Source organism: Elgaria multicarinata, chromosome 4, assembly GCF_023053635.1.
Source record: "Elgaria multicarinata webbii isolate HBS135686 ecotype San Diego chromosome 4, rElgMul1.1.pri, whole genome shotgun sequence".
NCBI classification, from domain to species: Eukaryota; Metazoa; Chordata; class Lepidosauria; order Squamata; family Anguidae; genus Elgaria; species Elgaria multicarinata.
Window position 1 is genome coordinate 104,211,200 of NC_086174.1, and position 72,089 is coordinate 104,283,288.

General features: G+C 40.5%; 1 protein-coding gene across 1 annotated transcript; it reads right to left on the reverse strand.

The window, feature by feature from the left end:
- Positions 1-2,868: 2,868 nt before the first annotated feature.
- On the reverse strand, positions 2,869-27,281 carry SPACA1 (sperm acrosome associated 1). Its single transcript, XM_063125774.1, has 7 exons — positions 27,128-27,281; positions 21,899-21,955; positions 13,975-14,076; positions 13,502-13,608; positions 12,497-12,632; positions 5,166-5,286; positions 2,869-3,227 (listed from the first exon to the last, which is right to left on the reverse strand). The coding sequence occupies exons 1-7, from the start codon at positions 27,279-27,281 to the stop codon at positions 3,029-3,031; spliced, it is 876 nt and encodes a 291-aa protein (XP_062981844.1). The 3' UTR covers positions 2,869-3,028.
- Positions 27,282-72,089: the final 44,808 nt, after the last annotated feature.

The following is a 72,089-nucleotide window of genomic DNA, read 5'->3' on the forward strand; positions in this document are numbered from 1 at the left end:
GGTGGCCAGGCGCAATCCTGCCCAAGCTCTCCTTTTACTGTAGCCTTTTGGATTTTTGCCAAAGCTTGTAAATGCAAACTTTACTAGCCTATTAATATCTGGAAAGCTGTACAAAATGGATTCATAATTGGTATATCTGTCATTTTAATTGTTTGTACTGCATAGTCTCTTCAGCCACTGACTTGGTGCAAGAATATTACGTTGACATTAAATATCAAATGGAATAACAAGCTTTAGAGCAAAATGCTTATAATCTAATTTAACAGGCAGGCAGGCAGTGCTCTCAGCACAATTCTTTTCCTATCTATATTTTCCCTTTAGATTTTAGGATGCTTTAATTCATTTAGTACATGAGATAATAAAGTATTGCCCGTTTCAGTGATACAAACATATATATTTTTAATTTGGTTGCCAATGATTGATTAGGTAAGCACATGCCATTTTAAAATTTAGAGTTTTATGTGCAATAATGTTTAGTGTTCAGGTTATTTTGCTTTTCTTAAAAGAAACAAAAACAATATACAGTTGTGGAAACTGTTGATAAAGAGACAGCTCTTTCAAAGCGATACAGGGATTGAAACTGAAACATCTGCACTAATATCTGAATTTAGGAATACAAATAAGGTTGCTTCCATCAATGTGCTGATAAATGCCTTCTATCTTTTTTCTTTTCTGTTTTTAAAGAACAAATGTTTATCGAGAACTAATTCTATTTACACTTTTGTATATTTGGCATAATCTCTTCTATAAAATTTCCAGAGCAGCCCCTCTAACTTCAGTAGCCTCTACTTTCTGCAGCTTCTTCTTCTTCTTTTTTTCAGAAGTCTTTCAGATGTTCTGCCTTACTCAGGATAGAAATTATACACACACAGTTTCTGGAGCCCAAAGTGGGTCTCTACGTGATCTACAAAAAGAAAAAGAAGGGGGGGGGGGGAGAAAAAGACTGCCCAAAAAGGAAATTAAAGGTGTAATTGCATGGGTTGGACCCTTGTTAGCTGGAAGCCTCCAATGCCCTACCAGGCTGCAGGCAACAGGGTGAGAAGAGCAACAGTGGCCACTTTTGCCTCCCTGTCCTCCTCCCCTCCCCCAGATGGACCTCTGAATCCTCTAGAGGCGGCATCGTGGCAGGGGTAGGGCTGGAGAGCCCATAGGATCCTCTTGTCCCCTCCAAGCCTAGCAGAACACCCCCTTTTCAACCTCTCTGAGGTCCGCTGAGGCTGCTTTTGCAACCTCAGAAAGCAGGCTGCACTGTTCTTTCTGCAGCGTCCGTAAGGGGCTGGGGGAAGGGATCATATTCCAGAGTCCCCCTTGCATGGTCATAACAAAGTCTATTTCCTAGGGAAGTAGTGGGCTCTTTCCATACTAGAGGCATTTAAGATTCAGCTGGACATCTATCTGTCAGGGATGCTTTAAGGTGGATTCCTGCATTGAGCAGGGGGTTGGACTCGATGGCCTTTTAGGCCCCTTCCAACTCTACTATTCTATGATTCTGTGGCCCTGGAGGAAAGGTTCCAAAGAATCCTAAGGTGGCCAACTGTCAAGATTTCCCCAGATTTGTCCTGGTTTTTGTTCTAACCTGGGTGCCAGGGGGGATTTTCTGTAATGTCCTAGAATGACATGGACCAGGTCTACAACAAGCAGGGTGCAACACTTTAAAAGCGGTTTGAGAATGGTATATGTAATGTGTCCTGGGCCTGAACAATTGTCAAAACCATTATAAGCAGTAGTGTAGATGCTGCTATGCTTTCCCCTTTAAGTCCGCCATTAGTATGGCGGTGGGGAGCGGGGCGGAATGTTGCATTTTCCGGAGGTGCATCATTCCTTCCCACTGCTCCAATGGAGGCCTTAAAGGGGAAAGTGTGTCATTCCTGGACATTATAGAAAAGCCCCCGATTGCAGCAGGAGGGGGAAAAGCATGCTTTCTGGGGCCTCCAGAAAGCACATCATTCCCTCTCACCATGCTAACAGCGGCTGCCATTAGTGGGGCCGGGGGCGGGATGATGCATTTTCCAGAGGCCCCAGAACACACGCTCCCCCCTGCACTTCTCCAATCGGGGCCTTTAAGGCCCCGATTGGCGCAGTGGGGGGCAAGAATGACACACTTTCCACTCCAATCGGGGCCTTTAAGGTGGTGGTGGTGGTGGTGGAATGATGCACTTCCCGGAGGTCCTGAAAAGCCCCCCCCCCCGGGTGTCTTTTTTTGTTTCCCAAATATGGCCACCCTACTATTGCCCCTGGGATGCTGTCCTGGGATCATAGGATTATTCGCTAAAGGTAATTGAGTATATACATTTATTTCTTTTTCCCTACATGATCATTGTCATTTTCAAGTACAAATCCTTTTGATTGACTTTGCAAATGTAAACATTCAATTTTAGTTACAGTTCAGAGGGAGAAATGCCCTTTGTTCTCCACTGTATGTCATATCACCTGTAAGTGGGTCAGGTAAAAGGCGACCCTGAAGTTGCATCTTTTCAGCTCTGGGTGAGAAAGATGAATAACATGAGTATCCGTATGCAGCTGATGATCTTCATAAAGAGGCTGCTAAATCTCAATGCTACACTCCAGTGCAAAGTTAAATACCTTTAGACCCCTTGATTTTAATGGGCTTAATGGTGCGAAGGCCTGTGCAAGATTGTGGCCTGTATGCACATGTACCAGCATGAAGTTTCTTATGAAGTCATATACCCAGAACTCTACCATCACAATCTCATATTACATCACATAAAGATATGCCAGCATAAATGCTGAGAACTGGAGTGCCAATGTATTTATTGAGAGTTTGGTATCACCTCATTAAAACATCAGGTTTTCAAAAACACAGAGGGACAAGAGCCCCTGGTGGACCACATTAGTCTTAAAAGCGGAAATCAATCTTTAAATCTGGTGGATGCAGTAATTCACACCATAATCTCAATGTTCCCAGGCAAGGTTCATCAGAGCAGCAAAAAGCACTTCTCAGAACTGGTACTCTTAATATTTTGAGCATACTTTAATATAGTCCCTCTCTTTTAAAATAATCTCTTTCCTAATAATTTCCCTTGTCGTCTTCTCCTTCTGGTGGTGGATTCCATTCTTGGTAGGAGACCTGTTCCTGGACAGTGCTTTCTAGTTGTGAAAACTGAGAAGCATCTGCTGTGGGCAACTGCCCTGATGAGGTTCTCATTGAACTGGATTCTTCTCTGCTTCGCCAAACTTTGGTTTGCCAGAAGAGTTTTACAGCAGCCCTACAAGACAAGTCAAAAGCTAATAATAAGGCAAATTTAACCATGTTTTCAATATTTTAAAAAAACCTGAACTGGAGATAGGAAATTCTTTTTAAGAGAGATCTTAACATGGTTTGAGGGTGGCATCATGTCCCATGGTGTACACACATTTTTTTCTTTTGTTCCACTGTTGCCTCTGGTCAAAAAGGTTTTACCTTCAAACCCCAGAGAAGTGAGATTGTATACACCAAGTGATGCCACTTTCAAGCCATTCATCAACTTAGTAGTCTTCTGGAATTTAAGAAAGCTATAAAGACTGATCTTTTCCAGCAGGCCTACCCAGTTGAATTTTAAGATACCTTTTAATAATGTATTAGTTTTGTATGTTTTTAATCAGTTTTATGTATTTTATGGTGTTTTGTATTTGGTGTTGTAGCTCGCCTTGATCCAGAGGGAGAGGCAGGTAAGAAATTGTTGTCGTTGTCGTTGTCATCATCATCATCTTTATGGAACTTATATGAACATAGGAATAAGCTACCTCGTGATAAATGAGCCCAGTGGCCCATCTTGCTCAGTACTGTCTGCAGTTGCCCTCCAGAGTTTCAGACAGGAGCTCCATTTTTACCTGGAGATACCAGGAATTGAGCTTGGGACCAAAGCATGTGCTCTTCCGCTGAGCCATGGCCTTTTCCCTTTAACTCTCCAAAATACTATTTGTCTGTCCCCAACCATACAAACACCAGTTGCTGGTGAACATGAGCAGGAAGGTTCTATTTCACTCATGTCCTGTTCACAGGTTCCCCGTGGGCAGCTGGTTGGCCCCTGTGTGATCAGAATGCTGGACTAGATGGACCCTTGTTCTGATCCAGCATCAGGGCTCTTCTTATGCTCTGACAGGCACATTATTACATTAAAATAAAATCGATGCTTTTCAGTCATTCTTCAAATGTCATTCTATCTAGTACTAACGTCTGAACTCTTGACTTAATTCTCTCTTTTAATTTTCCCATATTTTATTTCTCACTCATGCCGTTCCTCTCACGCTACAGTTTCCTTTCTGCGTGCCTTCTGCCATGCTGCCTTTTGTGGCTGGGATAGTTCCATTCCTCCTGACTCCCCTAATCCGTCTCCACCATTAAAGGTCTCCTCAAAGTTCCCTTATTTTGTAATGCCATTTGAAGCTCCATAGGTAAACCTCTTTGCTATCTCTTACCAGTTAAACAAACCCTACCTGCATTCTGACTACATTTGGAAACCCCTGGCTGACCTTATAATGAAGCAATGTGAAACAGTTGCTTTGAGAGACAGAGCTTCTCTACAAATAAGCAAAAATCCCACAACATTGCAGGCTTTCTTTTTCTGGAGTCTTTCTGGGTTTATGCTAGGCTCCTTTAGATGTGATTTGGAATCAAAAACTTCTCTTCTCAGCAATGCTATATATGCTCAAACATTGTCATCGAATGGCTGAATTATAGCGCAATGCCGGCATTTCACACTGCTGAAATAGCACCATTAATTGTTCTTACAGCTTATCTCTGATCTTTTTGAAAGCCGGATTAAAGGGGGAGGGGAATGCAGGAGACATCCTCAAGGTTGATGATATCATGTAAATGACCTGCAAACTTCCATGAGTGATCAATCACAAGCGTGCATTAAATTGCTTATGTAGAGAAGCTCATTGTCTAGAGAAGGGAATCTCTTTCTAGGTATGTGTGTCATTTTGACTTTTAATCTCAAGGGAAAATGTTTGGCACTGTTGGAAATCCTGTTCTCTCCCTTCATTGCCATCTTCACTGCCATAAATCTATCTGCACTAGATATCTCCCCATCCCTGTTTGTACTTGAACATACTACAGATATTTTCCGGAGTTTACACAGCATCCCATTCCTTGTATTGATTAGTTTGCACTTCACATAGTGTGACCTGACACATTTTACACTTGGGTATTGTCAACGTACCAATTAAGAATGATGAAGATTATTGCAAAGATCATGCCAACGCAAACAATAACTCCAGTTATGAGGACAAACACCAATACTATATCTGTGCTTGGTTTCTTCAACCGTCTTGTTTCCAGTTCTAAAGAAAAGCAAAAATATTATTGTTGTTGCTGCTGTTATGGAAATGTTCTGGTAAAGAGAATATTACACAGGATGGAAATAAGAAAAGGGGACCTTAATTTTCCACTCCTTTTAAGTGCCAGATAGTAATTTATACCTGTGAAAAGGGGAAAATGCTAAAAAGGATTTTATACACCTGTACTATCTTACACTGCGTCAGTGTCTGACTAGAAAGTTCTAAATGTCACAGGGAAAAAGGAAATTAAAGTTTTGAAGATTTCTATGAAATCTGTACAAAGGAACATCTTTTAACAGGCAGAACTGTTACAAGGCAGGGCCTCACTACGACTTTAAGTAAAACTGATCTGAGCATATGATTTCCATTTCCATGTGCCCAGTTGGAAAAAGACTGCAGCACACCAGGAATTATTATGACTACCAACAGAAATTATTTAAGAGAACTGATATATGTGGAAACTGACAAGTAAATAAGCACAGTCACTTAACAGTACTTTGTTAAAAAAAAGCAGACTTTTTAAATTGCAATAACTCTTTAAAATGTTATATAAAAGCATTTTAATGAATAAAATTAAAGCTAGGTTAAGTAAATAAAATGCTGAACATCAGGATAACTCTTTGAAATAACAGACACAACTTGAAAAGGGGTAGGATTTAAAAGATATTTTCGATAACCCAAAGAATAACTCTAGTAAGGGTGAAACTGATATAAAACAACTCTTGGAAAGTGTTGTACCCACATGTCAATGACGTAGTACCTAAAACTAGATAAATCAACCAAGGAAACTTTCATTTATCATACATCCATGATTAAGAGCACCCGTTGTTAGTCTACACTGGGTTTATCTTATTTATGTAAGGCTGTTTTAAGACGCTATTTTAGGCTGGTGATATTATACCATCATGACAGCTTATCTGTATTGATTTGCCAACAGACTGACTTACTGGATGACATCCCAAAATATATTGAGGATCTCCTCTCTCCCAATCAATTTTCACCATATTTTAATGGTTCTATTCAAATGCCTCAGTGATCACTGATAACTCCAGAAACAGGAAATATAGTGAATATGAATTAAAAAACCAACACCACCCTGGTGACATATATGTCATTGTTGGTCAACACAGTTTGGAAAGAAACATGGCAAAGAATAAGACATGTTCAGAAATTTCACATGCAACGCCTTCCTGGAACTATGTCACTCAGCATGCGTGTGGGGGTTATTATTTATTTATTATTTATTGCATTTCTATACCGCCCAACAGCCAAAGCTCCCTGGGCGGTTCACAAAAACTAAAACCATTCAAAGTACAAAACAAACAGTATAAAATATATGATATATATTTTATATATCAGTATATGATATAAAGTACACATTAAATGATTTTATATATAAAGTATATGATATAAAGTACACATTAAAAACTGATTAAAAACATACCATACATGATTAAAACATCTTTAAAACATCCTAAAAACATCCTAAAATTTCACTGGATAGGCCTGCTGGAATAGATCAGTCTTTATTGCTTTTTTAAATTCTAAAGGAGTCAAGTTGACGAATCGCCTCCGGCAGGCCATTCCACAGTCTGGGAGCAGCAGAAGAGAAGGTCCTCTGGGTAACAGTTGTTAATCTAGTTTAGGGGTTTAAAGGTAATAACCAACACTTTATACTTCGCCCGGAAACTAATTGGCAGCCAGTGAAGAGATTTTAAGACTGCTGTAATGTGATCACCCCTAGATGTACCAGTGACCAACCTGGCTGCCATATTTTGAACTAGTTGAAGTTTCCAGACTAGATAAAACAGCATCCAACTAATAGATATTTCTAAGGTGCAATTATAATATAAAGTCTAGCAGAACGTAGTCCTGCACAAGATCTCACACTTCCTTAGGAAGGTTCATCACACAAGGCTAAAATCCCACATCCTTACTGAGACTTTCTGCTTCTAATTTCTTCCTGGGGTTATGATAGGCCTCTTTACATGGCAGATCCATGATTTGAATTGAAAACTTCCTTTTGCTATCTGTTCCATTACAAAGCGCCATCTAGTCCCTGAATTATAGTGCAACACCAGCATTTCACACAGCCAATCCTTTGGAATAGTGCCCCCTTTTACGTTATCTTCAATCTTTTTGAAAGTGGGGAAAGTGTGGGAGATGTCCTGGAGGTTGAGACCATCATGTAAAGGACCCGCTAATTTCCGTGAGTGACCAATCATGAGCATGCAATAAATTGTTTTCATAGAGAAGCCCAGGGTGCTCCCAGATGGATGTTTTCTAGATCTACTAATCAAAAGCCATTATGCAGCCATTCCATCTTTTCTTCTCTCCCTATCAGGTTTTTGTGTGGAAAGAAATAAGATGGAAGAAGCAAGGGAGGTTTACAAGTGGAAGACAATGTCATCTGGACACCCCATAAAGTTTCATGAATGAGCTTGGGCAATTGTCTGGAAGCATTCTTGGCTTCTAGTAGAGCAATGGGACAGGACAAGTGTTTATGATTGGATAGCAGTACACAGATAACCTAAACTTTTTGCAACTTAAGATTTTATTAGGTGGAGAATATCTGCTAGTATGGAATACAGCGCAATTCCTGTTTCTAAACACTATTAAATACTCCAGCAAGCAAAATGACCTAGATATGACTTCTACCTAGCTTACAACAATGAATTTTCACATTGCAAAGGAAATTGTCCCTGTGTGCAAATGATGCCAGTGTAATTTAGCAAACAAAACACCAAGATAGACGTTTGTTCCATAATGGTCAAAATGCCTTTGTTTTATCATCAGGGGAGGGATAACATTAATGAAAACAAACCCATATTTTCTATAAACTTCACCTTTATTTGTTTAACTTCAACTTGAGTGGAACAGAAAGAGAGGCAGCGCTAAAAGGACACGAAGCCAAAAGAGGGCAAGTGAAGCTTCACAATGATGCTCAAAATAGAAAATGTATTACTCAATGTAGGATGTCCAATATACTTTAGAGTTTTACCGTTTTCAGGGGCAAGAACTATGTTATTCTGCTTTTTGAAGCAGTTTACTTGGAGCTTGTTTCAATACTATTAGAAAAGTTTCTGTTTCAAGCTTTGTATCGAGGTCCATTTGGGGGGTATGGCAGGGGGTTCTTAAATGCAGCTCAGACAGAAAAACCTTTATATTTGTTTTGAACTGCTATCTTTGAAGAAAAGTTCTTCATAAGGCGAATGCTCATTGTTAGCATTTCGAACATTTATTTATTTTATTTTTATTTATTACACTTATATCTCGCCTTTTTTCCTCCAAGGAACCCAAGGCAGCGTACGTAATCCTCCTCTCCATTTTTATCCTCACAACAACTGCTCTGTGAGGTAGGTTGGGCTCTGAGTCTGTGACTGGCCCAAAGTCACCCAGTGAGCTTCTATGGCCGACCGGGGACTGGAACCCAGATCTCCCGACTCCCAGTCCAATACTTCAGCCACTACACACTGGCACATGAGTCTACTTCAATAAAGGTATCACCTCACTTGCTGTCTGTTTCTTTTTGTTCTTCGCACTTCATAAGACTACTGGAGACCTAACCCACTAGCAAAGCTCCGCCCCCTTGGCTCCCTGGCCTTCAGACTACAGGGCTTCCTTGCCTGCCACTTCCTGCCTGCCAGTCCGCATCTGTCACTATAAACAATGCAACCATTTTCTTTCTCAAAATGTGCATTGCAGTAGTTCCTTATCAAGTTAGGGGCAATAAGTGGATACAAGTGTCAAAGGCACAAGAACAATCTACATAAGCAATCCCCACCCCACCCCGTTTCCAGGGAAATGGTAGGATGCAGTAAGGGCCTTCTGCAGATGCCCATTCTACTGCACCACTGCTTTCATACTACAGCATATTTTTGGTTCTTAACTTGCTTTTGACAAAACCAGTGACATAAGGCAGTTTAACTAAAAACTACCCATAGGAAAGATTTTGCACAAAAATCACCACACTTCTAACTAAGCTTCTATGGTTTGTTCCCACTCATCACTAATGGAGTTTTCTCTCTGGTTTTGAACAATTCTAGACCCAGGATGAGCAGACATCAGGCCTGTGGGCTCTGCTTTGTTTCTTTACTAGAACCTTGAGAACCAGCAATTGAAGCCTGCTGTAAAAGAATTGAAGAAGAGAATTAAAGAATTCTGACTCCAGTAACTTGTTCTGAATAACCGAATGGAGGTTACAGCCCTTCCACACACACAAATCCATTCCTGGCTACTTCCCCCCATGACAAGCTTTCTTCATTTCAGTATAATTACGTTGGGAGAGCGTCAGTTTGTTTTCCTATTGTTAAACCATTGGGAGTGAAACCTCCTTACTGAACTACTACAAATCACTCAGTGATCTACCAGTAGATCACGATCTACTTTCTGCCCACCCCTGTTCTAGACTAATAGGTCCTGCTACTACTGAGTAGGAATGGATAAATGAAGGAATGAATAATTTATTGCAGTCACAGACCAATAGACATTAACATAACAAAACCAATAAAAGCTAATGCCGTAAGTTAAAACATAATAAGACAACTAAAACCACAGAGGAACCAAAGGGGCATTCTTCCTAATTTGTAGTGAGGATAAAAAGAATTCAGCTCCCCTCCTAGTAAAAATGGAAACTTAACAGAATTCAAAAATACTGCTCCCACCCCTGGTCTTGTCAACTTATTCTGGCCACTACAAAAAAAAATCCTGCTCATTAATAACTGAGATCAGCTGATGCCCTTTCTGTTGCACCGCTGCTCTGTTTCATACTCCAGCCTATTTTGGTTTTTAACTTGCTTTTGACAAAACCAGTGACATAAGGCAGTTTATTCATGTTTTCTGATAATAGTTCTGCGGGGGAGGGAGTGTGTTGTAAGTGAAGGGGATGAGTCGTCTCCTCTTGCCATGTGAAGAGAGAGAGCCAGACAAGAGCCAGAGTGTGCTCCTTGTTCCATCACCCATGTGAGTGAGTGTGTTGGCAACAACAGGGGAGGGGGTGGAGGCAGCAGCTGGCCAGGGTTCAGAATCACCCACACGGACACGATACAGTTGGCCTGTGCCGAGGCAATTTTGCAGTGCAGTTTTCATTAATTCAGCTCATTTCCTATGCAGGCAGAGGCTGTTGCAATGCAACACATTGCCCAGTAAAGTGCATGTGACACATTATTTGGATATGTCATTGCCTGAAAGCACTAGAAGGAGTGTTGGTGTCTAGAGTAGAAAGTATTCAACAATTCTGCTGCTGCTACTACTACAACTACTACCGGGAAATGAGACACTCCCTGCCTTCCTCAGAGGGCAGCTATCCCCAAGCATCCACCATTTGGAACCTACCTGAGAGGTAGGACCGGAACCACTGGAGGACAGTGCCCCCGATTCCCAAACCCCTCAGGTGTTCCAGAAGGATACCATGGTCGATGGTATCGAAAGCTGCTGAAAGGTCCAAAAGTACCAGCAGGGACACACTCCCCCTGTCAATACTCTTGTGGAGATCATCCACTAAGGTGACCATAGCTGTCTCAACTCCATATTCCACCCTAAAGCTGGTTTGAAATGGGCCTAGAAAATCTGTATCATCCAAAACTGCTTGGAGTTGGAAGGCAACTGCCCTCTCAATCACCTTGCCCAAAAATGGAAGATTTGATACCGGTCTGTAATTATTAAGGTCCAGGGAAGGCTGCCTTTGAAAATGGTCTGGAAACTTCAACTGGTACAAAACAGGGCAGCATGTTTACTAATAGGGACTGGCCAATGAGATCACATCACGCAAGTCCTTTTTCAACTTCACTGGCTGCCAGTCCAGGTCCGGGCCCGATTCAAAGTGCTGGTATTAACATTCAAAGCCCTAAACAGCTTGGGGCCAGGCTATCTGAAGCAACACCTCCTCCCATATGTATCTGCCCGGACCCTAAGGTAATCCTCAGGGGTCCTTCTCCACGAGCCCCTGCCAGACAAAGATGCCCTGTGGATCATATCCAGTCCATGACCCAAAGGTTTCCCATCCCTGCTCTATAGCCAGACCAGGTTTTCCACCATTTTTAACATGCAATCCTTTGTTTACTTTTATTTATCCATTAATACCTAAACATATAGTCTACCTTTCTACCATTAGTATATAAGGAATGAATTGAAAAACAAATACAAGCAATTAAATCATATAGGATAAAATCCACAGAAAAGTTATCAACCAATATAGCAGTAACACAATCCCATATATTTAATCAAACAGTGACTCCACCCAAAGGAAATGCTTCATTCTATTTAGTGGTAGCACTCTACACATTCAAGTGATAGGTAGGTTGGACAGATGCAAAAGAAGGCAGGGCTCCGACACCTTTAATAGCTGTGTAGATGAGGGAATAGTTACACCTGCCAAAATTTCCTCTCCGACACAACTATTAAAGGTTCAGGACCCCCTGCACCTTTTTACATCTGGTCATCCTACATTATGGATGAGTTCTCATACATTACTTAAGGAGCACCCCTGCATATGTTTCTTGCAATCAGAGATTCATATGAATCTTTCCCATGTTATTATAATTTAATTCACAGAAGAGTTATTCAGGAGCTCTTCTGTGATCTCTACTGCCTAATTCATCAACATGTTGCAGGAGAAAGAATTATAATGTTTTCTTTTCATGCTGATTTCAGGCTTCTTTTGAAGGCTTGAATTGATATCTACTCTGAGTGGCAAAATTCAGGATGACAGCTTCAAGTAGTACATCAGTAAAATTCTTACTCTGCAGCACTGCAAGATCATTACAAAGGGCCTGGGGAGAACTGAACAAGGTGTCACCAGATGCTTCTGTTAAACTGCCTGATCTTCCTGTCTTTTGAAATCAGTGAGGGGGAAAAGGCTAAAGATGAAATGCAGATTATACAAAGATGTGTATTTTTAAACCTAGCTTATACATTTTACAATCAGAGGTTGTGCATTGCTGCAATATAAACAAACACCTTGCTTTCCGAAGGTGTCTTGTTTTATATGAGCGCAACCCATCAAGAACTGGTGTTGAGTATTGCAATTCATTTTAGTAGAGATTGCAGAAAAGTCTGTTCCCTCATACCCTCTGCAGGGGAGGAGAAACATCAATGTTTAATGGATTGCTCCACTTGTAGTTCCTAAGCTACAAATGGAAAATGTAGATCTTCTCATAAAGACTGATTTAATGCAACATCTGACTAAAACACTTACAAACTTCTATGAACTTACCAGCTGTTGTATACACTGTGTATTTTACAGACGCAATCAATTCATCATCTTCTGTTGTATCACACTCAAATGCAACTGGGTGAGTATCCCTGTGTACCTCCAGAATAGCTGAATCATTAGGAAGAATGAGTGATTGCTATCAATTCAAAGGTGACAAGAAAGACAAAGTTGGATTATCTCAGAAAGACTGTACTATGCCAAAATACTGTGACAATTTGGTGGGAGCTTATTTCGATGGTCCTTCATTATATTCTAAACTGTGATTCTTCTGAAGTCTCCAACATTATAGTTTTCTCTTCAGTGAAGTTGAAGGATGTATCATAAACCTCTGACAACTATTAATTAGTCTGTTCTTCAGAACACAAATTCCATGCAAAGAAGTGAAAAGGAAAGCCTACTTTCAAAATTATTTTATATTTAAATAAGGAAGAGTGGAGCTAATCTAGGAATTTGTCGGAAAGCAATGGCCATTCAATTATTCTTTCACCTTCTGTGCTTTTGTCATTCCTTTACCTTCAAGTGCTCTCTTTGGTCAATGGGTTGGAAGTAACTAAGCCCAGAATAAGCTGAAGCAAGGAGCATCCATTAGTTAATATAACTTCTCTCTGCTTCCATGATGGAGGAAGAAGGTGAATAGTAGAATTGGGCATGTGCAGAAGTCGGGGGTTTCTATTCTTCAGGGAACAGGGATGGTGGGGAGAAAGAGTGTTGCCTCAGACAATAAAATAAGAATGAAGGTATTTGTTTCTCATGTCTTTCCATTTTATTTTTTATATACACTTCAATGTTTCCCTCTTTGGGTAACTGTTCTTTCTGTAGTGAGCTCTTTAGGGATATGGATACATCTTTTCTAGGTCTAACTGGTGCAGTTTAACAAGAATTGCTAATAAGGTAAGTTACAGAGATACAGCATTGTGGGAAACCAGCAGTTTACATGGAATCATTAGAAATGTAAAAAAAATAATTAAGTACAAGCACTGCACAGAATGTAACAAAATTACTAACCTGTTCTGGAATCAACATTTTCCAAACATACTGAAATCGATTTTCTGGAGGTACAAAAATACAAGGTATCTTCACACTCTCGAGGCTTTCAGAAATTGGTTTGCCCCCTGCAGAAGAGTTTTAATAGTTACTTTGTGCCTGTACTAAAAAAAACCCAATTATTATACATCTCACACTAATGGGGACTATTCCAATAACAAGCTAGGGCTTTGGAAATTATAATTTAAATTGGAATAATTATAAATTGCATTCTACTGGACTAATATTTAAAAACTGCTTGAAAGTAACTATATTAAAAAAAGTTGTACAGGACCACGTCACTTTAAACCTACCTCAGAATCAATATATGTTATTATGGAAATGAGACATGAATTACCTGTTGAAGCTAACTAGGAAGAACTTTAGCTATTGGGCATTATAGAATTGCAATAAATAAAATAAAATAAATAAATACTACATATATTATTACTTACATCCACAATCTGTCGGTCCTCTGCACTCTTCAACACGGACAATGCACTTTGATTCACCTCCAGGGCATCCATTAGTTAATATAACTTCTCGAATGCCAATACCTTTGATCAGAATAGAAAATGTAAAATTACATATTTCTGCTTCCAACCATTTGTTTGCTTTCTCTCTTTCTGGTGGATATTCCTCTAGTTCAACTCCTAGACTCTGATCCTGTTATACGCCTTCAGCAAAACAATTTCTTTTTTACACCAAAATATTTCATACCACTCATTTTGCCTGGGACTACTGCCTAGATGATGGTGCCCCATCATCCCACAATGTAAAGCCACTCTCCTTTTAGTAGAATGTAATATGCACTTTCATTTTATGCACTGCTAAAAACAAACAAGTTAATTAAAATTTAAATATCAACGGTAGCTTTGCAGCCTTTGTGAACCTGGCCTTTCAAAGCCTTCACCATCTGGTGCCTGGAGCATTTTTGCTCTGATGAGCTCATTCTGATCAGGTGCTGAGCTTCCTTAACTCTTATTGATGCCAATGGAAAATTACAATGCTGAACACCTCACAGGATCTAGGAGTTACAGGAAGTAAGTAAGCACTCTCCGAGCTAAAGGAAGCCTTCAGATGTCACACTGATCTCACCTTGTAAGCAACCCTCATAAGATAAATGGTGTGTGTTATCACTATGGTATTCAGCCTGAAAATAGCTTATCATTTTTCTCCTCTACTTTGTGGTGATTGCTGCACAGATTTTTTTAAATCCAATATGAGATATTCACTGCAACAGCCCCTCTGAACACACGGGAAAGAGATGAGCCTAGTCTGTCAGAAATATCTGATTTACAATGTTTCTTGGGATTTTCATGTGGTTTTGCCCAAAACATTGGAAGAAGAAGAAAAAACCCAGGAGCCAGCACTGACAAGTTCTTACGTGAATTCCATCTGGCTTTTTTTACATGGTGGTGATCATTAACGCCTGACCAGTAGCAGTGGTGGCTGTTAGGAGGTATGCTTTACTCAATGAAAGATAATAAATAAATGGAGGAAGGAAGTCAAAAAACAAAATCCTTGCCACCAGTTATTCAAATTCACCATATGTTCTCCAGTGTTGGATGCTAGCTTCAATCGGTGGGTTCATCAACATAAAGGTTTCTCATGGCATGTCTAGACCAGGGGAGGATCTCGTGATATTCTGCTCGCAAGATCCTCCCCTTTGTCAATGGACAAACAGCTAAAAGAGAAGAGTTTTCCAGATGACCTGGAAAACTCCGGAGACCTCCAGAAAAATGAGGCTCTCCGGGGCAACCGGGACTGGGCCCCAATTTACTGGGAAAGCAAAGGCCCAGATCGGCACTGGGAGGGCCTAGAAGGACATGTTCCTGGACTTCCAGGAACGCATTCTCCAGCCCCTCCCAGTGCCAATCTGGCCTTCTTCTTGGCTAGCGCAATCGCTCTGGCAAAGGAGAAGACCTAGATCGTCAGGGGGGGGGGCGAGCTGGAAGATGAAGGAAGAAGCAAGAGGAAGAAGCAAGTAGGAGGTAAGAGTGAGGTGTGTGAGAGAGAGTGTATGATTTGGAGGTGATATTCCTATTAAGGAATGCATTTTGACCCATAGACTTTCTTCTCCAGTGTGTTTGATATAATTGGCATGACATATATTTTGTAAAAATTGCTGATAATTGTTCATCTTTCTTAAAAAAATCTTTTTAAAAATTAACATGGTTGCCATCATCATCATCAATCTATCTCTCTTCTTGCTCATGGTGATTTTTCTAGATGAACATGATGGGCTTTGCCAAGTCATGCTGTCTTTTACTGATTCAGAAATTTACTGACTATTGAACATGTTTTAAGTATGACTGCTTTATGGATGTTGGCATGCATGTATTTTGGTAGGCCTAATTTCTGAAAGTTTTCTGTTAAAAAAAAATGACGTGATGCTGGTGACTGATGTGACTAACGAAACAATTGTAACTTTTTCCTGTTGCCATAGTTCTTTAACTTCCATAGCCAGTGGTGATATTTTTCTCTCTTATTCTCTTCCTTTTCTGCAACATTTTTGTCATTAGGTATTGCTATGTCAATGAGGTAGGTGTATTTTTCTTTGTTGTTTTTGACTGTTATGTCTGGTTGAAGTTGAAACAAGCTAAGAAATGCTAGTCTTTAGTCCATTTTGTTCCATGGCTAATGTTTGCAGAGTAATAGTATTTCTGAATGTTTGCTTGCTTGCTTGTTGTATTAGATTTTTCTGTATTTGTCAACTGCTCCATTTGTTTAGTGGTAGCAGTATACAGAATCTGTGAGTGTGGATATGAGAAAGGTGATGGGGAAAGAGTGTTAAATGTTAGGAAAGGTTAGACTATGGTCATCCAGAGAAGGATTTGCAGTCAGAAAAGATATTTGAGGGAAGGAGATATTGTATCACACAGAGTATAGCAAAAGCTTCAAAGTACAGCAAAAGCTACAAAAGTAGAAATGAGTGAAGTTAATTTCAGATATATTGAATGTCTCACTTGTTCTTTATTCCAGTGATTTTAACATTAAGGTGTTATATAGAACAGATTTGTCTTAATTGTGTGCTGTGAAATCAGACATGTGACCAAGGTTATGTTTGGGTGGGAATGCCCCCTTGGGGGCTGGGCATGTTGGTGGACACACCCCTTTGGGGCTGGACATGTTGGTGGGCACACCCCTTTGGGGCAGCCATGTTGTCCTCCTTTTTGGTTTTCAAAATATGGTCACCCTATAAATGAGAATAATGAGAATAAAGGAGATTGTGGTATACAACTCTCACCTATGATGTTTATTCAGGGATAAGTCCCATTGAGTTCAAGGGTACATACTTTCTAGCAAGCGCACAGAGAATTGCAGCTTAAAGAAAACATAGATTCCTACATGCATTTCAAATTAGATAAAGAATTCCAAATCTCAGATATCAGCCTTTCACTTAGGAATGTCATGTTACTTTCAAAAATACAAACATATTCAACACATGTGCTGTGTTTCTTTGCTTTTCTCTTTTTCTTCTGCCAAACACTCTGTACTCAGTTCACTCAAATGGCATAGGATGCGAGGGAGGAGAGAATAGTATGTTTAGTCCCAGTAAATACTGAGTAGATTGCCATCCTTTATAGAAATATTTTGTTTATTGAATTGTATGGGAACAGAGAAGAAAGATTTTTTAAAAACATCTTCCTGATCTAGAAATAAACAGAACAGTCTATTTGAATATTGTGTATATGAAAAATACCTTGTGGTGAAGAATTTTGCATCTTTAAATATTTAGAATAAAACCCGATGGATTTTGTAATATTTCTTAAGCAATGTATAAGTCATGAAACATTACTTCAAGTGACAGAGCAAACTGCAACACTTACTGGAACTGTCACAAAACAAGGCTCATACTAAACAGCTGAGAATGTCTCATTTCAAAAATGAAGAAAACGGAAGTGTAGATGGCAATGAACTGACACTTTTATTGAAGACATTTCTCTTCTTTGGAGGTCTGTGGAATATTATTTTAACCCACATAAAGGGAGCAGAAAACTTATGACTGAAAAAAGAGTGGGGTAGAGAGAGTAAGAGTTACCAGGGATATAACAAAGGACTTTTCTCATCCTAAATGGAATGGGCTGTGTGTGACAGTGTCCTTCTATCTGGGCCACCACTGCCAAAGACTCATAACCCTGACTCCTGCCCTCAAGTTCCACTTGACTCTTGCTTCTACTATATGAATTCTCCTAAACAAAGAAAATGTCTAAATGCTTGTCTCAGTCTTAAATAGAGGTAGCAGTACAAATCATTGGCAACTAAATGGCAGAAAGGAAGTTCACAATTTTTTTAAAAAAGTGGCTGTGAAGTGAAAACATCTCTACATTAAGGGGAAATCGCATTGCATACCCAGGGCTTTTGTGCTTCCGGCTTTTTGGTGCAACTGTTATGGGCTGCATTACACTGGCGGAGAGGGGTGACCACATGTTTTGAATTGAATTGAATACTTCCCCTCCATTCACTTCAATGAGACAGTGCCATCTAGTGGCAGAAGATCCTGCTTTTTCAGGATGTTAGCACTTTAAAAATGTTTTTTTTTTTCAAGGCAGAATTTCCAGGGGATACTGCGGGAGATATCCTGGTCATTGATGACATAATGTAAAAGACTCGCAAACTTTCATGAAAGGCCAATCACGAGCATGCAATAAATCACTCATTTAGAGGAACCCACAGTCTGTCAAAATCAGCCTGAGACTGAGGTATGATTGCAGAAAGATGGTTCCATCAGACTTGAAGTAGAACAATGGCAGAGTCAACAGTAGGCCATAGTACAATCCAGGAACACTAGACCTTGGCTAGGTAAGACCATCCTCCCTCTTAGGGTTGGGGATGAAATTTGTGCAGTTTGCAGATTTACCTAATTTCACACTTTCCAACCAATATGAGAACCAAAACTCAGTTACTCTATTAAATTTCCACTTCTCCAAATTTTGCAATGGAGTTCTCCAATGAAAAAACATGTAAAAGGTGTGTAGAAAAATGTTTATATCAGGGGAAAGTGCACACAGAAATGCATGTATTAGTTAACATAAATATTCTGTTAGGAAAAATACAAGAATGTATATGTAAGTCAAAATTGTGTACAAAAACACATGTATTAGGAGAAGTGTGCAAAAAAGTGCATACCCATTTTCATATGGACTTTTAAAGAACAGCACAAAGTTTGAGATGAACAGAAGACTTGAAAAATGAGAAACTGAAACTGGGCACTTGTCGAATCCTACTCACTTTTCACTTGAATTGTGAAATGCTCCAGTAAATGACAGAGGAGGAAACAGAGGAGGAAACTGCCTTAAAGAGGTAAATCCATGATTGAAGTGCATTCCAAGTAGGGAAGTAACCTCTGGATATAGCTCTTTCCCAATTTTGTCATCAGCAGAATGGGGGGAAAGAACAATTTTCTAGGTTGCTAGTTCCTTAGCAGATGGCAGATTCTATATTCATGCAGTGAAAACATGGGTGCATGAGGCAAATATAGGCCAGATGCGACTGCCCAGTGTGAGCTAAATTTACATAGCCTAAAAGACTTAACTCAGAAGATCTTAAGTGTCTTTACTGTTTTCTTAAATCTTAATTTTAGCTATTTTTTCTGCTTGTATTCTCTTACAATGTGAATGTCTTTGCCTCCATCCTTTAGTAGCTAGTAATTTTCTATATATTTATACAATATCATATTCAAGTGAAGTTCTCCTTGAGAATTTCGTTCAAATTGGCTCAGAGACAAGCAATGGAATTTAAAATAAAGGTCGGATCGTAATAGTACTAACAAGTCAAAGAGTGATATCTGACCTGCCATAAGAAGACTTGCACTGGCGCAAAGGAATTTTTCCTTCCTCTCCTCTCCCCTGCAGCCCTCCATGCCTCCCAAACTGTTTGAGGGTGCCCCGACCCTCCAGAACACATTTGGGGGAGTGTGTGTGCATGGGGGGGAGGTACAGGGCAGAAGGGAACTCTGTATCATTGATGCATTCTGTTCAATTAGCGGATGGACACCACTGGATACAATACAAAATGGGGTTTTCATGGGATGGGGAGATTTTGGATTTAATGGAATATATATTTGAATGGCATTAGACCAGGGCTAATTTGACAGCTTTATTAATAATACAGAAGAAGGTAGAAAACAACTATATCAATTCAATTCAGAAAAATGGCTAAATTGAAAAGAAAATCAGCCATCAATATATCCAAAATATTGAGAAAGAATGATGGCCAGAAGATAATTTAAACATGTTTTAATTAGCAGAATTTAAAACAAAACAAAAACAACCTCTCGTTTGGATTACTGCAATGCGTTATACGTGGGGCTGCCTTTGAAAACGGTCCGGAAACTTCAACTGGTGCAAAACAGGGCAGCAAGGTTATTAACAGGGACTGGCCGGCGAGATCACATTACGCCAGTCCTTTTACAACTTCATTGGCTGCCAGTCCAGGTCCGGGCCCAATTCAAAGTGCTGGTATTGACATTTAAAGCCCTAAACGGTTTGGGGCCAGGTTATCTGAAGGAACGCCTCCTCCCATATATACCTACCCGGACCTTAAGATCATCTACAGGGGCCCTTCTCCGTGAGCCCCTGCCAAAGGAAGTAAGGCAGGTGGCTACTAGGAGGAGGGCTTTCTCCGCTGTGGCACCCCGGTTGTGGAACGAGCTCCCCAGAGAGGTCCACCTGGCGCCTACACTTTACTCCTTTAGTCGCCAGCTGAAGACCTTTTTATTCACTCAGTATTTTAACACTTAATTTTAACTTAAATTTAAATTTTACTGTTTTAACTCTGTATTTTAATCTTATATCAACTTTGCTGTGTGGTTTTATCCTGGTTGCGCTTTTTATACTGTATTTCGTAATTGTGTTTTAACCTGTTGGGTGTTTTACTGTGGTTTTAATTTTTGTGAACTGCCCAGAGAGCTTTGGCTATTGGGCGGTATAAAAATGTAATAAATAAATAAATAAATAAATAAATGGGGAAAGTATTTTGAACAACAATAGCGGGGGGAAACTGATCACACTGAGCAGAAGATGTTAGGGAGCAGTTAAAAGTTGAGCTGAATACTTCAATGTACATTGATGGTGCTATATAAATAAATAATAATAATAATAATAATAATAATAATACTGGCAAGAATAATCTTGGACATGGACAGCTTGATCCAGATTTGAATTCCGGTTCCAATTCAGCCCTGTAGCTTAGGGTTTAATCCCCAGAAGTTACTATTTCTTAGCCTGAATTCTTGATCAATAAAAATGGGAATAATGTTCACCTATCTGACATTTCTTTTGTGGGAAAAATAGGATAAAATGCACCGTGCTTTAAAATGCTGTGTGTAAAATATAACAGCATAAGACAAAGCAATGCTATATTATTTGTATATTAAAAAAAAAAGAAAGTGGGGTGGGGAGCTAGGAGCGCATGGGTAACAATGAATTTTAACAATTACTAGAATATTGTGAAGTCAGAAATTCTGGGGAGGAGCCATAGCTCAGTGATAGAGCACATACTTTGCATGCAGAAAGTCTCCGGTTCAATTCCAAGTATTTTCCAATAGGGACAGCATGGAGGTCATTCCACAATTTTTGAAAATAATTTATAGGAACAGTGTACAAACAGTCTTAAAAAGAATGAATTAGGAAAAAGAATATGATTCAATATCAAAAATATTTCCTAGCAGAAAATGTTCATTGATGGAGGGGGGGCATTCAATATTTTCTCCTTCACTAATCTAACAGCAGCATCTAAAGAAAAAATTTTTTTGAACAGGACATGCTTCTCTATGCAAGCTACCTAAGAAATGGAGCCATTGTAAGATATGCAACAACAATCCTTTTTTCTGTTTGCTCTGCATGACCACGGGCATTTGCTACTAAACAACAGTCACCCTACTACTGAATGCTGTCTTTCCATTCTTTTCTGAAACCTCATCTACCCTTAGCACAACTAATAAATTGTATGACGTATTGAATACAGAATAGACTATATTGCAGGGCAGCAATTTGTTTTAATAGAGCTGGCAATATTGTATGGAGGAAGACATCTGTGAGATGCATCAGAAGGTCTTTCAGCTTCTTAATGTCTCACAGATGTTCACAAATAGAGAAAATTGTTACTTTGGTGAAGGCAGCTCATGAGCCAATAAACGAAAGGAGATGGATTTTTAAAAGGAATTTGCAGGCTGTGAGATCTGACCTAAATTTGTAAATGACAATCAACTGAATTATTTTAGTTAATTATAGTTATCAACAAGTGAAATCAATGAGAGGTGAATGAGGGCGTACAAATTACAATGGATAACCAGCTAATGTTAGCATATTGTTCCTTAAAATAAAGTCCCACCAAATTACACTATGTTTTTTATTCATCTGCTTTTACACTTACCACAAGTAACTGTGCATTCCCCAAATTCTACTTCCTTGGGTTGTGTCATATTTCCACCTGAAAATGTAACAATCACCAAATGCTGATTACAAAACGTAAAGTTAATTATAAGAAAACATTCTTAAATCCTTTCAAGTGCCTTTCATCTGAATCGTGCCGTTTTCCCTTCAGTGGGGTAAAGTGAAAGAAACTGCACATTTCTGATGTAATATATTTCTGAAAGCAAATCCAACATGGCATATCTGCTTCTTTAAATATATACTGATTTTGAAAAATAGGGTATACAGACCTACATGAATGATTATTTTAAATATAGTCCAATAGGTAAATTTAAAAACCAGAGTACCTTCTTTATTCCACACAGCCCTATATGTAACTCTTTAAAAATAATTAAGCAAATTGTGAGAACAAATGTATGTTAATTAATTTCCTACCTGTTTCTGTCCCATGTTTCTTTCACCACTACCACATTTCAAGAACAGATTTTGGTTAAACACTATCTTTTATACAAGTATATCAGTTTAAGTGGAGGACCATATTGAAAATGTGTAACAGATCACTGCTAAAGTACAGGACTGTGCTATTAATTTTTGTTTCCTTGTGCAACTTTCTAAACCAGTATTCTAAGATATATAGTCCAGCGACAAAAGTTTATATAAAATGCTCTACCCACTTATATACTGAAGGCAGATAAAGTACATAAAGTTGCAAAGCCTAGCTATTTACACACATTTTTTTCATTGGTATGAATTATCTTCAGATATTCCTTCATATTAAAACAACAATTTTCCAAGCCTTTTCCTCTCCTCCACCTCAAAATTACTTTTACATTTCAACCATTGCACGGAGTTTAGCACAAAACAATAAAAGTATTATAGAGGATTTAAATTTATTTATTTATTTAATTGTGTGTGTTTTAAAAAATGAAAAAAACAAGAGTAGAAATGACTTCCATTACTTATCATTTTCAATGTGTGTAATATTGCAGTGCATTTTTATGGAAGATTTTAAGAAGCTTTACTTTCAAAGAATGTCAGTATGAGTTGTTCAAAATCATGCAATTACAGAATCAATACCCTCCCCGTTAATCATTCACAGCAGCCCCAAAATCTGAATTGCCTTGTTGCAAACATTTTACATTAGGCAAGAATTGTGGCTTAGCAGAAACTACTGTGCCCTGAAAGCTAAAGGAAGGATAGGAGACTCAGAATTCAACGCATTACCACATGGGTGAGTTGAGTGAATCTGGAGTTTGCCATATGATGAAGAGGTCATGCATTTACTTGATCAATGGCTCAGTTAACAAATCAACCCCCATTTTCTGCAGTGCTGGCAAATAAATAACTGGAATAAATAAATAAATAATAAAGTGAATTGAGTGCATACATCAGAGGCAGGCAACATATGGTTCTCCAGATGTTTTACTTACAACTACCATCAGTGCTAGCCAGCATAGCCAGTGATGAGAGATCATCACAGATGCAGGTCAAACCAACTGGAGGGGCAGAAGTGTCCCAATGTACATGGATAACACAGGTTGGACTGCAAGCTAAGTGCATGGCCACTGATTCACACCCACTTCACTAAATGCTTCACAGGGCCCCTCAACCCGTTCTCGTAAACGCAGTTTGACCAAGTGAACTCATCTACACTCACATTTTCAGGATACCTCCAATAGGATACCTCCAACAGGAGGGTTGCTTTTTGGAGTTCTAGGCACCCTGATTCAAGCTGCACCTAGCAAGCCCCAGAAAGATCCCTGCTGGACTAAACAAAAAATCAGGAACTAATGAGATCTGAAAAGCTGGCATAATCCCAAAAAAACAAAACAAAAACACTTTCTTCGTAGAATTGCATTGCTAGAACAATGTGGTATTATAGCTGAAATAATAAGCATCATTTTTCAAGCTGTGATCTTACAGACACAGCTTGATTATATGATTTATTCGGTGTACTTGAGTCTAATAATACAATTAGAGAGATTTAACATATCAGAAGGTATGGGGGGCATGGATGCACTATTTTAAAGTACCTATACCTAGATTAGCTACCTCCAATATAAAATTGCAATGAAAACACAGAATGGTTATTTATTTATTTATCCTTTACCTAATAGTAGCAAGTGGAAGAGATCATTACATGGATGAGGATAGCATAGTGCTAATTTCAAACTCCCAGCTTGAACTAAAATTTGTCACTTTTAGACTGAATCAGCTAACCCGTAGGAATATCATGAGTGAAACATTATTTTAAACACAGACTAACAAGCGTAATTGTGACATGTTTCTAGGTTAAATCCCTGGCATCTCCAGTTAAAAGGATCAGGAAGCAGGTCATGGGAAACCGCGCCCAGCTCTAAGTTTTTGAGGGCCCACAGGCAAGACACCCTCAACGCCCCCCCCCCCCGTTCCCTCTGTGAACTTACCTTCCCACCACCATTAACACCAGCTGCTTTTGTTCCTCATCCTTTCTCATCATTTAATTTGCTTGCTTGACAGGAAGAGGCAGTTAGTGAGTAGGCAGTTGCATTTACTGCTGCTCCTCCTCACCACCACGATGGTCTGGGCCACAACAAGAGGTGGGTGAACAAACAGCTTAAAAGGATGAAAAGGAGCTACTCCAGGGGACTCTTGTCAGTAGTAGGGTGACCATATGAAAAGGAGGACAGAGCTCCTGTATCTTTAACAGTTGTATTGAAACGGAAACTTAAGCAGGTGTCATTTGTCTATATGGGGAACCTGGTGAAATTTCCTCTTCATCACAACAGTTAAAACTGCAGATGCCCTGCCCTCTTTTGTATCTGGTCACTCTAGTATAGCTCTTGCACCTTTAACTGTTGTGATGAAGAGGGAATTTCACCAGGTTCTCCATATATACAAACAACACCTGCTGAAATTCCCTTTTCTATGCAACTGTTAGATACAGGAGCCCTGTCCTCCTTTTCATATGGTCACCCTAGTCAATAGGGCCCTGCTGGGGTGTGCGCCCTTAACTGGTGCCTCAACCAGGCCTGATGGGACAGATGGACCCTGCCAGTCAATACTAAGCAAGATGGAGCAATGCAGTATAAAGCTACTTCATGTATCTGCTGGGGGCTCTCTTTAATGGAGGAAGTCCCCAACACATGTGCCCTGAGAAATTGATTTAAGTCTCATATGAACTTAAAGTACCCATTACTGTTGGAACTGACCACTTCCCTGTTCTGGCTTTGCCTCCTTTGAGCCAGCCTTTGCTGGGGTCAGGTAATTCCTGTGTGCTTTTGCATTAAGTGTGATTTGCAGATTCATTCATTCCTGATCCAGAGGTGCAGCAGAATTACTCTCCTTCTCATGAAGAGGCCCATTATAGAGGCAGTGTGGTTAGTGCTAGATTAGGACTAGTGAAAGCCAGATTTAAATCCCAACTCAGCCATGAAACTCACTGGATGACCTTGAGCCAGTCACTATCCCTCCCACTAACATACTTCACAGGGTTGTTGTGAGGATAAAACCATGCACGGCATTGAGCTACTTGGAAGAAGGGCAGGATATACACGCAATAAACACAGGGATAGATACCTCCAAGGATGAGTAATATTCTCTTACACACTAGACAAGTAAACCCTTTTCTCTGGGGGGTGAGTGGTTTTTAATTCAGAGAATTTATTTAGTACATTTCTATACTGCCAAAGCTATCTGAGCGGCTGAAAACAATTTTTAAAAGCAGGTATCAAAAATTTGGGAGGCGCTGCCCCAATCAGATTTGTTCAGTGTCTTTAGAGGAGCCTTTCCCAACCTGGTGTCCTTCAGATGTGTTGGGAATCATGCTGCCCCAGACAGCATAGCAAATGATGAGGAATACTTGGAGGTGTAATCCAAAACATCTGGAAGGCACCAGGCCAGGGAAGGCTGCTCTAGAATTAACATAAGACTAGAGCTATGCTGGATCAGAGACCAAGGGTCCATCTAGTCCAGCTTTCTGTTCACACTATGCCCAACGAACTGCCCATGGGAAGCCCATGAGCAGGACATGAGTGCAACAGCACCCTCCTGCCCATATTCCCCAGTAACTGATGTTCATTGGCATATTGCTTCTGATACTGGAGGTACCAAATAGCTATCAGGACTAGTAGCCATTGATAGCCTTCTCCTCCAGGAATTTGTCCAATTCCATTTTAAAGCCATCTAAATTGGTGGCCACAACTATGTTATGTGGTAGTAAATTCCATAGTTTAACTTTGCGCTGTGAAAAGGTACTTCCTGTTATCTATCCTGAATCAGAATCACCCACTAATTAGCTTCATAGGATAATCCTGGGTTCTAGTATTATAAGAGAGGGAGAAAAATATCTCCCTATCCATACAAGGTTAAAGGGAAATTAAAGATACCCAATACACTTTCCAGCTGCAATGACCCCCTCCTAGCCTGCAGTTTTTAACATTGCCCTCCCTCTCTTCAAGAAGTCCGTTTTTGGCATCGCAGCACGAACGTGTCACCTTCTTCCCACTCAATGGGTGGGGGGGGGCGAAGGAAGGCACGTTACATCCTGACAAGGAATGATTAAGAGCTGTTCAAAAATCACGACTCTTATTCAGCCTTGTAAATATCTGGCCTAGCACACGAAGTGTCGTCGTCTTCGCGTCTACGTCTGCGCTGGGCCAAGCCAAACAACCTTCAGCTCCCCGAGGGGGTGGGGGGAAATAATCGGAAAGCTCAGCCGTGAGTGGGAATTCCTGGCACAGGCCACGAACCAGCGACGGAAGAGTCACTGGAACTTGGACGGGGGAGAAGGCTAGAGGGAGGAAGGGACGCTGTGTGAAGCGAAGAGTCACAAGCAACGTCCTCTCCACACGAGGCTATTGGACTTGTGGTGTGCTCGCCTCAGCTAGGCAGCTGCACGGTTGAAGAGCACCAGAGGCTTGTTTGCAAAGCAAACGAGAGTGAAGGGGAAAGGCCGTTTTCCCAGCGTTTCTCTTCTGTGGCCAACGTAGTGGTCGCCAGTGTTGTGAGGCGCGCAGACTCATAAAAAGAACGGGCAAGGAAGAGCGCGAGCCTACGCATGTTTAGACAGAAGGAAGTCCTACAACTCCCAGCATCCAGCATAGCGGGCTGGGGAATGCTGGGCAATGTCCCTACCTAAACGTGTATAGGATTGCGCCCTAAGCGTGCGCCCCTGCAGCTCGCCTTTTCTGGACTCCTCCCTCCTGTCCTAGGCAGGCTCAAAAGGCTTCGACCTTTCCGAGCCCCTCACCTTGCTCCATGAGCTTCACGATGGGCTCCGATATGGATGCTTCTACAGAAATGGTCTCGTTAACGGCGCTCGCGGGCGCCTCGGCCACTAGGTCCAGCAGCAAGGCCAGCAAGAGGACGAACTTCCGCGCTCCTCCGCCCTCGCGGAACCCCATGTTTTTTTCCCCTGCAGCGCCTGCTGCGGGCCTTGCCTGAGGCGCGCCTTCTCGGGGGCGCCCCGCGTGGGAGCCGTGCCCGCAGCAACCATTGAGGCGTCACAATGACGCCAGCTCAGGATTCGAAGAGCGGCGGCGGCGGCGGCGGCGGCGGGGGGCCCTTCCTCCGCCCAGAGAAGCTCCTTCTTCAGCCCTTGCTGGGAAGGCCGGGGGCGCGGGGCCTCGTTCTGAGGCCTTCCACCGTCGGCCTCGTCATTGCATCTCCCAGACAACTGCACCGTCGCTCAAAGTTACTCCTGTTCTTTATACGGGAGAACTCCGTCGAACTTCCCATTACACGAAACCACAAAGAACCTCTCGGGCTGAGCGTAGGTTTCTCAAAAAAAAAATACCTTATACGGGGTCTTCAGAAAACGTTCCGGACCTGTGGACCTCCAGATATTTTGGCCTGATGGGAGTTGCAGGCCAAACCTCAACTCAGACCTCAACAATGACTAGTCAAACCTCAACAATGACTAGTTAGTCTAGTCATTGTTGAGGGATCAGGGGAGTTGTATGGCCAAACCTCTAGAAGACCATAAGTTGCTCATCCCTGAACGAACATCGAACGGTTTTGTAATTTGTTTCCTCTTTCTCTGCGCGCCCCCCGCCCCCATACACACAAGCCATGGTTTGATCAGAAAACCCTTTTGCTTCTCAAATATCCCTGAACGTTGTATCCACAGTTTTGAGGGATTGTTTGTCACTTCCCAGTATAATGCCCTTCTGCCCCAAGATCCTTGTTCTCTCCAATAGCAGGGAAAGAACAGCTATCTGAACTATCAACGATGTCCCTGAAACCCTAGTAATTACCTACAGTATTTCCTCTACACAGCAATGTCCTTGGTTCCCTGAGCCTCAGAAGCTCTTTAAAACAAGTGTAAATTTACAGCCTCTGCCGAGCCCCCACCCACATAGGAACATAGGACACTGCCTTATACTGAGTCAGACCATTGGTCCATATAATCCAGTATTTTCAACACTTGACTGGCAGAGGCTCTCCAGGGTTTCAGGCAGAAGTTTTTCCAGTCCTGTCTGGAAATGCCAGGAACTGAACCTGAGAGTTTTAGCATGTGCCCAGAGAGCTACAGTTATTTGCAGGGTGGGGATGGGTATAGAAATATAATTGCTCTTCCACTGAGCTATATAGCTCTTCCCAGACCTACTTCTGTTTGCATATCTTTTATTGGCTTTATGAGTTCTGGAATTGTTCACTCATATATAAAATATTGCTGAGTTCAATAAAACTTTATCCTAAGTAAAGTGTACAGCTTCGCAGTGTTAGGCTTTATTTAGTAAATTAGCATGTGGCAAAAGTGTAGGTTGTCTGCCTTTAACTACTAGCTTTGCTCCCTTATTTTCCACGCTGCATCCTCCATCTTTCATATGACTTTGAGCTGGACCATCCATCACGGCTATCATGAGGCTTCTTTAATTTCCTATTACTGTGCGGCTGTTATTCCAAGGGTACATGCAAGTGTGGTTACTGTATTGTTGGGATGCTTTTCTTCACACCAGCACAGATCCTCCCCACCTCCTGACTAATCACAGTGAGGTGTTTCATGTGAGCAACAAACTATTATAACAGCCAGTGGTGCAGTGTAAAGTGGTTCTGCGTGCAGCCATAATTTGTAGTCATGTTACCTTGTCAACATATGAGCATTATGAGCTCCCTCTCTCTGACAGTGGAATGAATGTAGATATCCCTGAGCCAGGAAGAGGTATTTGTATATACAGTTGATATTCAGTACTCTGAATTTTTAGAGTAAAAATAGTTATACATTTTAATAAGTAAATCTAAATAACTGATAGGTACCATGTGCAATTCTTGCTGGAGAAAATAGTTTAGGCCACTTGTGTAAAATTGGAGATCAGGTCCATCTATTTAACAGTGTAGGTTATGTTCAATACGGCATTCCTATACTATTTCTTTACTTATTCCCTTTATGAATTCAACATTCAGTTCTAAGTTTTCTCATGCAGTGCAATCCTATACATGTCTACTCAGAATTAAGTCCTATTGAGTTCAGCAGAATTTATTCCTGAGTAATGCTGTATAAGATTTCAGCCTTAAGCACTAACAAAAAATAATCCTCAACTATCAAAAAATCTGTTATCTCTTTCCACAGACCTAACAGCTATTGTCCTCTGGAATAGTTAAATGTCAACCAGTAGAAAGATTTCTGAGTACAAAGGATAGAACATTGACAGAAAACTGGATCTGAGGCTTAGATAGCTCTCTCCAGTGGGATATGGGAAACATCACAGACCTTTCTATAGAAGGCAAAGTTAATTTCTTTAACTTAATTTCCTGCCAGTAATTTCTCCCACACAGAGGCAAGCAAAACCCCATGTTTCACTGACATAAACACCTGAAAACTGAACAGATTTTTTTTTTCCTGCAGGAAATGAAGAGATTGATTATGGCATATTTAAAAACTCATCAAGGTGCTCGAATAACTAGCTGGAAACTTGTAAATGTATCTACCTGGAAAACCAGAGTCTTTATGAAATGAAAACCTGCTGTGATATCTTGGAGATAATTGGTCTATTGTGATATGAGCTTTTGCAAGCTACTGCATTGGAGGGTAGTGGTTAAGAGATTTGTGCTATGACTCGATACCCCTTAGTTCAAATGTTAGCTTGGATATGAACTCATCTATTAACGTAAGACCCTATTTACTAGCCTTAGTCTTTCCTGTTCCTAAGGGGTAATACTGCAAGTCTACCATAGATCAGGAGTGGGCGGAAAGTACATCTTGATCCACTGGTAGATCTGGGAGTTTTGCAGTAGATAACCAAGAGTTTCTGACTTCCAATTGTCTAACAATAGCAACATTAAATATCTTTTTGTTCTCTTAAATTAGACTACTGGAAAGAACATTGTGGGTTTTGTATGTCAGAATTTGAGCACTTGGTTCTGATGCTGATCACAAATTCCTGGGTTAAATGACCTCAGGGACATCTTTAATTCTTAACAGATGTCTGTCCATCTGAGCAACTATTTTGCACCTTGCTCCAATTGGTGGGCCTCCAGATTCTAGCAAAAAAACAGATCCTGTAGGCCTAAAGTCTGCTACCCTTGCCTAAGATAATTGTTCTAAAGATTACTGTGATTATATATTAGAAGCATTTTGAATACTATAGTAAATGCTATATAAATGCCCTAACAGTACAGTTCTATGCATGTTTACTCAGGTAAGTCCCACTGTGTTCACAGGAACAAATGGTGTTTCCAAAAAAACTTTTATGCTACCATTGCCCTGCCTACTTCATGGAATTGAATGGGCTGTTCAGATAACAACCTACTTGAAGCCTCCCTGTGTTTTTCCACCACTTCCATCTTTTTCCTTACCATTTAACTGGGGTGGGGGGTGGGGAGGAGAGATGGGAATTCTGCACAATGCTTTCTGATTGCTAGCATTCAGTCTGGAAGCCCCCTACCTCTCAGATAATAATGCATAGGATTGCAGCCTCGGAAGTATTTTGTGAAGTTTACTTGGAAGTAAGCCCTGTTTTCAGTGGACGTTTACCATATGTATTTAAGAGTTCAACCTTTGTTGAAATGTTTTACTTGTACAGTAAATTGCAGGGAAGTCATGATTGAAACAAGACACTTGTGCTAATGTTTAATTCTTGTTTGCATTTAGAAATATCCTTCACCTTTTCTGCTATTTTTTAATCCTCTTTATTTGCATTCTCTTGTAACAGCATAATCCTATACATATCTACTCAGGAGTAAGCTGTATTGAGTTCAGATTGTATCTGCAGTAAGCCAGTACTGCAAAGTTTTAGGGGCAAAGTAGGTAATAAAATAAAGGCATTTAGTCTTAAGGTGCAAATAAATTATCAATTTTATAAATGGTTCCCTTTGACTAAGCTGTGCCCCATGAACCTGCTGTTTTTCTCAGGCTGCTTTTGGAGGGTTACTCTTTGTGAATGGTTTCCTGGATTAGTAATGGATTCCTACAAGGCTGGCTCAATGATACCCTTTTCAGCTGTACCCAGGGCTGGACTGTACCAGAGCACAGCTTCAGCAAGGGAAGAACTTTGGATGATCTCCCAAACTCTTTTTCAGAGCCCCAGGATAGAGGTGTTTTTTTTTTAAAAAAGTAGGTGCCTACATATTTTCCTAGTAGTTACCATGCAGTGCTCTCATTTCCCTTTGCCAGGTAAGCATAAGAGGAAACAGCAATGATTACCATTCATAAAAACTAACAGGAAGGAGTCTTTCAGTGGTTGGTTGTAGTTTGCTTAAACCTGCTAATGTGTAGGAAGAAAGCTGCTTCCTAACTGCAAAAATTATCATCAGGATGCATCAAGCTTGTGAAGACTGGTAAACGTCAGGATGTTTGCTGCTATCCTTGTTGAAAATTCATGTCCTGACTGCGCTTTTCATTTTGCCATGTAGTATATATATTCTGGATCACAGATTGCTAATTATTTTTATTTACAACATTTTTATTTATAACATTTACAACTGCCTTTCCTCAGAAGAGCCCAAGATGGCTAAAACAAAGACACAACCATATTTTATAATTTTATACTTAAAATATATTATAACACTAAAACAGCAGGAAGAAATAATAGAAAACATTTAACTGAAATATTAAATTCTCTGTGCTGAAAATGTTCGTTCCCCACCCCTCACTACCTCATTGGTAGACAAATGTTATAATAAACTTTGCATTACCAAGTTGTAAGAGTTTCACAGTTACAAAACATAAGCAGTCAGCTGGTATGAGATCATCAACTGGTGGGGCTGAAAAACTAATGTGACTTGAAAGATTTCAAATGGCAGATTTTGTCACTCCGTAATCCAGATGAGATCATGGCTGCATTTGGAAGATTAGCGGTGAAAACAATGCAGTATGCGCTGTTTACCCTCATTGTTCATGTGACTGGCATTTCCCTAATTACCCATGTCGTGGGTTGCCATGTAGTCCAAACCTGGTGTGTGGCATAGCAGGGGTGACTTCTCACCCACCCCGTAATCCCTACTGCAAGCCGTGGGTTGTAGGGTGTGCTGCGCGCCTGGTTCACATGACATAGCAACTTGTCATGTAGAGCAGATAATTAGAAGAAAGCCAGTCACTCGACTGGCACACACAAGGATGGAGGAAACAACCCATACTGCACAGTCAATAATATAATAAATGTACACAAAATATAATAAACAGACGCGCCATCACTGTTACAAATGAAACTGTAAGCAACCCTTTTTACCACAATATTCTAAAGTTAATGGGCTGGATTCAGCTTCTAGGACACCAGTTGTCCATTTTGCTTCTAAATCATTTACCGTTCTATGCATAAGTATTCACCTTCCATTGACTGGTCCAAATTTTGTTGTGTTCCAAACTAGAATTAGAATGGAGTTAATTGGCATGTTTACTCAACCTACTTAATATTTTGAAGGTGCAAAGTATTTTTTATTGTGGAACAAATGTTAAGTAGACAAAAATAAACTGGCATTTGTTGGTTACATAAATATTCACCCCTTGTGCTAAATAAGCTTTGATGCAACCCTCTGCCTTCAGAAGTCGCATAATTATTTTTAATTATTCGTATTTTAAATGTTTTAATATTGTAGCATGTTTAATTTTTCTAAAAAAAAATTGTACATCTCTGTTTTAACAGTACATGTTTTATTTTGTAAAGCCGCCTTGAGTCCCAGTATGGGGAAAAGGTGGGAATAATAATAATAATAATAATAATAATAATAATAATAATAATAATAATAATAATACAAAATGGAAAGAATATAGCATAAAAGTGACTCTGCCTAGAGAAGGCCATCCACCAAAACTCAGTAAGGAGGACATTACAGCAGCAACTAAGAGGCCAATGGTAAGTCTGAAGGAACTGAAGAGATCCACAGCTGAGATGTGAGAAACCATGCATGGGACAACTATCACCTGGATGTTCCACAAAACTGGGCTTTATGAAAGAGTGGCGAGAAAAAAGCCATTGCTGGAAGGTGGGGGTGGGGGAACACATCAAATCCCATTTGGATTTTGCCAAAAGGCATGTGGAAGACAGCAAACATGGGGAAAGGTTCTCTGGTTTGATGAGGCCAAAATTGAACTTTTTAGCCTTAGCACAAAACACTATGTGTGGTGCAAAGCCGAAGTGCTCATCGCCCTGAGAACAGCATCCCTATGGTAAACAATGGTGGTGACAGTATTGTGTTGTGGGGATGCTTTTCATTGGCAGGAAGTGGGAAGCTTGATAGGATTGAGGGCGAGATGGATAGAGCCAAATACGGGTCACTTCTAGAGGAAATCCTGTTTCAGTCTGCAAAGGACCTGGGACTGCAACAGGTTCATCTTCCAGTAGGATGATGCCATAAACACACTGCCAAAGTTACACTGGAGTAGTTTAAAAATAAGAACTTGAATGTCTTAGAATGGTCCAATCAAAGCCCAGACCTCAATCTGATGGAGAATCCATGGCAAGACTTGAAAATTGCTGTTCACCAATGGCCCCCATCCGACCTGACAGAGCTTGAGCAATTTTGCCAAGAAGAATGAGCAAATATTGCAAGATCCAGATGTGCAAAGCTGGTAGAGACTTACCCCAAAAGACCCACAGTTGTAATTGCTGCCACAGGTGCTTCTACCAATTTTTGACTCAGAGTGGGGGGTAAATACTTTTGCAAGAAAAGTCAAACGGGGGGTGAATAAGGTTCAGTCGGTGATGGTGATTCACAGTTCAGTTACCCCCAGCCTACCATGGGTTGCTGGAAAAAGAAAGAAATAGGCATATGGGTTGGTGGGTGCCATGTTATTTGTGTTAAAGAATGTGTCCTCAGACTGAAAAGACTGAAGGTAAGTCCTAGAAATCTAATAAAAATGGCACTATTCTATCTATGGCCTTAGCTAGACCTAAGGATTATCCCAGGCAAATGGAGAGGTCATGCCTGCCTGCTCCCGGGATCCCCTATGTGGCATTTGGATGCACAAGGATCGTCCCGGGATATGGGCCTGGTCTAGCCATGGCCTACCTGTCATTCTAGATCAGGGATAGGTAACCTGTAGCTTTTGGCCTAATTTCATGCAGTCCTCAGCCTAATTTCAAAAGCCCTCTGTCTGCATGCAATTAAGTTTGAACCTCTGGCAAGAGCAATCTACCTCTTTCCTGGCAACTCATTGTATATCGAGGGAGAAGGAGATGGCAGAAAGAAGGGTTGAACACCCACTTTTTGCTTTGGCCCTGCCCATAACTGGCTTCAGATCACACACCAACCAACATGCGCCCCCCCAACAGATTACCTATGAGGAATGTAGCCCTCAACGGGGTGGGGTAGGTCATATGCTGTTGTACATGAACTTTGGACGATTTTTAATTAAAACTATTGTTAAAAAGGGAAGACAAGGGCCTTCGGCAGCTCAATAAGATTATAGGAGTGCTATTCCATATGAATCCTATTTTTGAAGCTTTCACAGGAATAGAATTTGGTCTATTTCACCCTACATAATACATACAATTCTAGTTAATTACAGATCACTCTATAAAAGAGACTTCTGTTTAATTTGATCACTTAATTAGATAGTCTGTTTAATTTGATCTGGTGTCTAGGAACAAAATAATTTGTGTTCATATTCTGCTTAGATTTTTTTCTCTTTTAATTGATTTTGCTATTTAAAAGATCGTTGTCAGTTCAATTTACAACTAAATTTTTAAAATCATAATTCTGCACCACATGGCCATTGAAATGGGAATTGAACTGCACTGCACATTCCATTTTTCTAAATTTTGTAATGATATGCTAACCCACAAGAATTATTCTGGATGCCTATTTGGATTGTTTTTTACCATATAGTTTGTTAAATGCCCCTTGTTTTCAGTGAATATGTGAACATCTCTTATGTGTAATGTGCCACTTACATTTTTTTTTTTTTTTTGTAAAATGGAGTATTCTGAATCCTATGCAGAACCATATTTGATACCTGAACTCATATATAGGGAGCAGGCATGGCTAATAAACTAGTTTATTGTGTAGATAGCCATGTAAGAAAATAGCCTTAAATACGTTTCTCAGGTAACATAACAAGAGCCATGCTTGGTCAGACCAAGGGTCCATCTAGTCCAGCACTCTGTTCACACACTGGCCAACCAGCTAGCTGTCAACCAAGAACCCACAAGCAAGACACAGGTGCAACAGCATTCTCCCACCCATGTTCCCCAGCAACAGGTGTATATGTGTACTGCCTCAGATACTGTAGGTAGCACATAGCCTTCTCCAGGAATTTATCCAACCCCCTTTTAAAGCCATCCAAATTGGTGGCCATCACTACATTTTGTGGTAATGAATTCCATAGTTTAACTATGTGCTGTGTGAAGAAGTACTCCTAACTTGGGGAATTACAGAACTCTTCCTTCTGCATCAGTGTGAGAGCAGAAGAAGATGCAGACATAGTACTGGTTCACATGATCATCAGGCAATTAGCAAGCCATGGTGGCTTAGTAACCATGCTGTGCATTCTAGACACAGGCCGAAGAAATTTGCATAATTACTCGCAGCAGTGCAGCATGTCATGTCCTGTGAACCTGGCCAAGGTAGCTTGTTTCCTCCAGTAACAAGCCATCCAGAACCCATGAGCTGTTGTAGTATTCTGGTTGGCCAGGTTCACATGACACAAGAAGTCATGCTGCTAAGGATAATGATGCTAATCTGACCAGCATACGCAGCATAATTAACAAACCACCATGGCTGTTAACTCTCTGCCAATCATGCAAACCCGATCATAGCAAATAGCCATACTCCTCACTGCAGCACATTATACACAAGATACCTCAGGAGCAGAATCCAACAGGGCACTTTTGCCCCTGTCAATTCCTTCCCGCCCTGCCTATTCCATTCCACCAGCGGTGGGTCCAACAAATTTGGTTGTCCAAGCAGGACCCTCCACCTACGCAAGGAAGATTCACTGCTTCCTAGGGGAAGCCCTGAAATGAGTATAAACACTTGTTTCTGGAAGGAGTCAGATTGGTGAAGAACCCTTATCTGAAGGCCTATTTGCCTCCTTCCAGGAATAAGCTTTTCTGCTCATATTGGTTTGCCCCAGAAGTGCTAAATTGCTGTTGCACAAGAAGTAGGGGCTGCTTGTGCAACAGAATTACCTGGCCGTACATGCTCTGTTGGATTCTGCCCATAGATTGAGCACTCTATAGCAATGTTTACTCAACAGTTAATCCAGACCTAAGGAATGATGTATAACAATACTGCAGTAGGGTTTAGGACTGCAGTTGTGATTTAAGTTGGAAAGGGATTTATATGAATTTCACATACCTCAGATAGACTCTAAGATAATAAAAGAGGATGTGTGTCTGTCTGTCAATGCCATAGCTCTAAAACTATGAAATCTAGACATCTGAAACTTGGCATACATACTAAAGGAACTGTAGGGATGTATACCTTAAAGTTATTTGGTTTTGAAAATGAATTAATTAATGTAAATGTGTTTGTGTGTTTGAAGCCTAGTACCATTTTCAATAACTAAGTGGAGGACTTCGCTAACCAGCCCATAGTCTTGGGGCCTTTCTACACCTTCCAGCGTTCCAGGAGGGAGGGGGAGGATCTCACGATATTCTGCTCACAAGATGATCATGACATCCCAGGAGGAAAGAGGGATGTCACACCCACCATTTTCTTTCCCCCATTTTTTTTTTAACAGAAGATGAGTGCACTTGCTCTCCAACAAAAATGTGAGTAAAGACAAAACAAAAATGATCCCGCTCCCCCCTCCCCCCACACACCTGATGGGCACGGAGTGCCTGAAGAGCTCCGTGACTGTTTCTTGCCTCCTCGCGTTTACTCGCAAGGAGGCGGGACGAAGCTGGAACGGGCGCACACACACCTCCCACGGTCTCGGGACGATCCCGAGACTGCAGGAAGAAATGGGTTTTCCCAGGGATAAATAATCCCTGACAAAACCCGTGCTCATCACCGCTTCTGCCCCAGGAGTCACTGTGCGTCTTTTGGACTCAGCCCTGACCATCCCAGATTTTCGGGCTGGTGTAGAAATGGCCTTGCAGTCAAGGCGGCTTAAAGCCAGGGGAGTAGTTCAAGGGATAGAGTTATGTGGCCGCCACCTCCTTCCTAGAACCCTCCTCTCCTCGCTGAGGTGGCTATAGTGTTCCACCATGGCAGGGGCAGTGCCTAGGGGTGCAGAAAGACTTGGCTTCATTCAGACATGATGGGCATAATGTGTTCAATTCTGACAGCTGGATAACTTTGAAGGCTTTGGGGTATCAAATAAAAGGCTGTTCCAACACATTCATTGGCTAGTATTAAATAGAAAGAAGAAATATAAAAGAAATGTCTGCTGGGGAAATACACCTACCTAGGGATTGAGACAACATAAGATTTAAGAAGATTTAGAGTCCTTGATATCTTGCCAACCCCAGGCTGCCTATGCCTTTGTAAAATGATAAAACAATCAAAAGTTAAGGATTCTCTGAACTCTTCAAAACATCTGTTCCCAACCCACACATTCAATAAATAATAGACAATAAATAATTGTTAGTCTGATTAGGGACAGAAAAGGCCCAGCCTGCATCAAAACATTGAAATAAGGCTTCTAAGTGTACTATTAAAGGTTAAAATTTTAATTGAATCTTGTTTTCTAGAAAATCAGCTTGATTGTTTAAATAATAAATGCTTCCTAAAATTAATTAGATCTCATAATACCTATTTAGATGTATCAAGGCATTTCTTAATACTTACTGTCCTTAATATTTGATGCAATTATCAAAGTGCCATTTTATATACAAATTAAAAGAGCAGAGAAAATTATAATTATAATGAGCTGGTTATCTCCACTGACTTTAATTTAGTTGGTTTCCGTGTTAGAAAAGGGAGGGAGAGGCAATTAAATATGGGAGGAGAGAAACAGGCCAGTTCTAATCCTATAATTTTTCTGGACTTTATAAGAAGATAATGTTGGGCTGGATGTATTTCTGTTCTCTAACTCTTTGGTCTCTTTAAGCTTAAGGTATCTCAATAGGATGTACTAGCAATATATGTCAGGTAAATAGGAGTCAATGTTGAGAATAATCAATCATTTTACACCAATTGACTTATAGACTATGTTTATAAGATCATTTGTGATAGCCCTTCAAGATAGCTCCCTCCAACCAATCCTTTCAGTCCAAAAGGATAATGAAATCATATGATAGATACAGGTGTTCAAACAGGACAGAATAAAAACCCCTGAACATTTTGATCGTTGTTGTGTGTTTTTAAGAGGCTTTGGTTAAAAAGTGAAATCTATACATCTGAAAACAATTGTATGTTGGAAAAAAACTTTATAAAGCTTCTTGGATGACTTCAATTTATCGGGTTTCCCAGTCCCTCAGGCAAGCACGCATTCTTGCAAACTGACACAGGACACCAAATCAGTGAGACTTCTTTATTTCAGGAAATCCCATAGTAAAAGTTTAATGGTTATACACTTCAGAAATTCATATAGCTGGTGGCCAATGCTATAGGCTCCAAGAAATTCCAAAACAGTCACAACAATAGCAACGTGGTATCCCTGTTGCCATCGCCACGGTTCCAAAAACAGGTTCCAAACCTGTACAAAGGAGGGGAAAGGTTCCTGATATGATCCCTCAGGCAACCACAGGGGGGAATTCTTGAAAGGCTTAAATCACCCAAGGGAGCTAGTCCAACCATGAATCATTCATTGGTAACTTGAGGAAACATGGTCAAAGCCTAAACAGGATCACAGGGAAGGTAAAACCTCAGGCACAAGGTGTCAAGTGCTTCTGCTTTATCAGTGGGAACTCCCCACCACCTGATTCGGCAGAGGAAAAGTCCAGCAGTCATTATTATTATTATTATTATTATTATTATTATTATTATTATTATTTACATAGCACCATCAATATACATGGTGCTGTACAGAGTAAAACAGTAAATAGCAAGACCCTGCCGCATAGGCTTACATTCTAATAAAATCATAATAAAACAATAAGGAGGGGAAGAGAATGCAAACAGGCACAGGGTAGGGTAAACAGGCACTGGGTAGGGTAAAACTAACAGTATAAAGTCAGAACAAAATCAAGTTTTAAAAGCTTTAGGAAAAAGAAAAGTTTTTAGCTGAGCTTTAAAAGCTGCGGTTGAACTTGTAGTTCTCAAATGTTCTGGAAGAGCGTTCCAGGCGTAAGGGGCAGCAGAAGAAAATGGACGAAGCCGAGCAAGGGAAGTAGAGACCCTTGGGCAGGCGAGAAACATGGCATCAGAGGAGCGAAGAGCACGAGCAGGGCAATAGTGTGAGATGAGAGAGGAGAGATAGGAAGGAGCTAGACAGTGAAAAGCTTTGTAGGTCAACAGGAGAAGTTTATATTGGATTCTGAAGTGAACTGGAAGCCAATGAAGAGATTTCAGAAGTGGAGTTACATGGTCAGAGCGGCGAGCCAAGAAGATGATCTTAGCAGCAGAGTGGTGAACAGAAACCAACGGACTGATGTGAGAAGAAGGAAGGCCAGTGAGAAGAAGGTTGCAGTAGTCCAACCGAGAAATAACCAATGCATGAACAAGAGTCTTGGCAGAAGAGACAGACAAAAATGATCGAATCCTGGCAATATTATGCAGGAAAAAACGACAGGATTTAGCTACTGCCTCAATATGAGGAATAAAGGAGAGCGAGGAATCAAATATAAAGCCAAGACTACGAGCTTCCTTGACTGGAGTAAGTGTAACATCATTGACAGTAAGAGAGAATGAGAGATGAGGAGAAGGTTTAGGAGGAAAAACAAGCAATTCAGTCTTTGCCATATTGAGTTTCAAACGACGATGAAGCAGCCAAGCTGAGATATCTGAAAGACATGCCGAGATACGATCGTGAACATCAGGAGAAAGATCCGGAGATGAAAGATATAATTGTGTATCATCGGCATACAGATGATATTGGAGGCCATGAGTCCTAATCCAGCCCAGTCTGCTGCAACTGCACTGAGCTGTTGACCAATAAAAACAATTCACAGCAAATGAGAGTTCAAGTCCATAAAAAGCCTCACAGTACTTTTCATGGCAAGTTCTTAGTAATCCAAAATCCAATTAGGGTCCATGTTCAGATGGTGATGGATCCAAACAGGGAGGGGTTTCAGGCCATGCCAGCGTGACGTGCCTGGCAAAGGCTCCTTGGCCTTGGCCTTGGCCTCAGCTTATAAAGGGAGGCATGACCTCCCTGGACCCCTTTTCACCAATGCTCCTGTCCAAACAGGGTGGCACTGCTCAGCCCTCATGGATGATGCTACCATCTCAGTGACTCCTTTAGCAAAGCCCCCACCTCTTCCAAAACTCTATCGGGTTCCCAGAGAAGGCTTGCAGCCTCAAGGCCGAGGCGGGGGAGTGAAGTGACTCCCATCTGATCTTTCCATACCTGACACAGTTTTTACTTTACTCTTTTGAAATTTGATTCATTTGAATCAAAATATGGATCATAATAACATATGAAGATCCCTGTTGGATGAAACCAAAGGCTTTTGTAGTTCAGCATCATGTTTCCCATAGTGGCCAAACCAGATATATTGGAGAAGCCCACAAGTAGTACAATGTTACCCAACTCTAGACTTATGTTCTCCAGCTATTGGTGTCCAGAGGTATACTGCCTCTGATGCCAGAAGTAATATATAGCCATCCTTGATAGCCTTATCCTCCATGAGTTAGTCAAATCACCTTTGGAAGCCATTGAAACTGGCAGCCATCATTACCATATCTTGTGGTAGCAATTTCTCATAGCTTAACTACGAATTGTGTAAAGAAATCCTGAATCTCCTACCATTTAGCTTCATTAGATGACCCTGGATTTTAGTATAATGAGAAAAGGGGGGCAATGGATAGCTCTAGATTTTCTCCACACCATTCATAATTGCGTATATTTTAGCATGTCCACCCTCTTTTCTTGCCTTTTTTCTAAGCTAAAACCCCGGGGGAGGGGAGAATTCTCATAGAGTAGGTTCTTCAACCCTTCTGATCATTTGGGTTGCCTTTTTTTTGGGGGGGGGCATCTTTTCCAGCTCTACAATATCCTTTTTGAGAAGCAAAGATTAGAACTGTCCACAGTATTCCAGTTGTAGTTGCACCATATACTTGTATGAAAATATGAAATTGCCAGTTTTAACTCCTTTTCAAATGATCCCCAATGTGAAATTTACCTTTTTCACAGATGCCCACATACCGGATCAACATTTTCATTGAATTATCCACCACAGCTCCTCATCTTGGTCAGTAACCGCCAGATCAGGCCCCATCAACATGTATGTGAAATTAGGATTTTTTTGCTCCAATGTGCTTCACTTTACAGATAATAATAATAATAATAATAATAATAATAATAATAATAATAATAATAATAATAATAATATATTTCTTACCCGCCTCTCCACTTGGATCGAGGCGGGGAATAACAGCGAATATAAAACACATAAAAGCTGATTAAAATCATAGTATACATGATTAAAACATCCTAGAAACATCCTAAAAATGTTGCTGGTATTGAACCTTATTTGACATTTTAATACCCATCCACCCATCCACTCAGTTTGGAGAGATCCTTTGGGGGCTTTTTACAATCCCTTTTTGTTTTAACCATTCTAAATAATTTGATGTCATCTGCAAACTTGGCCACCTCACTGCTCACCCCTTTGTCCACATCATTTGTGAACAGCTGCAATTCTAGTTCCTTTTGTTATCCAAGAACTTGTCAGCAGCTAAAATGTGAATAGAAAGACATTTTCCGTTTTCTTTCAAACAATTTTATTTCCTTTTTTCTCTGGACATCCTGCAATTACAGAAATGATGGCTCAGTTCTACAAGCAAATGCAATTGGGTGAAGTGGTTAGCAAAGGCTATCAAGTTCGTGCTAGGCCTCCAGAGGATAGCAATGTGCAAATTTAGTAATATACATGAAATTTTGAAATGTGACATAAAGAGGATACTCTAGGTGCCTGTAAATTATCATTACTTTAATACAAAAATTAGGTAGTTACAGCTTCATAAAACTCGCCGTGAAAAACATAGTAATGAAATCTCAATCTTTCTCTCCAACATGTTTATTGTCTTTGCAGCTATGGAAGTAGTTACAAACTTTGGAATTCTGTGTTCTCCTAACTTTCCTTTTGATCTTTTTTTCTTTCTTCCATATGTTGAATTGTATCTTTTAGTACTGACAGATTCTCAGGTTATTATCTTTAATTTTGAGTGAGGACTATATTATAGGGCTGCATTTGGAAGAAACTGGCATTGAACTCAATGGGATGTATTTCTGTGCAAACAAGCCTTAAATCATGCTTCAAATCTCTCCCCCCCCCCCCCACCCACTCACAACATCACAACATTTACTTCTTTTTCCATTTAGAGGCTTATATCTACTCAAGGAAGAAATTTACGTCTTGCCCTTAGCAAGCAACACATTTTTCTCCCTCAAAATAAAAGGTTCAGTGAACTCATCCAACTTCACAACCTACTCATTATGAGCCAAGAATACAACAGGAGTTAAAGCCACCAACATGCAAGAGTGATTAAAATGCTGAAGGTTTAAAAGGCCTGGGCAAACAAACAAGGTCTAAAACTGGCAATGGAAAGAAAACAATGTTGATGCCAGGCTACCTGGGGGGCCACCACCATGAAATTCTTTCTACTAGGCACCCTTCATGCTTAAGAATGACAGGACGCTTGGTGACTCCATAGATTACCTCAGGGCATGGATAGGCACTTATAGAAGGAGATTAGATAGATAGATAGATAGATAGATAGATAGATAGATAGATAGATGATAGATAGCAGAAGAAAATATCTGAAACTAATGAAACCTAAAATGGCTTGCTTGCTTCCCCCTCCCCCTTCCGTTTTTTGCATAATATTATCTGGATTACTAGATGCAGCAGGTGTTTAAATATCATGCAGATCAGTACCTCCAATTAGCTAGATCTCTAAAGGCAGAAACAAAAAAGGATATGGTGATGCACCACAGCATGGAACAGAAGCCAGTATTTCCTATAGAATTAGCATAACTTGTGGGATATCTGGCTTTTGAACAGCTAGAATTCAAGACTGGCTCATCAAACTTCTCAAAGGCAAATGTCACTTTCTTATTTTCAAGTATTTTGTCATTTAGATAATGTAATATTGTATTTTTAAAGCACTTTTTTATTCTGAGTCTGCCCATTTCACTACCTATGCTATACTTTTTGATAAAATATTTTAGCAATTGTCTCCAGACAAGCTGACTTCCACTCTTAACGGAGAACTATAATTTGCAGGGGTGCGCAAGCTGGCAGCGAAGGGAGAAAAGGCTGGTGAGGAGCGGTTGCGCAACCATGGCAACATTGCCTTTCTAGAATGGGACTACTAAGCCAATCAGCTCTTTGATGGGGTGGGGCCAAAGAGGTGGACCCACTGGAAGTGAAATTTCTCCTTTGTTCTCACTCCAGTTCAACTTAAAAGCAGAGCTTCCATGCGGCTGCAGGACTGCAGGTCCTGACATGCCCGCCCACCCACTCTAGGTAGTAAGATATCTTGCAGTGGCACAATCAATTGGCAAAGACTGTGCAGGGGAGTTTGCCTTCCCCATTGCAAGCTTAATTCCATTATAAATAGGTTGATCTGGACTATAAGTAAACTCTTTGTGGATACTTCATTTTATAAGATCTGACACAACAATGTAGGCATAGACATTGGGCTGGATCCATTGGTGAGGGGGGATTGGGATTGGGCTCTCTGCTCCCCCATGGTGTGGATTCCAATAAGAGATCTTGGGGGCATGGTACCAAGACCAGACCAGCATGGGGCTGTGAGCTGTCCACATCTGGGGTGGTGAAAAGGGGTTCACATTAGCGATCCATGCTGTGGTGTGCCCCTGGCCCTGCTGTCTACCATCACTCCTGGCATGTGGGGTCAGCAGGCTGGCCGATAACAGGATCCATGCCCCCTATTCTGCAGCCAAGCCTATTCAAGTAAGTCAATAAAGTCTTGGCCAATGTATTATCCTAGCTATGTCTATGTGTCTAATTTCTTCTCTTCCCTTTGCCAACTGGACCCAATTAAGTGCTGCCCACACAAACATAGACTGTATTCAGAAGCTATGGTTTGCAGGACTAGGAAATAGCTTTCACATTTCCACTTTCATGTATGAGGGGAGGAGATGAACACTTCCAACTGAAAACTGCAACAAGCCACAGTTTTCCATTTCATCTGAATGCATCAGGAAACAGACTGGGGCCTGAACTAGGTAGGGTGGTAAGAAATGTTCCGCTCCTGTGCTGCCATTTTGTGGACCTCAGTAATGTTCAGCTGTCTCAAGTGGGCCCTAGGGATAGAAAGTTGGAGAAACCCTGATCTACACTGATCGATAGTGGCTCTTCGAGGTTTCAGATGGGAGCCTTCCCCAGCTCTTCCTGGAGGCTGCTTATATGCGGGGAACGCCCCGTGGAAGCTGTGGATCTGTGCTGCGTCAGTTAGACAACGTAAGAACACCTTCACAGCCACTGCGGGGCTTCCCAGCGATGCTGCAATTTCAAAAAGTTGGGGATTTACCTTGACTTTTTTTAACAGAGCGACGTAAATACGGCATTTCCGCCATCTGATGTAGTCCCAGGGTCAACCAGGGGGAGGTGCCTAGTGAAAGGTGACCAGCAATTGGTCATGTAAGTGTAGGGTTTGAGACGGAGGCGGAACCAACCCAGTGCCATGAAGACAGCACCCTGGAGATCTGAGATCCTTTTACACTGAGCTACAACCCATCCCACTACTCACTTGGGGATAAGCTCCTGTTCATTGAAAGTCATAATGTGATTTACTTATGAGTAAACTTGAATAGTATTCAGCTAGATATTTCAACAGCGATGTTGGCAGAGGCAAAGGAAGCAGGATAAGAATGTATATGCACAAATTTAGTGCCTGTCTCATGCTGAACAGGTTCAGGTGATCCATTCTGTATACATCACAGCCAAGTCTTCCTCCTGTAGGTTTATACCCGATGAAAAAGTGATCAAAAGGAGAATCAGCACATAATGAAAAGTTTGGATGACTAACTCTGCAATCCTGTACATTTCCACTCTAAAGCAAGTCCCATTGAATTCAGTGGGGTTTAGTTCAAGATAAGTGAGTGTAGGAGTGCAGCTCTAGTTATCATATTTTCAGAGCCATCATGCAACAGAAGCTTTAAAATGACCAGGGCACCATGCAATAATTGTAACTGCTTCTTGAAAAATACAGGGCTTCTCTACACAAGTGATTTATTGCATGCTCGTGATTGGACACTCATGGAAGTTTATGGGTTCTTTTCATGATGTCAACATCCAATGCCTCTTCAGTTGTTTTCAAGCAGCAATACATATATATCGTAATAAATGTAAAATGTACTATAAAGCAGTGCCATCTCCTGACGATAAAATGGAAACATATGGGAAGGAACCGGGAAAAACAAATGGGGGGAATGTGTGTATTGTGCTGATCCCTAAACCTGCAAAGTCTCCAGAACCCAAAGCCCTGGTAAGGCTGCAGGATTTTTGCTAAATGTGGAGAAGCCCATTGTTGTGTGAAACCTCCCTGAAATACCTGAACACAAGATAACCAATTTAGCCAAAAGATAATTGCATAATGCCAAATTATAAGGATAGTCAATTCCCTAAACTCTCCAGTCAAGGTTCTCTTCCTATGAGAAGAAAAAGACTGTTATATTCTTGTCCACCCCTAGAGAATGCAGTACTGGGATGTCCCTAGACCTCCTCCTGAACCTACAAATGTATGCTCCTCCAGCGACAGTGAACGGGAAAGATGTTTTGCTCAATACTATATTAGTAAAAAGGAAATGCTAAGAAAGGCCCCCGTATCCTCCCACCCCTGCTACACACATATACACAGTGCAGTCAAAAATCAAATGTCAGAATGTTGTGCAAAGTCTTATTAGGCAGTGACTCCCCTGTGGAAAGTCTAAAGGATGCTGTATTGTTGGCAGTATTTGTAGATGACTCTCAAATCGAAAAGAGCAGATGGATTCTCCTTGCAGTGTTACGTATTCAGAATGGATGGTCTTGAACTTGAATGTCTCAGCCTGCACCCAGCAACAAACTAGATATCAGATTCTGACAACTGAACAACATTCACAGATGACTTGATGAAAGCTTAGTGGCAAGGATGTGTGACGTAGCGTTTTAAATTTGCCATGGCTCATCTGCTATGTGAGTGTTACCTTGAATGGAGTCCAGAAGCCCTTCCGTCAGCTGCATCCATATGCTAGGCATGTGTTCTTCACTGCCAAGCACATCTTTTAAATTTAGTCCTGGTGGGAGCATGTTCTACACCTTCCTGGTGCTTAGGATGAGTGGGTTCCCCCCCCCTCCTGTGCGTGTTTGAAAATGAAGGCATACATTCATTTCAGAATACTCTCCAGCTCAATGCCTATAAATTCTCTCCCTTTGAAGCATCAGTCCTTGTCAGATTATGCTAGCAGATTATGTGGGGTTATAATGGATCAGAGGGCTCTCTTTATTTTTAAGAACTCTTATTAGATGGTTTGGCAAACGTGTCTTTTTAAATAATTGTGGCATATCATTGGTTTCCTTGATCTTGACACAGTGTGGCACTCACAGGGTGCTTCAAATCTGAGACTGCCTTTGAATCTAGGTCACCCACAGCTCAAGCCAATATACCATTATACAGTATATATGTACAAATGTCAAATATACCAAGGAGTTGTGTGACAATTACTACAATGACTATGATAATTGCAGCGATAGAATCAAAATCTCCTCAGAGCTGGCCCAGGACATGTTAACACCAGAGGTGCAAAATCTAAATCACTCCCCACTCCCCTGGCTATAAAAACAAACTTAAAAATACACCATTTGTTAACCTTGAAAAGCTACTGACCGTCTCACTCTGACTCATCGTAGGCGGTCCTGATTTTAAACGGAATTACCCTTCTTCTACAGTAGCATCGTATTGTTGATGATCACCCATCTCCACATTTTTTTTAAAGTAACATCCATTACTTTCTAATACAGTTTGCAGATTAGACCATGGCACACACATCATACCAGAGAAATTATTCCTGATACAAGATCCACGTAAACAGCAAATATATGATATAAATGGAGATAATTCTAGCATCCATTAAGCCATATTTTTCAGAGTAGAGTTTTAAGACATAACTATTTTGAAAGACACCCTTCAGGGTTTCAGAAGCAAAGAAAGCTATTTTCCCAATGTCATGATGATTCTGGCAGAAAAATGAGGTGCAGAGTTGCCTAATAGCATAACATTAAAACTCCTGATATATAATAAAAACTTCATATCTGACAGGAATTAATGTGAACACCTTCATCTCTTTTTGCTAGAACAGAACATACTGGCCTAGACATGAAAAAGAAGTTTAGAGTCGGAACAACTGTTAAAAAAAAAGCAGTCAATTTTTTCCTGCCACCAAATATGGGAGTCTACCACTCTCACATTAAAATCTAAGACACTTCTTTAATGATTCTAACCTTGAGAGGAATAATAATAATAATAATAATAATAATAATAATAACAACAACAACAACAACAACAATAATAATAATTTCTTCCTAGAAGCATAGAATCCAGAGATCAAGAGCTCCATCAGACGAAGAAAATTGTGTTTCCTTACCATTGCTTCTCCGCTCACGCGTTTGTCCCTCGTTACTTCCTCTTTTGAAAGAGGAAGTAAACAATGTGCACGTGGTCCATTCAGTGGGCTGTTTTGATCATGCTGCTTCTCCTGCACACAGCAGGAGATAGCGGCAACTTCCGTCTTTAAAAATAAGTCAGACTTACTGGAGTGTTTTTTTTTGTGACGTGAAGAAGGCTAGAAGGAGCAGGAGGCGCGCGAAAGACAGATGATATCATGAGAGGGACCTGCAAAAATCCATGAGTTTCCAGCAACGAGCGTGCAATAAAATGCTCATCTGTTGGTGCTCTAAGGCAGCGATTCCCAGAGACCTCTGCTTTGACAAAGTACTATTAGTTCAAAATAAACATCCGTTTAGTTAAAAAGCTTAAACAAAATGCTATGCTTAAACACATACACACATGATGAAGGTCTGGAAAAATGGGGAAATAATAGTTAAGGTAATACTGAAGTGCAAGCAAAGACAAAATCCCCCCAGCCATGACCAAGATGTGGGAGAAATGGGAATTGTACAAGATGGAGGGACAAGTCACAGAAGACTGTGAAAACAAAAGCAGAATTGTTTTTGTATATTTCCTTCTTTCCACGTTTGAGTGCTTTCTGAAGCTTGGATTTACTTTTTAGTGGTTATGCTTTCCAGACAGTGACTAGAAGACAAAGGCATCATTTCCTTTTTATCTATGGGTAATTTGTTGATATCACCATTTTATTCAGGTCTCTCTTAGGGTTGCCCCATCTGCACAGGAACATAAGCTGCCATATATCAGACAGCGTCTTACTTCTGGGTGATCTGTAATAGATCAGCAATGATTTCTGATTCAGTAGTTTGACAATAGCAGCAACAAAATGACTCTCTCCCCACTCTAAACTATACAGCTGAAATGAAGAAGGCTTTGGATAACTGGGGGTGGGAGTGTTGACAAGGGGCATTTATCACGTGCTCATGATTGTTCACTCATGCAAGTTTGCAGATCCTTTTCATGACATCATCAATCTCCAGTGCCTCTCTCGACATTTTTTAGGTTTATTCCACCATTTTAAAAATTGCTGAAAATACAGTTACAAATAAACTCAGCAAAAATCACCATCAAAGGAGTGGTGTAATGCAAGAATCGTGCTTTATTTTAGTCATCTTGTAGCGCCATCTAGTGGCTGTATAAATGAAACATACAAAAGGTGCCCACGCACAAACTGGGAAAAACAAGGCGGGGAAAATGCATATATTGTGCCCATTGTAAACCCACAAAGACCCCAGAAAATGAAGCTCCGGTAAGGCTGTAGGATTTTTCCTTAATATAGAGAAGGCCCTAATGTGAATTTTTGTGTGGAAGGACTGAGAGTTCTGTTCAGTTCTGGTATTCAAAAACAAAATCCTAGGTTCTAAAGGTATGCCATTTGCCCCAGGCTTTTTTCAGTAGATCTTGATGTTCTAGGAAAAACAAGGTAGATCCTCCAAGCCTGAAGTTTATCCATCCATGAAGTCTCTCATGCAGCTCCCTACAAATTTTCATAGTTGCTGAAGTGTCCAATGGATATTCTGAGACACATATCTGTTTTCTAGAAAAGTAGAGTTTGTGAGAATACTCAGAGTTTCATGTTGTTGATGGAATAAATAGTAGAGGTGCAAATATAGTAAATAACTTTATTCTAATTGGTTTTGTATTTTTGTGCTTGTTTTAGGGGAAATGTCAGGAGCTACCTTGAATATTGACTATGATAAAAAGGCAGGATACTCTTAAATTTAAAATGAATTAATAAATAATACAAAAATCTACATTTGGGCAATACCTTTATTAAGACCAACCAAAATGCCACAAAAGTGTGGAAGCTTTTGAGTTTTTCAGAAATCTTCATTAAAAATAGAGAATGGGAGAAGAAAGAAAAAAGTTCAAAATTGTAGCCAGATGTTGTGACCATAAGGTGTGCAATTTAGACGCAGTCTCAAAATGGAGATTTGCAGACTCATTGGTCAGTGTTACAGGTATCAAATTACATCTAGCAACGTATTCTGGGACAGAAAAGCAATGGCTGTTCTCCATTTCTGAAAATGTAAAGGCTGGCTATAAGTCAGATTTGCCTCTTGCCTTGGGAGAAATACAGGTTCTTGAGTCGAAAAAGAGTAGAAGTACAGAGAAACATGAGAGTCATTCTATTTGCAAAGCCAAAGTGTGGTGCATGAGATTATTTATTTATTGGTGACACTTGTATGGCACTGGATATAATAAAATCCCTCAGTGGTGGTGTGTGAGATGTAAAAAAAAGTCAATTGAAGTGAAATTGTGATCTTATCTTCCTTTTCCACGTATTTCTTCCAGCAATTCTAGTTTAACACTAAAGCTTCAAACCTAAAGTATGGTCCCATGCAACTATGCCTTTATTTGCTAACTTCCAAATTAAAGAGAACAGCTCTTGGCATCTTATTCTACTCTGACATGTTCCTAAGCAGCTATTCCTTAATTATCTGGTGTAGTGTTAGCTAAATTGATTCTAATTAAACAGAATACTGTCCTGATTAAAGAGCAGTAATTATCTCTCTGTGTCATTAGGCTAAATCAGTTTAACTAATGTTTTTACTGATTGTTTTTAACTCTGTCCCTAGGAGATCACCCAGTAAGATCAGATGGATGTCCCACTCCCAAGTCAAATCTCTTCAGTATGAGTCACAATAACAATACTGTAATGAGAAGTCCAGGGGCAGTAATGAAGGGTACAATTTCATTTGGATGAGAGAGTACTGGAGACTTATGTGTTTGTGGAAGCAAACAAACTCCAACAACAGGTAGCAACGCCATTTTTGTTGTATCAGATTCTCCAAAACAAGAGTGTGGACTACCACAGCCATCCAGGCTACTTCTGGTCCAGCTAAAATCAACATCAGCAACAATGCTGCTCAGCTTTCTTTACTCTTCTGCCCAAATTCAAACTACAACTTCTTCTAGCTGCTTCTCCATCTCTCTTTCTGAACTCTGATATATTAGGGTGACCATATGAAAAGGAGGACAGGGCTCCTGTATCTTTAACAGCTGTATTGAAAAGGGAATTTCAGCAGGTGTCATTTGTATATATGGGGAACCTGGTGAAATTCCCTCTTCATCACAACAGTTAAAGCTGCAGATGCCCTGCCCTCTTTTAAATCTGGTCACTCTAGTATAGCTCCTGCACTTTAACTGTTGTGATGAAGAGGGAATTTCACCAGGTTCTCCATATATACAAATGACACCTGCTGAAATTCCCTTTTCTATGCAACTGTTAGATACAGGAGCCCTCCTTTTCATATGGTCATCCTAGATATATGTCACATTTGAAAGGCCGGAGAGAGCTTCCAGGCTTTCCCAACCTGGCTCCTTGCAGATGTTTTGAGGCTGTTATTCCTATCAGCCCCTATCAGCAAGGGCAATAGTCAGGGATGATGGGACTTATAGGCCAAAACATTTGGAGGGTCCCAGGTTGGGAAGGTTGTTCTGGAACATTATTAGTATTCTATTGCTTTTCTCTTGTGACTGGGGAAGTAAAACACCATCAACGCAGTTCTAAATGTACCTAAGGGCTATGCTACACATTACTTCTTTTCTTACTCTAAAGTAAATGCAGGAGCCCTCTATCTGGATTGAGACTCTAGCATGGGGGAGGGGAGGGGCTTTCAGCCTCCCCTCCTCTGCACTGTGGTGCTGATACAGATTGTGGTGTTGATACAAGTAGGAATACCTATAATTTTCATTACCAAAAAGTGATCCATTTGTTTTAGACAAATGATTATAACCACACCAAGAAATGCCTTGAAAATAAAGGATTTCTTAAGCATTTAGGCAGTGGGATGGTAGGAGAGACAGCAGAGCAGCATTTAAATCCATCTTTCTGTTACTCTGGCCTTGTTTGGCACTGTGTTATTCAAACTTCAGATTTGAAATTGAATTACTTTGGCAATTACTTCGTTGTTCTCTCTACCGATATTTACAGCCTTAGCTGTGATAGGTGTAAGATAGGTGTGGTAGAGACAATACTGTGAGATATTGTATCTTCGACTGAATGGCATATACCAGCCTAAATCAATCTTGACAGTAGTCCTTCAAAGAGAAATTATGACTCAGTGCATTCATTCAACTGGTCTCTCTTAAAAATCTGTTTCTTTTCTTCTGTTAAGTGAGTAGCCTTTTCCTCCCTCAGTTGCTCTTATTTCACACATATTTTCTCTCATATGTCTCTAGGCTTTCTGAAACCAGCATAGCAATCCCCACCATTCCCTTGCCCTGCTGCAGGACTTCTCTCTGCTCTTTCATTAAGAGTACTCGTATATTGTTTTTTTATTTAGAGGCACACCAGTCCCTATATCACTCCTGAGAGGCAGATGAGTCCTCTCACTACCATGTGGGAATACTGAGGAAAAATGCTTTTCATTGACATAGCTCCTTACAGCACACACTGGCAGCATACTTTATTGACACCAGTAAATTCATCCCCTCTGAAGCAGACTAGTGCTTCTCATCTGGCTCTCATGATTCATCAAGCATAGAGTTTGTGAGTTCTACTACTGTAACTCACAGCAATATTATCTTATAAACTAATCATTCTGAAAACTCAAAATAATGCAGTTCTAAGAATGGGAAAGAGCTGAAACGTCCATGACTGATAGACAGACAGACAGATGCTATAGGAGGCATAGTACCCCACCCAGAGGCCCCATGAAAATAAAAGAGAATTATGGGAAAAGACAACCTCACAGGGGTTTACATCTGTCTCTAGCCACTACAGTATATCTCTCCCCTCCACCATTTTTACTCTAGAGTAGTTGCAGGGCCCCCAGTTCAGCTCAGGACTAAAGTGTTGGGGATAGGGAATTTTAAAGATTTGGCTTGGGACCCACCTACTACACAGTAAAAATGAGCAAAAACTGTAGATGCTAGACCCAGATTTAAAGTAATGTCTATTTTGGTCTTTAATCAGCAGAGGAGGCACTGATTTGTGTTTTTCCTTTTACCAAGGGATTCAACAGGGAATAGGGCTTTGTAGCACCCACATTCTGGAACTATCTGACCAAGGATTTTCACCAGTCACCTTCTGTATATTTTTCTGAAAGCAGGCGAACACTTATCAAGGCTTTTTTAAAGCTATCGTTTATGACTTTTTATATAGCAGTGCTGCTACTGCAGTGATAGTATGTTTCATGTATTAGAAGGTACAAGTTTTCATTAGATTTCTTAGTTATTTTTGTTTTAAGTCATTTTTGAGTCCTGGCATTAGAAAAGCAACTAAGGAATGTACAAATAAATAAGTAAGCAAGACAGGTGCCTGAATTGCATATTCCAAGATAAGGCAAAAATAAAAGCCCAGGGTCAACAGCCAATCTGACCTGGGGAAATCCATCTGCACATGACGAAATATTCAACTGAGAGTATGAAAGCAAAGTTCTGTTTACTAGAATTGCCCAGGAGAGAGTTTCCTTAGCTCTTTAGCAAAAGGCCTTCACATTAGTTGTACTCCCTCCAGGTGTCAATACTTTTGATACCTCAGAGGAACAGAAGGTGAAATTGTGGGATGAAGATAGGAGCCCTTCCTGAAATTAATAAATCAAGAGTGAAGAATCATCTCATCATAAAACAGCTTCCTTAAATGCAGCTAGCTCCAGATTGAAACTGATGAGGTTTATTATTCCCAGAACTGCTGCAAGAAGACTATTTGGAAATCTTGTATATTGTCACTATATTTAACTTACGATAAATCACTACATATATATGACCAAATCACACAAGTGTTCAAATGTATCATTGTTGTCTCCTTGTGTACATGCAACCTACATGTTTTTCTTTTAGAAAGTGACACATCCCACAAGCACTGATCAATCCATGAAGCATTTCTCTGCCCAGTAGTTTGCATTTGTGTATGTGACTGATATAGATATATAGATATATTTATATATGTATATATTCTGTTCTGATTGCATTAACAATTCCCAAAATCACTTCTGTTCCTTCCCATGCTAGGAGCTTCACTAACACCCTCACTGAAAAAGAACAGAATGTGAGAGACGGCACTGAGTTCACTCAGAATATTCAATATGCAGATGAAAATGAGAGCTCTAACATTGAGGCTCCAGAGCTGGTAATTCTGGCCCCATAGCAAGCAGATTTTTTTTTTCACCAGAAGATTTCTTGGAATTCCCCCCCCCCCCTTCAGACATCGGTTATAGAATCCGTAAGGAATGCTCTGCCAATCTATCATTTGTATATCAAGGTAATTGTCATGGGAAAATATCCATCGAGAGAATTCAGTATTTGTTCACTGCAGTAGCCATAAATAAAGTTGTGCATGGTACCCAGGATTGGTAAGGTGGTTTTATTTACAGCCTGTCAGACAAAACTCAGTACATCTAAAGCTATCTTGATACAGGATTTACAGAATCTGGGTTGTTTTTATTTTCTCCTCTTCCTCTCTGCAGACATCCAGTCATGACCAAACATGGCCAATCTCCTATACAATAAGTTTTCAGAAATCTGACCATCTGAATCCTGATAATTTCAGCTTTCCTCCTTTGCAGACCCTTTTTTGGGGGGAGGGGCAGTGTTTGCTTTTCCTACAATGTATCATGCTAACTATTACATGGGCAATGATTTGGGCTGCCAACTTCCAATCTCAAACTTACTGCTATTGCCGAGGAGATCATGGGTCTTGGAGTATTTGTCAGGGTCTCTTGTTGCGCCTTGGTCTCCATACCCGCTGAGGCTGGTGGTGAGAGATTCTTTTGATGAGGAGCTTGCATTCAGTTCTGCCTTTGGGCTGGTCCTGACAAGAAGGGGGTGGGACATGACAAGACACCAGGCCAATGCAGGAACCCTAAGTCACCTGCCCAGATAGCCACATCTCTGTGTTCAAGGATGACAGAGAAGAGGTACATGGCTACTCCCTAGTTGCATTCTCCAATGAGGACTCAGCTTCTCTCTGACTCTCTTCCCAGAATTGTGAAGCCAAAAGGTCTTGTGATGGTGCTAGAAATCATCCATACCACAATGGCAAAAGTGCTACTCACAACACTGGCAACTATCTTTTCAATCTAGCCTTTTAAAATACAGTTTTACTGGTTTTAATATTCTTGGTTTTTAAAAGATTTATTGTTTTAAATTGTAACTGCACTAAAGCAGATAAGGAGGTATATAAATGTTAATAATAAATCAAATAAGTAATAAAGAGGGGAAAAAACCACAATCAGGATAGTAGAGCTAACACTGGCCTCTTTGCCTGGCATCACAGCTGGCAGGGAAATCTCAGCTGTCACTCCAGTAATCAAGCTGGTGCCTTACTCCCCTTTGCCCTATCAGGAGTGAGATCAGTAGCAAAAATACAAAAACGAAAAAGAGCGTGTGCAGCCTGACTTTGGAGTTTATTGGTTTTTCATCCTAGACTGTTTAACTAACAGAATGAAGTTTTCTTGGACAGACTAATATAATATTAGTGTTTGACAACCCTACCATGGATTTGAGTAATGCTACTGGTGAAATATTGCTTGAAACCTCTGTGAAGTCTAGATAAAGGGGATTGACAGTTCTTTATAAAGTCAGTCTATTCTGTTTTATGAGCTATTGGTTTTAAATTAATGAAATAAATAAACAGGTCTGCCATATCTCATGTAGTTTTGAAGTCTATCGATTCTAAGTTAATCCAATTGTCTTCAACCTTTTCAAATCCTGCAACATAGATCTACTTTCAGGTTTTTTACCACTTTTGTCAGCCTTGTTCTCTCTCCTTTAGGGTTTCTCCACATGGAGGTTTTATCCTGCAATTGAGATTGGATTCTCGTGGGAATTTGCGGTTCTTTTACATGATGTCATCAACCTCCAGCACCTTTCCTTTGCTTTCCAACTATTTCCATAGCTTAATTTGAAACGGAAATAATGAAGTAATAAAAAGATCCAGTTTGAATCAGTTTGAATTTGTCTGTGTAAAAAAGAAGTGGCAATATAACAACAGTACCATCTAATGGCTGTATAATAAAACATATAGAACTCACAGATAAATGGAAAAAAGGCAGGAGGGGAAGTGCATGTAAAGGCCCGATCTTAATCCCACAAAGAATCTGGAAGCAGAAGCACTGATAAAATCACGGGATAAAAAACGTCTGTGTGGAGACACCCTTAGTCCTTAACAAAGTAAAACAAGCAGGAAAAGAAAATGGGTGCTTTTAACATAATCCACCTTAGTGCCAGAATATTACTAACTTGGATTCATAACTTTTGCTGAAGAAGTCCAATCTTCTTAACTGACTTAGAGTTAAGGGTCTTTATTTCCACCACTTCAAACATACAAACAAACCCTTAAAAAGATAAGCTTCTAACTTGGGACAAGAAATATATTGTTCCTGAAAAGTGTAGGGAGCTAAAGCCACCCAGAATAATAATTTCTAGTTATCTGCAGATTCAGAATTTAAAAATCAGTATATGCAGTGTCAACTTTAAAGTGCTAAAACTTTATTTATTTATTTATTCCATTTATATCCCACCTTTTTTCCTCCAAGGAACCCAAGGCGGCATACATAATCCTCCTCTCCATTTTATCCTCACAACAATGGGATTAAAACTCGGATCTCCCGACTCCTAGTCCAACACCTTTGCCACTCCACTGGCTCCATCAGAACCAGTGTTTACTATTGATTCCTGGTTAGATCCAATTTACAGGCTCTTCCAGCAGCAGGTCCCTAAGGTAGAATTTTATTGCCAGGAGTGAAATACATAAGGATTTATTTCAAAGGTTCATAGGTTGTTGTCAGGGCTAAGCGATAGGCAGTAATCAGAGAGGAATCAGAAGTTATTCCAGGGAGTCAAAGCTGATGGACCAAGTATTTTAGTCAGACCCAAAGAACATACTGAAAAATACCAGCACCATGAAGCACCATTTCATTGTTGCACATGAAAAATCCCAGCTCAAACAGAAAGTCCTTTATAGTCCTTCCTGACTAGGAGAGTCCAATGGCTGGCCTAAATTGGTGAGGTCACTGTAGAGCATGAGAGTACTTCACTGCTCTAGAAGATTCTCAAAACTGCAATTCTGGTGGCTCACTTCAAGAGGCAACTACAATTTTTTTGGTTTTAGCACAGATGGTTCCTAACAATCATCTCTGTTGAATAATTTTAAGTCCATTCACATTTTAATCCCAAGAAATTCAGAGACAAGGGAAACCACTAACTTTACTAAAAATTTACATTTTACTAAGACTTAAGAGCATTGCAGTGGCTAAACCGCTGAGTTGAGAACAAGGAAATCATGGATTCCAATCTCACCTCTGCTGCAAATTCAAGTCACTTCCTCTTAGCCACAGCCCCTCCTCTACACTATAGGGATGTGAATAGTATATACTTATAGGAGTCCTGTTAGGATTACTGACAGAATGTACACTCTAAAGCACGATATAAATGTATATTATTAGTAGTATTAGTATTATATTAAGCTTGAGATATATAATTGATATATAAAAGGAAAACAATCTTAATGTGTACATGAAAGTAAATAAATAAATCCTATAGTAAATGTTGAACATTTACCAAATACAAGAAGTAAATGATTATTCAATAATTAAGGGATTTGATCCTAAATAACCCACCTGCAAATGGAAGGCCTCCTTCAATTCACATAAGGCTTTTGATTCAGTGGAAGATCCCAATTATGGAAGGAGGAAGACAGTTTTTGCTAATTCCCCAGTTCCCCGTACAACGCAGCACACTATTCCGGAGCGTTCCCCAACCCTCCAGAGCAGATTTTTTTAAGGGCACAAGGAGCTACAGGAGGAAGGGGGAATTAGCAAAAATCACCTACCCCTACACCCGGTTCCATCAGCAAAAACAACCTGTGAGGGGAACTGTGCTCATGGGATGCTCCTGCTTGCCGAAGAGAACTTAGAATACAAGCCAATGAATAACAGAAGTCAAAAACAGAACACAGCAAAGCAACCTTCCCTACAAATGGCTATGCCAGTCATGAACTTGTAGAACTATTCTTCAAGAAATAGTTTAGATCAACCTTCCCTAACCTGGTGCCCTCCAGCTGTGTTAAACTACAAATCTCATCATCCGCAATCAGGAAGGTAAATGGTCATGCTGGTTGGGATGATGGTAGTAATAGTTCATCCATCACATCTGGAAGGCACCAGATTGGAGAAGACTAGTTTAGATAGAATCTGACAGGGATGGTCATCAGAGGCAAGGCTCATAATTAGTCCCAACATTTATTTTATTATTTATTTATTATTTAAATTTGAACTGCCTTTCATCTGCCAGATCCCAAGGCAGTGCACACAACATAAAAAAACAGACAAATCCCATATTAAAACCATACCATTACATACTAAAAAGCAAATCAGATGACAATGGCCTTAGCTAGACCTAAGGTTTATCCTGGGATCGTCCCGGGGTCATCCCTGTTCATGTAAATGACACACAGTGGATCCCAGGAGCAGGCAGGGACGACCCCGGGATAAACCTTAGGTCTAGCTAAGGCCAATAACTCTTCAACCAGCAACCAAACAATTCACTTTAAAAATCACTTATATTCTGAAACAATCAGATGTTAAGATGCTAGATATTAGATATTAACATTTGGGAAGCACATGCAAGCACTTTTAAACCAATATGCTAATATGAAGTCCTTTCACATTTATTATGTCAGCTTTACCAATTTCCAATTACTGATACATTTTTAAAAAGTCATTTGGATAATACATTTCACAGGCAGAAATTACAAACTGCAGGAGTTCATACCTCAAGCTTGACTCTTTCACAATCCAATTCTACTGTATTGCATTTTGACCTTAGCTTGTAATAATATCCTGGCTTCTTTTTTTTAAAAAAATGCACCAAACAAGGCAAGCCTCAAAGCCAGAAATTCCTGACTACAACTAATGTCATAAAGCAATTATTTCCACACCCCTCCCCCAGAAAATGCATTTAAAACACATCAGTGTTAGATCCAGCTAATATATACATAGGAATTAGAAGTGTGTGTCTGTGTCTGTGTCATGGGGACATGGGACAGAACCAAATAGTTCAAAGTCTGAAGAATTTGGGAGAATAATATACTTAACTTTTGAGATGCTATCCTGCTGCATTGACATCAATGGAAATATTTCTACTAATTTCACCGGGTTGTGGATTGCAGGCTCTGCTATTAGGAATCTAACAAACATTTCTGCATTTTGATTTGGGGGTCGTTTAGGAATATTTGGTGACATTAAGTCAGAGTGTATCGATTCTCGTTCCTGACTAGCTGAATCAATCTATCTCATGAGTCTGGGAGATTTAAGAGAAGCCATTTTTATGGGAGAGCTGCTGTATGATCTGAGCCCAAAAGGGACCCATTAAACAGTATCTTGGCAATTCACTCAGCTACATAGTCATTTGTCACTCCTTCATCTATCCAAGGGCTTAAGAGGATAGCCTATTAATTATAACTGACTTTTTTGGAAGAATCCCCCTCCCCCCGACTTTCTGGTTCATGCAACAACAAATTTGCCATTAGTGTAGTGTGAGTGCCAACCCAGGCGTGCCGCCTGAACATTCAAAACACTGTGAGTGCTGCATTTCTCTGATGCATTTATATATATATATATATATATATATATATATATATTCAGTAATTAAAAATAATGGCATCATTCTCAAGTGTCAGCCTTGACACAAATAGTATATGTAAACTTTGGTGATAAATGCACGCCCTACTATATTTGAAACACATCATTTTTCAAGTAATGTTATAATTGAATTACAATTGTGTGGGCACAGAACAATATCTAATTAACATTTAGATTTCAACTTGCTAATTAACATTTACATTTTCAACATAGCAAGCCCTGATTTTCAGACATGCAGGAGATAAACAGAAACGAAGCTGCTGGAAGACACAATAATCTCTCATAAGAAAGGCCTCGCATATCCATAATCGCAATGTTACCCAGGAAAAACTAATGTCAACTACTAAGCACTGAATCATATCCTATAATTTGCCCAATATGGGGGGAGGGAGAGCAGCATGTGGCCCTCCAGATGTTTTAGCCTATAATAAGGGATGGAGGGAGTTGTAGGCCAAAATAACTGGAGGGCCACAAGTTACCCATCTCTGGCTCAGTGTCTTAATTTCTCACTATTGAACTCTTGCCCTTTAAGTGGGGGGGGGGTGGTGGAAATAAGATTAGCCTCACCCTTTCATATTCTGAGTAGCCCAGTCAGTCAGTCAGTCAGTCAAGTTTATTGCTTTTGCCCAATGGCCTTTGCATAAAACAAATGACAACAACAACAGTCAAAAATAGCCACACACATACTAGTTATTACATTAACTAGCTGTACCCGGCGTAACATACGCTGTTGTAGCATATCTTAAAGTTTATTAATTAAATATTATTGCGGGGGAGCAGGCTGCTTGGAGGCTGCGATACAGCACCGTCTGGCAGACCTGGGGGGCAGGGAGGTTGGGGGGGAGGGGGGCAGGTGTCCCCTTTCCCCGGGGTTCCTGTCAGCCTTGGGCCGGCCGCCCAGTTTGCATGAGATTAGGCCGGGGCGTCAGCTCGCAGCAGGCGAGCGGCCTCCCACCTGGCCACCAAGGGCCCCGGCCGTGCCTCGCTCATGTTCCGGACCATGGCGCTGCCCCTTTCTTGGCGGGGGGGAGCGAAGAGGCAGAAAGGGGGGGTAGAATTACCTTGGAAAGCCCGGAGGACTCGGGCGAGGGGCTTAGCGACCTGCATCAGCTGACATTACACGTTGTTACTGTTGCTTAGCAACCTGTATCAGCTGAAGCCTTTACGGAAACATACCTAAGCGTTTTATATATATAGATATTGTACTACTAGCTTGTGAGGCACATTCCAAATTCCCCTGCCTATAAAGGGTTGTATGCAGTGTTAATCCAATTTAAAGTAGACCCACTGAAATGAATGGACTTAGTTAGTATGTATATATGTGGTCAATACTGAGACAAAGAGGGGCTGTGGCAATAGGGGGCATGCAGAAGCAACAACTATACATATTTGCATTATATTGCAACTTAGGACAAAGCTGAAATACAGGCCTGCACGTAGAGGATTGTAGCCTAACTCACTTGTATTTTCTTGTATTTCTTTATTTACAGTCAACAGACCAATATAAAACAAGAAGATACACCATTATATAAAACAATACAGAGTAGGGATAAAAAGAAGGAGTGTTACAAAATCACTAAAGATACTAGATGGTTATTTGTTGGTTTCTGAAAAGGGAACAGAATTGGGTTATTGGGGCCTAGCATAGTGAAAAAGGGAGGGATATATAGATAATAAAATTGCTAATCTGTGGATTTAAACGCAATCAACATCCATAAGCGATCTGGTGCGGATGGCCAAATTCAGGAATTTGGCCACCTGCTCAGTGGTAGATTTACTGGAGCCCTGAAGTAGACTAATCAGGAGTGACTCAGGGGATCGTCCAGGGAGACGTTGCATAATAGGACACAATAGGTCTTTTCTTGCCTGTTGGTAAAAATTGCAATGGAAGAGCACATGCAAAATGGATTCCACCTCAATGTTATTACATGGGCAGTATCTGTTTTTGGATGGAATTTTCTTATATCTGCCCTCCAGCAACTTGGAGGGGAGGACGTTGAATCTTGCTAGGGTGAATGCCTTCCTGTATTTGGGAATGGTTAACCAACCCAGATATGGCATTCCATCTTTGCAAGAAGGGACTAGGAGACCCAATGTTTGGGGGGAACATGGTCCCCAGGCAGTTCGCCGGAGCTCTTGGTGGTCTATATCCAGTAGTCTCTGTTTGGTGATCTGTTTAGCGCTGTCCAAGTCCAGAGATAGCAGGAAAAAAGGGGATAGCCCTATTGAGGTTACTTTTGAAATGCAGTATTCTATTTTCAAGGACATGTCCCTTTTCATTTATACAAAGGGTTTCATTTGCTTTCATACCACATTCTGTTCCACCACTCCAACAACCTCGTACAGATGTTTATTGCTTATTGCTTATGATTAAAGTTCTCCACACAGCGACTGCCACTTCTTGCCAAGCTATTGCAACAAATGAATGCTTCAGTTTTAAAATGTGAAACAAAGAAAATGTGCCACTGGGGAAATGAGGCACTGATGTATGGGGTTGTAGGACTGAGGTTATCTTCTTCCATTCTATTAGCAGGCAATATACAAAAAAACTTTACCTTAATTTTTCACATATTGCCATCATAGAATGCCAAGTTATTTCCTTCCTTTTCCGGAGAAACAGATGACAACGCAGAATTTCTCCTCTTCGCTTATATCTCTAGAAAGAGTCATTATAGCATGCTACATTTTTAAAAGCTGAAATTGTATCTTTAAATCGTTCCCATTTTGTATGCTACCGAGGCTGCCAAACAACCTTCAGTGAACAAGTGTATTTCACACTCTGGAAAGCTCAAGATGGGTCAAGGTGGTCCATTGTCCTTTCTGAACAAAAAACTCATCATAGTGCCTAACCTTAGTGGAATGGGAATGGCATTTGATGTATTCAATCCTCTTTTCTGAATAATTGGCATAAAGGGAATGGGTCCAATTCAGAGAGACTCTCCACCAAAGAAATAGTACTGTTCTGTGGCAATGGATGTTGATCACCATCTGATTCAATCCCCCACCTCTCCAGCTGGAGACCACCTGTGCGGTAGACATGCATGCAACCATGTCAGTGCTGATCACCTGGCCTCAAAGTCAGGTGACCAACTGTCAGGATTTCCCTGGATTTGTCCTGGGTTTTGTACTATCCTGGGTGTTAGGGGGGATTTTCTGTAATTTTCTGCAATGTCCTAGAATGACACCCTTTAAGGCCGACATTAGTGTGGCAGGGAGGAATGATGCGCTTTCTGGAGGCACATCATTCCTCCCACTGCTCCATTTGGGGCCTTAAAGGGGAAAGCATGTCATTCCCAGACATTATAGAAATCGGGTGGTTGGCCCCTGCCTGGGTGCCCCACTAAGCCAAGGCAGGCAGTGTTGGCTAAAGGAGGGCCCCTTGTCAGGCAATTGCAGCTTTCCTTCTCTTTCCAAGCTGGAGGAACCAGTCCTGATACCCATTCAGTCAACAGGACCTGTTTTAACAGTGCAATCCTACTCAAAAGTAAGTTCTACTGAGGGAGCTGCCTTCTATCTAATCCAGTATTGCTAACACTGACTGGCAGTGGCTTTCTGGATTTCAGGCATGAGTTTTTCCAGCTCTACCTGGAGATGCTGTGATTGAACCTGGGAGCTTCTGCATAAAAAGCATGTGCGTTACCACTGAACCATTGCCACTTCCTATTGCTACCTTGCAATGTCGCACTCAACACACTTTGCAATACCCCAATATTGCCTCCAATACTAAATGCTGTGCTGCCATGCTTTCTCTATATAAAGCAACTCTGCTATCACATCAGACTTCCCAATGCTCTCTTAGTAGAACTAAAAAGCCCCCAAACTTTAGCCATTTTACATTGAGAAGGTGTTCCAGTTCCCTGATTATTTTGGTTGCTCTTTTATCCACCATTTCTAGCTCACTGTTAATTTGATTCAGCTCAACAAGTGAATCAATGGAGCACATAGGACCATCGGTTTAGCAGGTGTACACATGACTCCAGTCTAAGTTACCATTGATTAGCCAACTCTGTCCAACACCCCATCTCTCTTATACACACACTAGTGATCAGAGCTGGTACTGCTGAGCAGCAAGTGCACATACTAGGACCTCACTACAGCAAGGAGCATTATACCTGTATCTTGGGAGAGTGGTCCAGATGTGGTTTATTTAAAACCCCAAGCAGCATCCATTCACAAATACAGAAGTCTTTTTAGAAGGAGATCTTTGCCCAGACATCTGTTTCAAGATGTAAATGTTTATGGAGGAGCTCAAATGTTTGGGTAAAATGTCTGAGGGAAATTTTGTTTAAAATAGTGGATGTCTGATCTTGAGGCTGCAAGTGGATGAAGTAGTTCTGAATGTTTGCTTAGAACAATAGTAATTCTTCCTGCTTTCATTTCAGGCTCAGATTGACACGTTTTTAAAACCTAACAAAAAGCTGGTGAGGTCCAAGTTTAGAGGGTTGCCTCTTCAGTGATTTGTTGAATATATCTAATTTATCTATATGGGCCCCGTCACTCTACATGCTGAGAGATTTACTACTACAGATCCAGAAACCTTTAAAACGGTCCATATTACAGTGAAAAAAGAGATTTAAGAAATCTAATAAATATGCAATATTTGAGAAACGTTTATTCAACTATACCAACTATAAAGAAGCTGCATCACAATGCAGCACTAGTGCTGTTTTCGTGTGCCTTTTCAAAACATTCCTATCCTCTTCTGTTTGTAAACAATATTTCTGTAGTATTGATCTGGGTTTTTCCACTCTCATATCAAGCATATGAGTAACATGTCATAAACAGCTCAAATATTTCTTGATGCTTCCTCCCCTCCACCCTCCCTCAAGAGCAGAGTGATATAAGCCTTCTTTATGTGTAACCTTGTAAGCATTGCCTTCCTCATATATCCATCATCTCTCAGGCAAGCAATGCTACCCCTCTCAGGAAACTAGATATAGGAAGCTGAGGAGAAATCGGAGGTGCTGTGAAGAAAATTAGACTTGGACTGAAAGAGGGGAGGGCAAGAAATCACTTGGAGAAGGTCTATGAGGGGAAAGGGAGTGAAGGAGACAGCAGAGGCCTACTCGCTGCCTTTGCCCAGCACACAATCCTGAAGCAGTCCAGCATCCAAGCTAAGAGAGTGATTGAGAGACAAGGCCTTCCTGCCTCCCACCAAGGACTCTGTGATAGCTACAATTTAGGCAGAGAGGGGTTAGAGATTTACCAAGGCCTAATTGCCAACCTGCTGCCAGCCTGAGGGGAAAGAGTGATACAGTAGCTGTTTCAAATAAGCTCCTGATTATTGCCATAAGGGTGACTACTACAGCACACTCAGTACTCTCTTGCTAATAATGAGGGACTGTGCACATTGTTTACATTGATTTCTTTCCCCAGCCTCTACCCTTTTGTTAAACTAATCCTATTCCCTTAATTGTGGCAGCGAGAGCCAAAGTGGTATAGTGGTTAGAGGGTTGGACTGGGAGTCTGGAGATCAGGGTTCTAGCACCCCACACACACCTAGGGGATGGAAGTTGACTGGGTGACTTTGGGCCAGTCACAGACTCTCAACCCAGCCTGCCTCACAAGATTGTTGATATGAGGATAAAACGAAGAGGAGGAGGATTATGTATGCCACCTTGAGTTCCTTGGAGGACAAAAGGCAAGATATACATGCAATAAATAAATAAAATAAGTAATATTCAAAATTTATTTCACTAGAAAAATAAAACATATCTGCTTGGCTTCTTGATCCACTGCCTCGTCCTCCTCCTCTTCTTCATATATTTACTTTTAAAATATTTCTTACATGAAAATGCTGCTGTGTTGTGCAGCTCTCTTAATTCTTTTGTCTTTAAGCCCTTTATATTTATAAATAATATTTTCAATATGGCAATCAAATTGAGGAAAGAATAAAGCATAAAAGAAGCATTGAGGATTAAATACCAGTATTTACCTGGATTACAAATGCAACTTTCTTTTTTCCCTTCACAGACCTGTTCCCATATATAAACATATCAAAGGCATCAACTAATTAAAGGTTTTTAGTTTATTAGCTTTCTGTGTTCAATGCAAGTGAAAGATCAATCCATTGATTTGATATAAATAAATGTACAGTGTTTCCTAAAGGAAGGCGGACTTGCTTGAATTTTGAAAGAGTGAAATAATTTTGAATAAGCCTGTTAGCTTTTGGAGATGGATTAGAAGAATCCAGTGGCCCCAACCCATAGAAATCTAATGCTGGTGGTATTCCGATTAAAACTAGGCCCCCAAATCAAGGCTTCTGGGGGTGGCAGGGAAGCCTTAGACCCAGGGTCCCCCCCCAATTCTGGGTTGTTGGGTTCCTCGCCTACATCAGCCTGAGCAGCCTAGCATAAACATTTTCCTTCCCAATGGAATGAACATCTGACAAAATGCATAGGATCGCCCTGTAAGTTTACATTTCTTCACTTTTAGTATTGGGAGAAAGGAGTGCAAATTTTCTGCCTGACAGTGGACGTAGGGTGCCCATACCACCCAGAGAAGTCTGGACTCTTCTGGGAAAATAAGGCCTACCGGAGCAACCAGTGCTGAGAGGCAACTCACCTGGAAAAAGGGGCGCCCTGCCTGGCCGCAGTTGTGGTAGGCCTTGATGTTGATAATGATGTTGATGTTGATAATGATAATGGGTGATGATGGTGATATACTGATGATGATAATGGATCATGGTGATAATGATGATGGCGACAATGATAATGGATGATGATGATGATGATGATGGTGATAATGGATAATGATGGTGATGATGATGATAATGATAATGATGATACAGTGAGGGTGAGAGGAGCAGCCTATTTTTACTTGGATTTTCTTTCCTCTCTCTTTCTTCCCCTGCAACTTAAAGAAAGCTATGCATGGAATTTAATTAGACTTTATATCATTACTAACTTTCCCCCTGAGTTGATGGTCATTAGGGTGGAAACCTGACATTCCACATTTGGAACTTTCATTGAAAAGGAATGAAGTTTATGCTTAAGTGAAATCCCTTGTTTAGAGATGTTGGAATAAGCAACAGCCATTTGTTGAAACTATTGTATGGAGGGAGAAATAACTGGTTGAAAAGTCACTAAATGATTAATACATATTTTGGTTTCACTTTTGCCTACTTTACTTTGCTTGCTTTAATTGAATGTCTCACTTGTTCTTTTTTTCAGTGAGTTTAATATCAACATATTATGTAGAACACTTTTGTCTTAATTGTAAGGTGTAGAATTAGACATGTGACCAAGGCCACACCCCCTTGGGGGCTGGACATGTCAAGTTGGCCCTGCCTTGGGGTGGGCATATTGGGGTGGCCATGCCTCCTTGAGGGCGGCCATATTGTCTTCCTTTTCGGTTTCCAAAATATGGTCACCCTACAGTGGAGGGACATTCAGGAAGTTAAAGTTGCAGAGCTTTTCCTTGTTTACTTCCTGGCCAATTACTCTAGGGGCAAAGATTAATCAGCACTTAAATCGTAAGTTACTAATCACACTGATTAATCAATTTAAATTGCTTTTCTTAAGAATGTCTAATCTGAGAACTTTTAAATAGCAAAGATGGAAGACAGTGTTATACACATGTGAAAAGAAAAACCTAGTATGATGTATAACCTGGAGAAGGAGAAGGCGTATTGACAGTTTGAATTATGGAAAATTAAATTTAAACTAAATAAACAGCATGTTGAAATCTGAAAGCAACAGCCACTTTAACATCGCCTGCCCAAATATCAGAACCTCTTCAATTCTAATCTCCAGTTATTTAACCCTCCTGACAAATAATAAAAAAAAAATTGGGGGGAATGATAGTCTTCCATTTAAAAAGAGAAAATTATGAGGTGGGCAGGATAAGACATGTTACTATACATGTTTTGTTGGCTGCAGTAAATCATAAAAAGAGAGAGACTGCAACACTTCTTTTAAACCAGATCTCACCCATGCTTAGCCTGAGAACGTACAATTTTGTTGGAACAGATAGTAATATATTTGTTCTGCCCAAGAAAGAAAGCTCCCAACCTTACCCCTAACCTCAGCTAGCACCTTTTGGGGGATGTTCCTGCTTTTATTCTTCAGGGGTTCATAAGGATATAAAATATGATGTGCCTGTCCTTTGAGCTCAGTTCCACCCACACATACCACATACCTTTCAGCTAGGCTTATGTGGATACTTTCACAGCTAGGATAATGGAAAAAGAAAGCTCCAGCACTTCATTTCAGCCGACATCAAAATCTGTTGCAGAAGCCAATATCAGGCTCCAGAGCTTGCATCTCCCATAGGAGAAAATAAACTGTTTTCTCTATAACTGCAAACTAGCTGTCACCACATGTGGAATGCTTTTTCATCACCCATTCTGTAGCTTGAAGATTAGACTCCCTCAACCTGGTGCCATCCAGATGTGTTGGACTACATCTCCCATCAAGCATCAGACATCACAACATAATGATGCCAAAACACAAAGCAAATTGTATTAGATGTTATAGAGAAAGAGGGGAGATCTTGACAAAGGGCTGCCATTTTTTGCAGCAGCCCCATGTTGTAATATTTATTGCTATCCTAAGCTAGAGTAGCGAGGTTCAAACATCTCAGACTAAGGACATTTGTAGGGACATTTAAGTCTATGCAATATATTGCTCAGACACAGATTTTAAAATATATGGTTGGAGTAGTTTGGGGGAAAATGGAATCTCATAGAAGTTAGTGTTTCTGTCTTATGGGCCTATATGAAGCTAGAACTGACTTCACAGCAGGAATGCTGAGAAATAAGGCACATTTTTTTAGAAATCTGTTCATGCCATTTCTAGGATAAGAAGAACTAGAAGTGTTTAGTGGCTTTATTGTTAGTTTGGCAGGCACCACAATGTTCTTGGCACTAGAATGATCGCCACAACAGCACCTGATAGAAAAAACTGTGCAAGAAGACATGGCAAAAATCAGAGACATTGGGAAGGTAATTGGGAAGCTTTAAACATTAGTGTTAAAGCAAAAATCAATCAAAAAAAATGTATGATAGGCAGGCTTGAGCCCTGGCATTTCTCATAACACAAATTAAGCTCTTGGGAGCTTTTCTTAAAAATCAGTTTATATAATACAAGCAATGTTGCTCATTTTTTGGGCAGAATCCAGACATCTTCCTCAAGGAAGTGCTTTTTGTTTCATGTATTCCTAGCACCAAAATTGAAGCTGCAGTTAAAAATGCCACTCAGGTTTGGAGTGATTTGTGGAAAGTACTTGTTGTTGTGTTAATGTCATGATCCCCTTTTGGATAATGTTTGTGGCAACACTGATGATGAGTGACACAACCACCATCAGCCTGTGCCACATTGTGGCCCTAACTTGCCAAGAGGCGAACTGACAACAGCAACTAACTTCACAGCAAAAGATAGAGACACTTCTTGCTGGCTACTCACTCACTCAGGCCGTTTCTACACCTCCTGGCCTTCCAGGAGGGAGGGGGTAAGATCTCAGGATTTCCTGGTTCCGAGATCCTCCCCCTGGGTCCACATGCCCACGCCATGTCCAAGGACAGTGTGGGTGCCTTTTTTTAAAAAAAAGCAGAGGAGCTGGTCGCACAAAAGCTAGGTCCCACTCCATCGGAAAAGTGCATAGTAACACCCCCAGCCTTCCCAGGGATGGCGAAATTTCTGCCACCCCCTCCCCTGATGAGCACGAAGCCATGCCATGTGGTTCCTTGCCCATTTCTGGGGCTGCATTTTCTGAGACTGTGGGAAGAATCGTGTTTTCCCAAGGTTTTTTATCCCTGGGAAAACAGGTGCCTGTCCTTCCCTGCCCCCGGCAGTCCCTGTGCATCAAATGGACACACAGGTCTTGGCCATGACCATTCCGGACTATCGGGCTGGTGTAGACATAGCCTCACTTTCTACTACAAATTCAAACATACAATACACATAGTACCCATTGAACAAAATTTATTAGGCAACCAAATGAAGGTAAATAGCCAAAGAAACGAGCAATACCAAACAGTACAATGCAAGATATTGACATTTTTTTTTATCACAAATTAAAATTCAGTGTGCAACATACAGATACTCAATACATTATAGTCTGTAAGCACAAAGACCATGTTTCTTAATCGCAATATTTATCCTCTTGGGCTATTCTAAGTTGGGTTGCTTTTACTGCAAATCTAGCTGTATTAAATATAACAGACTTGGATGTACTTGACAACAAATATATAATTTTATCCATATCATTAAGACTAGCTACAATCTTCAGACTTTGTCTTGAGCCATTAGTGAAAGAAGCTATGGAGGTAAATCTAAGAAGCAGTTTATCCACATATTGCTAAACCCTCCCCACTTCACACACATGCACACACACAGGAGCACATGCAATCTAATCTGTTTTTAAAGGGGGAGAGATATATGTTATTGGGGGGGGGAAGAAGGGGGACAGCAGGAAAGCTATTTACTCCTGTAGCAAGGTGATTAAGCACCCCCAAATTCTGCTGTTCTGGGAGAACATGGGCCTGTGTCTGGAAAGGGACTAAGGTTTTCTGGCCTTGGAGAAGAGCAGAAAAACCAGTTCCATAGGATATTGAGGCCTTGCACAGGCCAGGTGCATTGCAGATGTCTTGCATACAACTTTCTGGCCAGCCATTTTGCTTTGATTGCCTTAATTCCTCAGTTATCACTTGCAAATTTTAGATCAGATTTCTAAACCTTCTTGTTTAATCCAAACAGAAGGACAAATAAAGAATTAGTGTCTTTAACAGCTGAAAACCCAATATTGTGTAAGCAGGTATACCTACACAACTCTTTTGTCACCTTTGTTTAAGCCAATCAGCAAAGCCCCCCTGGCTGTCTTGTCACCTGGGCCTGTGAAAGCCAGAGGTATGCACCCATCAACTCCCATCTTTTCCTCACATCAGGAAAGAAAGAAGAGCCTGGCAAAGAATCTTCTTTCTTTGCCACCTAGAAATCCATTTTCCAACATCCATGAATAATCTTAGAAGATTTGCTTTGTTTTATTTTGATTATTAAATCCTGGGAGAAGAAAGATTAAACACTACAACCCGGATTCATGAATTAGAGCTTTATCACACCAGCGTTACACTGCGCAATCACTGCGAATTGCATTGACTCAGAAGTTTTCCACCTCATAATCTGCTTTGATTGTGAAGTACTCCCATGCATCCTGCCTTAATTGTGCAATAAAGCAAAAAGATTTGCTGTATTTAGCCCCTACATTTTGAGTGTATCTTCCGAGCTGCCGCTGGGGTAAAGGAGCAGGATTTTAAAGAAATGCTTACATCTGCGTAAGCTTTAAAGATAAAGACACCAAAATTGGCAGAGTAATAGATATTAGCGAGAGCTTTAAGCATACTAAATTTGAATTGAATTGGGTCATGGGATGTGGGATGAAGCTTTTACTCAGACGCAGCGAGGAAGAGAAGAAAGAGGACTGATTCCATTCTTTCTGCTCAGAAGAGTAACCCCCTTTCCCTCCCTTCTTTCTCCCCTTCTTTCCTAGAGAAGGAGCTCAACAGAGCTCTCCATCACTTCACAAGTCAGCAGATAAGGCGAAGTACCTCTTTTGAACTATCTTTTATTTTCCTTCGAAGTGATCCATACAATTATTCTCTTTTCCTCCCCCTTTCCTGATATTCCATCCCATTCCAAATTCTAAAATCCACTGGCTCTGGAACTCATTTTACGCCTCTCCATCATCCCATTTTACTCCAACACCCCCACATTTCCTCTAAAACCTTCCTCAAAAACTCTCACACAATCCCCCAACAGTCTGTTTCTCCCCCTTCAAATTATCCCATGCTAAAACCTCTTTCTATCCTTCTACTTTCTTCCCCTTCCCCCATGATCACACACACACACACACACACACACACACACACACACACACACCTTACTAAGAGTTAAAATTGCTCTTTGAGGTGCTGCACTTCTATTAAACCTCTTTTAGACACCCATACCCACAATTTTCTATGCAACCCAGTGTACCTAACCTTCACTGTTGATTTTAAATACTTGGTTATATGAAACTTTCTCACTGTTGATGTAGGATTCTAATTCTGCAGATGTGTGGTTTTAATTCATTTAAAATTCTTCTATAATAAATAAAAAAAATGCTTTCAAAGACCTTGTTGTGACCTCTGACACTTAGCTTTTAGGGCTATCTGGTTTTCCTAAGCGTCCAGTGTTCAACACCAAAAGATCCCTGGGGTATGTGTTTGGTTTAGAAGTCTATGAGATGTATGTCCATGTAAATTAAAGCATACTTCGTAATGAAGGTTTATTCTCCTCCCTCACCCCCATTCATCACATGTGGATGATGGATGTTCAGCTATTGCCCTGATATTCTGACTATCTCTCAAACCCAAATAGTGGCACATACTTCCAATTGATCATGTGCACAAGGCATGTGAGGTAATTTCATTTTCCCCACACGCAACAGATAAAGAAGTTGGCTGCATGGTGGCTGTATGGAATCTTGGGCTGTTGTGAATAATAATAATATTCCCCTTAC

Bases quoted from the DNA above. Each gene is read 5' to 3' on its own strand.
- SPACA1 (XM_063125774.1), bottom strand. From the start codon at position 27,281: ATGGGGTTCCGCGAGGGCGGAGGAGCGCGGAAGTTCGTCCTCTTGCTG. The intron at 12,633-13,501 runs GTTAGTAATTTT...TTGAATTGATAG, and splicing joins AAATGTTGATTCCAGAACAG to CAATCACTCATTCTTCCTAA. The intron at 3,228-5,165 runs GTACGTTGACAA...CTTGTCTTGTAG, and splicing joins ATCTTCATCATTCTTAATTG to GGCTGCTGTAAAACTCTTCT.